This window comes from Sceloporus occidentalis, unplaced genomic scaffold (genome assembly GCF_023333645.1).
Source record: "Sceloporus occidentalis isolate IW3139 unplaced genomic scaffold, rSceOcc1.0.p SCAF_31, whole genome shotgun sequence".
Taxonomy (NCBI): domain Eukaryota; kingdom Metazoa; phylum Chordata; class Lepidosauria; order Squamata; family Phrynosomatidae; genus Sceloporus; species Sceloporus occidentalis.
Window position 1 is genome coordinate 6434732 of NW_028317011.1, and position 72089 is coordinate 6506820.

At 41.5% G+C, this 72089-nt stretch overlaps 2 protein-coding genes across 2 annotated transcripts; one reads left to right on the plus strand and one right to left on the minus strand.

Annotated features, from left to right (window-relative positions):
* Positions 1–3171: 3171 nt before the first annotated feature.
* LOC149298774 (ankyrin repeat domain-containing protein 16-like) lies at positions 3172–9220 on the minus strand. Its single transcript, XM_089487087.1, has 7 exons — positions 8883–9220; positions 6683–6903; positions 6405–6447; positions 5914–6022; positions 4959–5120; positions 4103–4181; positions 3172–3341 (listed from the first exon to the last, which is right to left on the minus strand). The coding sequence occupies exons 1-7, from the start codon at positions 9218–9220 to the stop codon at positions 3172–3174; spliced, it is 1122 nt and encodes a 373-aa protein (XP_089343213.1).
* Positions 9221–9573: 353 nt separating this feature from the next.
* Positions 9574–49344, plus strand: LOC149298775 (F-box DNA helicase 1-like). Its single transcript, XM_089487088.1, has 22 exons — positions 9574–9601; positions 11441–11599; positions 13355–13842; positions 13956–14086; positions 15434–15569; positions 17311–17501; positions 17709–17795; positions 19417–19499; positions 19682–19850; positions 28238–28460; positions 33434–33521; positions 34352–34438; positions 35087–35223; positions 35813–35912; positions 36534–36655; positions 38142–38217; positions 44487–44678; positions 45023–45145; positions 45285–45293; positions 45533–45639; positions 46875–47006; positions 49174–49344. The coding sequence occupies exons 1-22, from the start codon at positions 9574–9576 to the stop codon at positions 49342–49344; spliced, it is 3039 nt and encodes a 1012-aa protein (XP_089343214.1).
* Positions 49345–72089: the final 22745 nt, after the last annotated feature.

Here is a 72089-nt window from a genome sequence, read left to right on the forward strand (position 1 = left end):
AGCGGCATATACCAGGAGCTGTAAATTCATACATAAAGTAGGTGTGTGTGGGAAAAATACACACAAAAATACTACTGCAAACTTTGAAAAAATGCTGGTGGTAAAATGTGTGCATGCAAAGAGTTAAAATACCAGCATTTAAAATACCCTGTGGTGTCTAGTTTTCAAAAATATATGGCTTTATTGGGCACACTGAAATGGCCCGGCTCAAAGATTTACCAAATAGGGCATGGGCAGTGGATCCCCAAATGCCAAAGTTCCACATTGAAAAATGTGCACGCTCCAAATGTGGCCCTTTTGCCCCCAAACAGCCAGACAAAATCATTCATGTGGGGTATCACTGCGCTCAGGAGATATTGCTGAACACATATTGGGGTCTTTTGTGATAGTGACATATACGAGAACTTTTTAATTCATACCTGAAGTAAAATGTGTGTGACAAAACAAATGCAAAAAAATGACTACCACAAAGTTTGACAAAGGCTGGTGGTAGATATGGTGCATGGAAAGAGTTAAAATACTAGCATTTGAAATACCCTGGGGTGTCTAGTTTTCAAAAATATATGGCTTTATTGGGCATACTGAAATGGCCCGGCTCAAAGATGTACCAAATAGGGCATGGGCAGTGGATCCCCAAATGCCAAAGTTCAACATTGAAAATGCGCATGCCCCAAATGTGGCCCTTTTTCCCCCAAACAGCCAGGCAAAATCATTCATGTGAGGTATCGCTGTACTCAGGAGATGTTGCTAAACACATATTGGGGTGTTTTATGCAAAAAAATGACTACCATAAAGTTTGACAAAAGCTGATGGTAGAATTAGTGCTTGGAAAGGGTTAAAATACTAGCACTTGGAATACACTGGGCTGTCTAGTTTTCAAAAATATATGACTTGATGGGGTAAATTGCATTGGCCGGCTTCAAAGATACCCGAAATGGCACATGGGGGGAAGAATTACCAGATTTGGAAAAAATGGCTTTGAAATAGCAAAACGCTACCTGTACTTTTTGCCCCATAATGTGTAGAAAAAAGCAAAAAAACATAAAAACATTGGGTATTTCTAAACTCAGGACAAATAGTAGAATCTATTTAGCAGGTTTTTTCATTACCTTTTATAGATGAGTAAAAGATTTTTCAGCTAAAAGTTAGAAACAGTCATTTTTTTTCTAAATTTTTCACCATATTTTATACTTTTTTTAATAGTAAATAATATGATACAATCAAAACAATGTCATCTAAGGAAAGCCCTTCTTGTCCTGAAAAAAACAATATCTAATGTGTGTGGGTTCAGTAAACGGGAAAGAAGAAAATTACAACTAAACACGAGCAGCGCAGAAATGTTAAAACGGCCATTGTCACGAAGGGTACAAAAAGTAAAATCAGCCTTTGTCACGAAGTGGTTAAAAACTGTTCAGAATTTGTTAAAACATAATAATAATATAAAGATTCCACAGGAGTGTAGAGTTTACAATTTTACATCTTTCCTTAGGTTTTAAGATCTGCTACATAACTTAATCCTTTACGGCCAGGACATTTCACAACTGTGAGCATCCAACAACGTATAATAGAAGGACACTTTTCAGGCCATATCATAGGAACACAAATACATGTAAGTAGAAACATTTAGAAGCGGGGGGGGGGACAAACCCACATATATATATATATATATATATATATATATATATATTTATTTCTATTAGTTTTACCTGTGATATTTATAGCTTAACAAATATTCACCTACATTTGTATACTTTATCAGGATTTGTGTTGCACTACATACACTATATTGATAAAAATATAGGGACACCTGATCATTACACCAACAGGGACTTTTATGGCATTGCATTCAATACATAGACATTAATATGAAGTTTGCAGCTATAACAGCTTCCACTGTTCCTCTAACCCAGGGGTCCTCAAACTACGGCCCGCCGGGTGTTTTTGCCTCAGGACATCCATGTTCTCCGAAAGATGCTTTCGAAACACAAGGATGCCTCTGTGAAGTCCCTGCGGCACGCGTTTACTTTAAAAACGCGGGGACCGCCGGGAGCAGGCGCACGCAGCGACGTCACTGACGTCCCATGCGTGCACCCATGGCAACCGAGCGCCGCAATATGCCGGCATATTGCGGCGCTCAGCAGTGAAACAGCCGGCACCAGCAAGCGGCTTTTAAACACTGATGCGGAGGAGAGAGAGGGACGCCTAGCAACCGCTCGGGCGCCCCTCGTTCTCCCCCGCATCCAAAAAAAGAAGACAGCCTTTAAAAGCCGCTCGCTGGTGCCCGCTGCTGGGCGCCGAAATATGACATCATATTACGGCGCTCAGCAGTGAAGCAGCAGGCACCAGCGAGCGGTGCAGGAAGAAAGAAGCATCGTACTCCCGTCGCTGGACTTCAAGGTGAGGGGGGGGATATATAGTGGGTAAGGGGGGAGAGGATATATAATGGGTAAGGGGGGAGAGGACATATAGTGGGTAAGGGGGGAGAGGGTATATAGTGGGTGGGGGGGATATATAGTGGGTAGGGGGGAAGGGTATATTTGTTGATTTAACTTTACTTGTTCTTCATTTTAAATATTGTATTTATTCCCGTTTTGTTTCTTCACTTCAAAATAAGATATATGCAGTGTGCATAGGTATTTGTTCATAGTTTTTTTTTTTAACAATAGTCCGGCCCTCCAACGGTCTGAGGGACTGTGAACTGGCCCCCTGTTTAAAAAGTTTGAGGACCCCTGCTCTAACCCATCCGGCCATGTCTTTATGGACCTTGCTTTGTGCACTGGGGCACAGTCAAGCTGGAATAGAGAAGGTCTCTAAACATTTCTCAAGCACACAAACATTTCAAGGGGCCACACAACTATAGTATGCATTAATGTGCCCCTTTAAAGTATATCCAATTTGTTTATTCGGCTATTACCTGCAGACCTCATTAGCAGCTGTGCTATAAAGTTATCTGTGAATTCTGCAGAATTCAGCCATACAGTCGTTCTAACAAACATTGTAAGCTCGCAGCAAAATAATTCGGATTCAGGAAGCCGCAAATCCTTAAGTACACAACAGGGTGAATTAGTTGTCCTGGTTTAAGTTGAAGTGCAAGAAGTGAATCATCTTTGATACCAGAGTCCTGTACCGCTACCTGTAGCCAGAGTACATAGTCCTAAATTGCAGGCAACTTTAACTGGGGTTTAATTCATTTAAATGAGCGTGGAAGACTTGCTGAACTTCTGGTTTCTTTGCAAGATCTACTGCTTTAAACCCAGATGAGTCGCGTGAATGCTTTATTCCAGACGCCAGCAGAAGGTGAACGCATTGTGCATGTTGGCCAGCAGACGCCAAGTGAAGAGCTGCAAGGAGGACACACCATACTGTATGAGAAAGTGCCTACAGCCATAGATACATTGGTCTTGTATGTTCACACACTGTATACCTGGTGTAACAACAACTGCACAAAGGAATACTAAACAACCTTCCTAGACACAAAAGATGTTTATTACTACAGGAGGGATTTTGGTTAAACACTTCCCTATTTGTAGCGTTAGCTTAAATGTATCTTCATGTAATTGTGGGTTTGTATTTGTGCCAGATGGGTTCCTCTTATACTGGGTTTTTTTTTTTTTTACGATTTCTGCTTACAAAACCATTTTACTGGCCGCTATGATAAGACCACTTTTCAAACGTTGCAACACAATTACTTTTTAGACGTTTTTTAACAATGACAAGATTACAGTATTTAAAAATCATCTTCTTTCCCAGTTTTCCATAATTTCTAATCTTGATTGCAAATGGCATGGCCCTGATGTAAAAAAAAAAACCAAAAACCTGACAGCACCACTGAGTTATGAACATTAAGACATTCAAAATTACACTCAGTAGATTTAAATGTATTTTTAAGTTAAAACATGTTCTTACAGAAAAATGATACTTTGCTTGAAATGAGTGTTTGGTGCAGAAATATAATTTATATTTATCTTTATTGATGCATCCTTTTCCGGCTCCTAAACGTTTCTGCATTCTACATAGATTTATATCAGGTTTGTAACATTTTACAATAAAATGGATATGCATAAGACTGTTTTCCAAATCAACCGATTCACTGAACTCTTACCGGATCTCTGTTTAGCATCTTTATAGTGGAGATCAGCACCAAGTGACAGTAGAGTTGAAATTGTGCTGAGATGTCCTTCCTGTGAAATTAATTAAAACATAGGCAGCGAGTTTCAAAAAAAAAATAAAAAAAAAAAAAAATCCTTTCCCATCATAATTAATAATCATTATGTCACCGTTCAGCTAAGGCCATCTGCTGATGGGAGCAGGGAAAGCATAAGATTTTATTGGAAATCTTGATAGGTTTATGTTTTTATACCTTATTATGAAACCCATTACCAAATTCAAGTTTTATTGATGGAATTACATTTAAGTACTTTGGGGGGATTAAGCTAAATAGATTACACCTTTACACGGCAGTAAGAAGAATGTCATAGTAGTTTTTTAAAACTATACTAGTACAAAAGACCATCCTAGTGCCATTACCATATGTTTTATCTTGTCGGTAGCTTGAATGCTTCTATAAAACCCTCCCACATCATGTAGTAATCACAAATTTGTCCAGTATGTATTTAAATAAATAAGTAGAATTTTCACCTATGGTATTAAAATTGTTTTTGGGGTCATCAAGTGGGTGTTGGATTTAAAGTGCCAGGGCCACCCCATCATTCCAGGTCCAGCCCTGAATAAACCAGCATTCAAGAATAATAGCAAATCTTATGGCTACCTGAAGATCTTGGGAAACTAATTTAACCTTTTCTGATCTTTGACCAATTTGCTCAGATTTCTGAAAAACCCATCCTCTGTTCCTTCTGGTTTGTAGAAGTAAATATGTTAAATGACTCCCAAAGCTTTCGAAAATAACTTGCAAACACCAAAAGGAACAATATCGTGAATAACCATGTAACATACTAGACCTTTGCGGCATAATGAAGCGCGCTAAGTTGGGCTGAAGTTGCTTTCTCGTTTACGTTGACACCGAGATCAGACACAAGGTACTGGATAGATTGGTCCTGTCCAGTTACCGCAGCCAGATGCAAAGCCTGGGCACCAATTTTATCCACAGCTGTGTGGGAAATCTATGGAATAAAGACCATTAGACATTAACCATTTAAAATAGACACAATGCACAGAGGACATGTTTACCCACATAAATAAATGTTATAACTGGCTCTGAAAACATAGTACCCTTAACAGAACACAATGGGGGATTATACAAAATGAATGCGGTCTTTTATTATAAAATATTATATTACTAATACAATTATGAAAATTATGACATTTGTATGACGTCTTTAACACAAGGTTTATAGACTCAATTTATGCGCAGCAGTAATCTGCAATGCTAATCTGAATTAATGTAAGATTTTGATCTGTCGGCAGAAGTCTAAATCTTTACGTTTGGGCTACTCATTACCCCGTGGAGGCCAGCCATGCTGTTGCCATGATGAATCTGGGGGCCCGGTGAGGCGAGGGACACGAGGTGCCCAGGGGGTCACGTAATGTGCATTACTTGACTCACGGCACCCCCCCCCAGGAAAGCACAGGTTGACGGATTCACAATGGCAGCCCTGCCGATCCCTGGGGGCCAGAAAGTGGCTTCTAGTCGCCATGGTGACCTAGCGCCAAGGGTTTGTTGAGCGCTGTCTTAAAACAAACATCTTCTGCAGGGGAAATAGCTCAGGGGACCAGCAGAACCAGCCTATGCATTTGCAAAACGAACAAATAATGTAATGGTGCCATGCATCTATCATATACATTTCACAGAAACTGAAGTATTTCTCTTGTGTCAAATGCTTACGAACGGCATAGACTCCTCTCACTATTGGGTTCACTAGTACAGCGCTAAACTAGCACATACAAGTAGCGTACCCTTTTCCTGTCTCTGAGAAGCCGAGCTACGCGAACATGGCCATTCTGTACAGCATCCATGAAGGGAGTCACTCCACAGCTGTCCTTACAATCCGGCTCGTAGCCACACCTGAAAAGAGGGGAAACTAAGATGTTTGAAGGTTCGTATTATCCAACCACTGTACTTAAGGCCCCTTGAAGTGGCATACGTATACTTATTCAATTACAAATATCCTGAAAAGGGCAGATTATTGGACATACCACAAAATAATAGTCTTTTCCAGGTGCTCCCACATCATTGTATACTCTGGCCAGCATTGTTTCCAAAAAGTTTATGGAGGAAGTGCACACAAGAAGCCACAAAGACATAGAGAAGGTGGCAGTGGGCTTACAAGCGACAAAGGCAAACGGGAGCCCATTACTGCGTGTCACTCTGCCCGTTACATACAGACTGCGTGTCTCTACCAAGCTCGTTTAGAAGGAGCACATTATTACCTATACATGAACCTTACCTCTCTAGCAACGCTTCCACCGCCTTGAAGCACCCGTGCATCGCTGATATATAGAAGGTAACATAAAACAATCATTACTACACAGAACACTCGCTAGTCTATATATTACAAAAGTTAAAACACTGACAAAGTACAGCACAACTTGTGGAAGAGGAGATTTCAATGTCGGTTTATAACACCAGACGAGTGCATCGTACATAAAGGATACTCAGCCCATAGGGGCATGGAAAGTACTTTGTGAACAACCTTTTTTGGGGTAAAGTGAATAACTTTAATACCTGCCGTGTGTAAAGGAGTTCTCTTAATCTTGCTCTCTGTGTTCCATACGTCCGGACAGATATCTAGGAGGTAACAGATAATGGCTGGGTCTCCCTCTCGCGAAGCTATGTGGAAGCAGTTCCAGCCATCCTTGTTCTTCAGCCTTGGATTGGCTCCATGTGCAATCAGATCTTTAATCACATCTAGACTTTTTCTAGTGCAGGCCATCATGAGAGGAGTCCTGCAACCAAGCAACTCTATCACGCCAACGCACACTCCACATATAAAAACAAACTTACTTCTTCCAGTCTCAGCTAATACAGACATTTTCTACGAAGGATACAGCCAAATGACCCCTATCTCACTAAAGTTAAAATGGCAATCGATATCTCAGGATGAGGAAATATGCGTTGTCTTATGACTAATTTTAATCGTGATTAATAACAGCTTTACATTTTCCAATGAATACATTAAACACTACACTTACCAGTTCCAAATTAAGGGTATTTAAAAAAAAAATGAATAGCTAGATAAGTTTCTAGCAGATGTTCCCATTGTGCCTTTTCAAAGATCCAGACACCATTTTTCTAAGGTAAAACAGTAAATGTATTTTGTATGACTATGGCACATCACTAATATTTGTTGCCTCTAAATTGAAGTGAATAAGAAAGACTCGTTCCTGCCCTCTGGCTGTTTAGTAGGACAAAGGATAATTTCCATAATTAGGTTTTTTTAAACAGGCTAATGTGGGAAACAGTGCCACCTGCCCTCCAGATCTGAAAAAAAAATACTCCAGATCAACAGGCGAAGTCCAGAAAAGTCAAGCTGCTTTAAGAGCCCAGGCTACATGGGAGCTCTGTGCTAAGACAGGCTTAGTTTCATTCAGGACATTTTCTAGGCTGGTTTAAATTAATAAACAAAGCAAAGTAAATGAGATAGAAGACACCTGTAATAGTTTTCATTCTTTAAAGGAATATTTAGCCACCATGCATAGATCATCAGCCTGGTACTCCCTCTGTCACAACTGCCAGATAACTCCAGCATAGTGTTCTGGCTGTAGGCATTTCAGGAGCAGATGATGCTCCAGCATAGTGTTGTGGCTCACAGAAAAGGCAGAGGATGCTCCAGCATAGTGTTCTGCTGAAGGCATCTCAGGAGCAGATGATGCTCCAGCATAGTGTTGTGGCTCACAGAAAAGGCAGAGGATGCTCCAGCATAGTGTTGTGGCTCACAGAAAGGACAGATGATGCTCCAGCATAGTATTCCAGCTGCCACTATGGCTGCAGGACACTCCAGCATAGAATTCTGGCTGCAAGTGATGGCAGAGTAGGTTCCACAATAGCATTCCAGCTGCCAGAATGGCCAGGGGACAGACTCTTGTAGCAATCTCTGCTCAAACACATTTTAGATAAATATGATGTGCTATGATTGATTGATTGATGTAACAGTAATGTACTCCATTTTAAAGTGATACTCCAGCCATTAGATGCACTTTAATACATTATATCTGAATGTATCTCTAACTTTTCACAATGTCCCATTTTCATTGTTCAGGGGGTTGCTTGAGAGGCTAGAGTATCTATTTAAATACAAGTATGAAAAAAATCATTTCTTTTAATTAAACCAGTGTCTTCTATCTCTATTTCATTTACTTTTGTCATAAAGAATCACAGCAATGTGATGTTTGAAAAGCGATTCACCAACATGTGTTCCCACAATTGAAATCTAGTGGTCTGGAAGTTTAATGAAAAAAAATACAATTAAAATAAAAAACTTTTATGCAACATGTAAACTGCATTATTCTATACAGCAGAGTGTTGAATATTCCAAGAAAAATAACTGTATTCCCTTGTTAATGACACAATCTTTTAAGGTATTATCTTTTAAAATATTAAGATACTTCTTTGACGTGTCTGTTCCTTCAACCTGCATCTGTGTGTGTGTGAATATATATATTTTATTTTTTATTAATTTTTTTCATCAAAAAGAAATGTCAATTTTACACAGTCAAGATTAAATGTAATACAAAATATACAATAGGTTAAAATATGTAATTTAAACTATTGAGACATTTTTACAAAAAAGTGACTACTACGCTGCTCTAAATAAAACCTGTCATTTCAGACCACGTGAGGCACAGTTGTAAGTGATCAGAAGAGGCAATCTATATGTATATCTACATATATAATATGACTGCAGATGTGAGTGTCCTGTTCTTACCAATCAGCTTTTTTCAAGCAGTCCACCTCTGCCCCCTTACTGAGAAGATATAACAAACACTGGTGGTGACCCATGGATGCAGCTTCATGGAGAGGCCTCTTGTAATCATTGTTCAGAACTTCAATATCCACGCCCATAACCTCCACCAAATAAGTTAAGATGTCGAGGTGTCCGTGTCTGGCAGCATAATGAAGCAAAGTATCCCCAGACCTGCCAAAGTGCTTTATGGACAGATCCCCGAGCAATCGAGCTTCTTTCCGCAGCTCCTCCTGCAAAAGCCCACACTTGCCTTCCTGAATTAATTTCAGGATGTGTTTTTGCTGCTCTTCACCAGACATAGTTTTTTAATGTGCGTAGCCGGAAAAGCACAATGTACTAATACGTCGCTAACTATTAACTGCCCAGTGCCCTTTCGCACAGTGTTCTCTCTGACAATTCTACATTCCCCATCAAAACAACACGTGCACTGGTACCCGGCGGTACACAAGTCCTTAATGGACCATCATGCGCATACCCTGGGGTGTTCTGGAGCGTTAGGCGAGAAGAAGCTGGTATACGAGCGCCATGTCTCGGAAAGGCACATACTCGTCCCTTAGACTATACCAGCAAACAGCGGGCGTGGCTTAATTATGCCTTTTCCAATCTGCTTTGACAAATATTATCTAGTAGGTGGGCGTTACTGTATGCCAAAATGAGGCGTGAAACGCAGCTTGGTTGTGGTATAGCGTAGCGCCTCAGTTGGTTGATAAGTGGTGCTTGGGAAATGTGTGGATGTTTATGATAGTTTCTTATATGGTTACCTTATCGTATGCATTTATGTAGGTATAGCATTAGACGGGATCCACAAGGAAGCGGCTAGTTAGACAGCAATGTTATAGCCAGTTGGAGTGATATTTAGAAGTCTATTATATTCTATTTGGGGGTAGGTGGATATTCATTAACAAAACGGATTGCAACATCTAAATAACACAAGACATAGAATTTAGAAAAATAGACCGTGGTCTTTTGTTTAGTTTACATATAACATTAACCCCTTCGTGACAATGGCTGATTTTATTTTTTGTACCCTTAGTGACAATGGCTGTTATGACGGTGATCGTGTTTGTCTGTAATTTTCTACTTTCCCGTTTACTGAACCCACACAAGTTTTATATTGGGTTTTTTGGGGGACAAGTACAGCTTTATTTAGATGTCATTATTTTGATCTTATCTAATGTACTACTAAAAAGATACAAAATAAGTTGAAAAATACCCAATGTTTTCATGTTTTTTTGCAAGTTATAGGGCATTTATAAAACTATTTTTCTCAAAACTGGTAATTCTGCCCCATGTCCTATTTGGTACACCTACGTGCAGCCAGGTAATATATTTGGTATCCTGGTATCTGGGAACGGAAATAGTTTGCAATAACATTTCGTTATAAGCATGTCAAAATAAGAAATTAAAGAAGCCATAGTAAGGGGAAAAACCCAATACGCCTTAATGACACCAGTACATATAAAACGGGACGGGTGGGACAAAGTCCAAAGCGACGTTAACAATGCAATCTTTGGTCTTTTGACGTGCATAAAAGTAACGCTGCGTTTGATTGGGGGAATGAAGAATAATTTGGGAGTTTTGATTGGCTGTTACTTTGCACGGATCCACGGCTGGTCGGCAGAGCTAAAGCGGAACTACTCAGCGTAATAGAAAAGACACCGGGCAGAGCGGGAGTACAAAGTATGGATGCGTTTAATATTATTTCTATTTGGTTACGTATAGGATAATATGTGCGCATTTTGGGGGGTATCGGCGTCTGCATGCTTAACTCGGGATAACATGGGCTTTACTAAACAGTTATATTTTGTGTGCTTCCTCGAGTTCATATCCTTGTAGTAACGCTACAAAAAATATCCAGCTTTTAAGAAATCTTATATTGTTTATTCCTTTTTATCAGCATAGACTGTATATCGTCGTTATTTTGGAAACAGCTGTTTGGATAACGTATATGGATATATTCAACAAATGCAGAAAAATGAAAATGTGATATTTGTATAAATTAAGTTTTGGTACATTCTTCCAAATCTTTATGAAGTAGTAACTGATTTTTATACAAATAAAGCAATTTCTTACTTTTAAATGCCTGGAGGGTGCTTAGCTGTTAGCTCCCATTTTTGCTTTTATACCTGATTTTATGTGAGAGTACCTAGAAGAACTGATGATGTTTTAATGGCAAAAGGTGGTCACACCAAATATTTGATTTGGTTTAGATTTTTATTCTGTTCACTTTGTATTTTGTTACAACTGTCTATTTCTGAAAGCATTATTTCTTTACAGCATTTTTCACACCTGCCCGAAACTTTTGCACAGTACTGTATATTAAAATAAATAGTTTAAGTGACTTACCTTAAGGAGAAGATGATGGTATGACCCACCTCCTGGTCATTCACCGTGAGCACTTGGGGAGGGGGGTTCTATTTAGAACCCGAAACCCTAATCCAACTGTAACTGAGTAACCTTATAATTTTATCTAAATGTTATCCTTTTTTTATTCATTTTTATCACTTTTTGGTGAGCAGTGAGAAGACTGAGGCATCTGACAGAGACCGATTGCCAGCAGTTAGGCCAGAGCAGAGAAGGTTCTTATTCACTCACTCAGCCTTTGAGCCAGAGAAGAACCAGCAGAGATGTAAACCATGGGCTTTATCCCAGGAAACGAGCAGAAAGATTTAGCAGAGGTAGGAAAGTTCACTTCTCATCACGGTGGACTGTGTCACCTTGGGAGTGCCTGAACCCGCGTGAAAACAAATTGCGGTTTTCACATTTGACCTAACTTCCTTGTTTGCGTGGGTAAAAAAACAGCCTAGATGAATTGTCATAACCCACCGTATACTATCCTGCTTCCTGGGTTTTATTCTGTGAAGCTTGAATTTTTCAGGAAGGTGGTGTTTTCAACTCGCTAACTTCACTAGCCATTATAGGCCAGTCCTGGCAAGTTGCTCATGTGAGAAGGGCATAATTGCATACCTTAAACAGCATCATCAACCGAATTATACATAATTGGAGGCCCATCTTTTTGCAGGATAAGCTCCTTTTCTAAGCCCCTTCATAATACATAAAGAACATAATGCTCTATAGCAGATTCGAAGGTCAGTGAATAAACTCCTCCTCCTCCTACTACTACTACTTTCATTATACTCTAGAATATATTATATAAGTCAATTCTTTAACGCTACATCTGAATGATATAAAGCCAATTACGGTTTAAAAGCCAGATCAGATAAGACAAATTTAATTGAATGCAGAAGGCTAGCCTGATCATGGATGGAAGGCACTTCATTAAAAAGAGACAAACGTTATTTAGTCCCAACACGTTTGCAAAAGGTATCCAGGTAATCCTTTTTATTTAACATCAATCTTCCGGCAGTGAGTAAGCCACAACAAATATTAATATCCCGGCTATATATATAGCAGCCAAAATTTGTATCGCTAGAAAATGGAATTTAGCGGAAAAAATTGCTTGGAAAGATGTTGCCACACAGTTCGAATACCAAAAGAAGATGGAACTAGGCTTCTTTGGATCTAGAGGTCAACACAATTTATACGAACAAATCTGGAGACCCTGGGAAAATCTCCCTAGTGATAAAAAAGAATAGATACTCCTCCCGTGGGAATCCTTTCGCCTAATGTAACTCTTATCCCCAAGCATATGTGATGGTTGAATGAATGATGTAAGAATGTACAACTTGAACATTATATGTAAAGTTGGTAATTGAGATTATAATGGTATTTACCTTCCTGTAAACTGTTGAAACTATGCAAAACTTTTTTTTTTCTTTTGCCAATTATGGAAGGAATTAATTGATATGTATAATTTGGAAAATCTTAATAAATTACAAAAAAAAAAAAAAGACACGTCAAAAATATTCCATTTGCTTTGAATGCTGGGGACACTTTGTCATAGGATCAGAAGATGTTTTTAAAAGGTAATAAATTATGCTAGGAAATGTCAGATCTTCTGAGTGCCATCCCCTAAGCACACTCATTTGATGTTCTGTCTGCATTTACGAGTGCTGGATCATCAAAACGTTTCATTGCAATTAAGGTTTAGCAAGTGGATTACTTCAGAGAGTTAGCCCTGTTTTCTAACACTCATTATATATTTCTAAAATATATTGTGTTTTTGCATTCTTTCTCATATGTTTCATCCTCTTCCAAAATCTTACTGTTATAAGAATTATTTATTTTGTACAGATACACTGTGACATATAAACTACAAATGTTTAAAAACTGTACCCTACATTCAAACTCATATGTGTAGTGTGAAATAAGAGATAAATAACTGAAATGGAATTGTACTTTTTTTGTAAATGTAGTTCACATGATCAGTTGATCAGAAAATATATTTTTTATTCTTCAGCAAACTTCACTACACAATAATGCGTAACATTTAAGTGCACGGACAATACTCAATATAAATATTGTTTTAATAGGTAGATCCAGTACTGGATTTCAGAAAAACAGCATGAATAAAGACAGGGATTCTTCCAGCAGCAAACCTATTCCCATTAATGTTGAAGAAATGGACTGCACTGCGTCAGAAGATGAGCTATTCTTAAATTACAGTGATGAAGTCTCTGAACAGTTTGATGGGGCTAATATGTCTCAAACAGAGGCCGCCTCAAATAGGAAACGCCATTGTTATTCTGCAGAAAGTGGGAGCCCAGACAAAAAGTACTTGCTCTCCGGTGGAGATTGCAGGACAATACCTTCACAAAATATTGTGGAGGAGGAGGATGATTTAGTTCCGGACCCTTGCTATGGACTCTTGGGTGTCAAAGACCCTGTGCCTTGTGAAAAAATCAACCAGTTTCCAGATGAGCTTTTACAATGTATATTTGGCTTCCTCCCCATGGTGGAGCTTTTCAAAAATGTGAGCTTGGTGTGCCAGAAATGGAAGACCTTGGTCAGCGATGCATTGGTTTGTATTTTTGCATCTTTGTGTATAATTTCCCCCCCCATTTAAATCAGGGATGTAGCTTTCCAATCACAACTTTCAATTTCAGGATGCTTCTTCTGTGTTTTGTATTTTAGTTTATTCCATGGAAAAAATGTTACCACAGATATATCGGAAAAGATTCCCAAGCGGTAAATGATATTGGTAATCTTCTTAAGACAAATGGAATAACTGCCGAAAATGACCGCTGCATTCTAAATCTTGTGAAGTAAGTGTTATAAAGGTTGTAGTGGTTGGCAAAGTGTCTAAGAATAGTGAGTGGCTGGCGAATGAAAATGCCTAAGCTTGTTGTATGTAAATATTTAACAACTGCTGATATAGGCTTTTCCGCTTTGATCTTTAAAGTGGCTTTTGTTGTTTTGCCTAAGCAACAATGCTGAAAACTAACCAAATTAGCATGTTACTGCATAAATCGTGTAAATTATGTTTTTAAGTGCTTGTGTTAGAGGCAGGGCTGAGCCTCCTGGGTGGGTGTGGCAATACTGCTTACTCCTCCCTTTAACAAACATAACCCTTCTAACCACACCCATTTTTTACACTGAGGGTGGTACAGCACAACTCCCATCAATATATATGGTTAAAAGGCATATCATGGGGCAGAGTGGCAAGCCTGGGGCAGATGTGCATAACTGGGGGGGGGGGCAGGTTGGCAAATAAAAGGAAATAAAAACAAAAAATATATATTTTTCTCAATCACAGCTTTTATTAAATATGAAAAGATAGTTTACATGAATTAATAAAGAAATAAAAGTTTATAAAGAATATCGTGAAGAATAATGTGATCACTGTTTTGTTCCACTGAATAAAATGGAACATTTTCATCTAAAAATGTTTTGATTCCATTATGTCTGTTATTATGTATTTAATTTATTAGAGCCTTTTAACACTTGTGCTTTCTGGCATTTTAATACAAATAACGTGATTAAAAAGAATAGTTATTTGTATGGCAAATAGTGTGACTCGGGTATGTATTAGGGGTGCGTGTGGGTATAAGAGCTTGACCGCGAGATAAACTATATTGGGCTGGTCTCCAAATGTTTCCAGGGCTGCTTTTCAGTCCCAGTCCGGCCCTGCCTCTACCCCCCCCTTTTCGAATTCACTTACCTTGGTGAAGTCCTGCGGTGGGAGCGCGTGACCTTGTGAGGGGACCTCGTGCTCCCACCACTGCAGTCGGGTCACCGCAGAGGTGGGGGCAGAACTTTTTAATGAGCTAAAGCTCTTAGCCCCTCGTTCTCCTGTGTCCCTGGTTAGAGGTTTGTTCATAAACCGTAAGTTAAAACATCTCACAATAACTGAAGATTGGCTTTGACTTATGCACAAGGAATTTGATGGGCTGTTGTCTATTTATCGATGAATTATGCAGGACCGACTTTCTTGCAAGAGGAACTTGTTTGGGATTTGCTTTTAGAATGCATAATTGAGGGTGGAAGACAATGTTTAAACTTGCCTAAAAGCTCATGGTGAACCACGCTTATGCACACTGCAACTAATTTGGTATTCATACACTCAGCCTGTGTACACTTTTGTTAAGTGTGTTTTATTGATTTCTCGACAGGTACTTTTCTACTCACATAAGTTCCCGTGATGCAAACCATGAGGCTATATTGGGCTGTTTGAAGAAACATCATTTATATGCAGTTGCTGAGGCTTGTGTTATTCACAGGCTACCTGAAATGGGGAATATTACTGAGGTACTTAACCCAACTTAAGTTTTATTTTGTCTTTGTGAGAATGAAGAGAAAGGGGGGATCTGACTTTCTGTCTGCTTTGAAACTTAATCTCTGCATTATACCTTCACTGCTGTATCATAGTTTTGACCATAGTTATGGAAAAAAACAAATTAAGTTGCATATAATGACTGGAGTATTAAACTTTGTAGCATGTAATGTTCATTTTAGGGCTGCAACAACGAATCGATAAAATCGATAATAATCGATTATGAAAATCGTTTTCAACGATTTTCATCGATTAGTTGAATCGATTTTTATCGATTTATAAAATTATGTTTTTCAGAGCAAACGCTCTGAAAAACTCCCGTCCTTCTATAATCCGATCTCAAACAGAGATCGGATTATAACTGTAGAATCCAGACCCCCCGCAGAGCTGCAGGAGACCTGGATCCTCTCTGCCACCCGGTGAGGGTCTGTGCAAAACACACAGACATCCTCCGCTTCTCCCCTTCCGCTTCTCCCCTCCACTTCCGCCGGGGCTTCTATTACTGAACCCGGCGTCACGTGACCTTCCGGTGCGGCTTCCATCATGGAAGCCCCAACGGAAGCGGAGGGGAGAAGCGGCTGTCTGCGCGCATTGCACAGACCCCTACCGGCTGCCGGAGAGGATCCAGGTCCGGCTGCAGCGCCTGCAGGGGATTTGGATTTAAGTGGGCGATGTGCGCAACCTCCGGTACTTCATCTCGCTGCCACTTCCACCTGCCCCACCAGGGGTTAATATATCAACAGAAGAAAAACAGGACAAGTAAGCAGCACTGGGTAAGTATTATCTTTATTTTTATGCTCATTTGCCCTGTGTTTCTTCTGTTGATATATTAACCCCTGGTGGGGCAGGTAGAATTTTTGCGGGATCTATTAATTATGTGCATTTGTGTTTTGTTTTTTTTATGTCTATAAGGTGTATCAGGGGGGACAGTGGCATGAAGGCGCTATAAGGTGTATCAGGGGGGACAGTGGCATGAAGGCACTATAAGGCATATCAGGGGGCACAGTGGCATCTCAGTGGCATATAGGGGTAAAAGGCATATCGGGGCATGGTGGCATATCAAGGGTAAAGGTATATAGGGGGCTATAAGGCATATCAGGAGGGCACAGTTGCATATCGGGGCACTGTGGCATATATGGGGCTATAAGGCATATCAGGGGGCACAGTGGCATATTAGGGGACAAAGTGGCATATCAGTGGCATATAGGGGGCTATAAGGCATATCAGGAGGGGTATAATGCATATCAGGGGACAGAGTGGCATATAGGAGGTATCCCCTTATACCTCCTATATGCCACTCTGTCCCCTGATATGCCTTATACCCCTCCTGATATGCATTTCTGGGACAGAGAGGCAAGCTGGGGGGGAGGTGTGCATAACTGGGCAAAAATAGTTTACATGAATATTCACTAGTAAAGCTTTTTTTGGTATTTTTTGAGTTCTTGTTAAAATATAGCTTTAATTATTATGTCAGTAAAATAAGAAGGCGAATCGTGAAATGCCATTGTAAATTATACGTTTTTATTTAAAATAAACGAAAAATTTGCATTTTTTTTTTACCCGATTAATCGATTAATCGAAAAAATAATCGGCCAACTAATCGATTATGAAAATAATCGTTAGTTGCAGCCCTAGTTCATTTTGTACTGTTGTCTCCGTATTCTAAAGTGTTACTAAACATGTTGGCGCCTTATAAATATTAACTGTCTCTTTCAGAGTGTGAATGCCTGGGCAGTGATTGCAGTGATTTTGCTCCTGTCCCATGAAGTAACTGATATCCAGAAGTTAATGAAATGTCTAGAGAAACCTAGCTCAATGCTGAGACATGTTGAAATCACAGAGGCTTTGTACTGTTTGGCTACACTGCTTTTTGCAATGAGAGAACACAAGATTCTCATCAGTAACCGGTACGGCCATTCACTTTTACTATTAAGTTTGAACACAGTGCTACCTCTTGTTACATATTGCGGATGATTTTGATTTAATTCTGCTTATTAATGGAATTAAGCCATGTAGCCTATTATATGAACGTTCATGTAAAGTATGTTGATCATGAGTTTTCCGAATAACAAAAGTACTTTTTTTTTTTTTTTTTTTTTTTTTTCCCCCCACAGGATTCACTACAATATGTTCTATTGTTTGTATCTTTTGGAAAACAACCGTTCGCATGGAACAGCACCTAATAACCTTGCAAAACCCAAGTAAGTATCCACTATAAGAACAAAAGTATTGAGTCACATCTCTTAATTATCGAATACAGTCAGACCTATTGCCACAAGTATATAAAATGGGTCATTCTGAAGAGCTCAGTTAATTAAGTACCAAGTGTGGTACTGGGGTATATATATATTCCACAGTCAACTGTAAAGGTTATTATTGGAAAGTTGAAGCGTTTAGGAACAGCAGCAACTGGTCAAAGTAAAGTCACAGAGCGGGGTCACTAAGTGTTGAGGGGTATGATGCTTAATAGCCACCAACACTCCGCTTATTCCATAGATGAAAAGTTCCACACTTCCACTTGCATTAATATCGGCACACAAATCGCGCGGTGGGAGCTTCACGGAATGGGTTTCTATGGCTGAGCAGCTGTCATCAAGCAAGCCTCGCATCGCCAATCACAATGCCGAGTGTTGGATTGAGTGGTGTAAATCACGCCACCGCTGCACTCTGTAGTAGTGGAGACGTGTTCTGTGGAGTGACAAATCACCATTCTCTGTTTGGCAGTCTGAAGGGCGAGTCTGGCGAATGCCAGGAAAACGTTGCCTGGCTGCATTGTGCCAACTGTAAAGTTTGGTGGAGGAGGGATAATGGTATACGGCTGTTTTTCAGTGTTGGGCTAGGCCCCTTACTTCCCGTGAAGGAAGTCTTAATGCTTTAGCATACCAAGATATTTTGTATAGTGCTATGCTTCCAGCTTTGTGGGAACAGTTTGGGGAAGGACCTTCTCTATTCCAGCATAACTGTGCCCCAGTGCACAAAGCGAGGTCCATAAAGACATGGTTGGATGAGTTTGGTGTCGAAGAACTCGACTGACCCAGACAGAGCACAGACCTCAACCTCAACAAACACCTTTGGGATGAACTAGGAACAGAGATTGCTAGCAGGGCCTGCTCGTCCTAAATCCGTGTCTGACCTCACAAATGCTCTACTGGATGAAGGGGGATGAAGATTTTTTGAAACGCTCCAAAATCTTGTGCTTTCCAGAAGAGTGGAAGCTGTTATAGCTGCAAAGGGGGGGATGTCATTATCTACTGTATGTATTTAGCATTTTAGTCACTTTGGGTGTAATGGCCAGGTGTCCCAATACTTTTGTCCATATAGTGTACATTTTGCTGTTAAAGTTTAATCCTCCCACCTCATTAACATTATAAAAGGCACTTGGGGCTTTGTGATGTTGAGTAACTACCCAATCGTCCTGCATACTAGCAACGTGTGATGTGTTTGTTTTATCATTCTACGTTTGGTTTTCAAATATTGCACACTTCTTTGGTGCATGGGGAAGTGCCAATAATATTTCTTAGGTCAGTATATCTGCTATATGCTAGAGCAAAAAAAAAATAAATAAAAAAAAAATTAAAAAAAATAAAATAAAAATATATATATATATATATATAGCTGGCATCTAGGCTTTCTAAATCTATATCACAAATATTTTACAATTTAACATGGAATTACAGTCATATAATTATGGTACTATAAGGCTGGCCATCTTCAAGCTTTGTTGGCAAACAAGGGTTGTAGGGTAATATTTAATATACACAATTAATTAGGTAAATCTTAAAACTGACTTGGACATTAATGCTACTATATTCTCCACCTCAGGTTCTGCCTGACTAGCGAGCAACAGCAAATCATTAACCATGACATTGCTCCTGGACAAGTGGTGAAAATCATGGCCTTTGCTGGTAAGTTGAATATAATAGCCACATTGAAAGCTTATTGAGCCAGACAATTAATAAATTATCTCCGTTTACTTTGATTTTTTTTTTGATTTTTTTTTTTATCGATTCATTGATCCATCCACATTTGTCTGTTTGTATAAATCTTGTTTTTTTTGTGTTTTTTTTTCCCCCTTGTATTCTTGTAGGTACTGGTAAAACTTCCACTCTGATAAAGTATGCAGAGAAGAGGCCTAGCCTGCGTTTTTTGTATCTCAGTTTTAACAAATCAATTACACAGCACGCTTCCCAACGTTTCCCAAGGAATGTGACATGCAAGACTTTCCATGCGTTAGCATATGCTAAATTTGGCTACAAGTAAGTCTGTTAACTGTCTTTAATATAGTCTATAAAGAAGTAACCTCTCTACCATTTTTCTAACATTTTCTCAAGCTAAAACATCAGACAACTAATTAAAGGAACTGTTTATTTTTATTATTAGTAGTAGTAGAAGTATTTGAACTCCCTCCCAGGGTTGCAATGTACCCCCTTTTTTGCTTGTGTATACATAAAAAAATACAGGAAGGAAAGAACACCCTAACAGTATATCAATTCAGATTCCAGGATGCTGCCAAAATGCACATAAAACAAAGCAAATAATTGGCACATACTTAGCAAATACCATTTAAAATGGTGATAGTGCTGTCTCTAGCCTCCCGGCCAGGTACAAAGCCAGTTTGGATTAATGAGGGCATGAGGGTTTTCATTCTATTGGCCAGAATCTTTGCGAAAAGCTTCAGGTTCGCATTCAGCAGAGATGGGACGGTAGCTACTGCACAATTCAGGATCCTCACCTTCTTTGGGAATCAAGGCGATCGAAGCCGCCAAAGTAGGATTATCGATATGGCCACTGTCCAAGATGGAGTTAAAAGCCCCCACAAAGTGAGGGCCTAAAAGCTCCTGGAACACAGAGTAATACTTCAAGGAGAGCCCATCAGGGCCAGGGCATTTTCCAGATTGAGAGGACCTGAGGGCCAGCGTAACTTCTGGTAAAGTGATTGGCGAGTCAAGAAGGGCAGCCTCCTCCACTGTCAGTTTCCTACCAATTGTCTTGTCCAAGTACGAGCAAATCTCTATCATACTACCCGACAGATGTGCGTCGGAGCAGAGGTTGTACAGCCCCTCATAATAATCCCGGAAGCACTCTGTAATGTCTGAGGGGAGAGACCTAGTCAGGCCATCAGGAGAACGGATCTTGGAGACATATGTAGATTTCCGACCTGCACGGAGAGCACGAGCCAAATATTTTCAAAAAGGAACGCTGCATTTTAGAATTAAGAGGAGTGGCCAGTTCACCCCGTAGAGCCAGGAGGAGCTGCAGATCACCACCTGACATGGAGGCTTTGTGTGCCTTCTCTGCCATTGCTATTTGTCTGTAGAGCTCCTCAACCCTCTCCCCCTCTCGGAGTCGCCGTTGAGAACAGGCGTTGATAAAGTGACCCGTGACCACACATTTGTGAGCCTCCCAAATGGTCAACTTGGGGGTCTCCGGCACTAAATTGTCCACGAAATAACTCTCAAGGACCTGGGAAGTCTCAGCGCAGAACGCCGCGTCTGAGAGAATGGACTTGTTAAGGCGCCAAGAACGCCCAGAAGGGCGGGCCAAGGAGATAGAGAGAGGAGTGTGATCGGACCAACTAGTGATCCCGATAGTGGAGCAACGTAAAAGCGGGGCAAGCCTGCAGGGAAGTAAAAAATAACTTTGCGGTCCGTGAGAAGAGAGAGAATTCTCTTCATGACATGAGGAGGGGTCCGCGTACAACCCGTAGAGGTGTCAAACGTGGGGTGTAAAGCCACATTAAAGTCCCCCCCCCATAGTACTAGCAACCCCTCCTGAAAGCTGTCGGGCTCACGTAGGACAGCACTCAGAGTGACATGTTGTCCCCAATTAGGCAGATAAACATTTGCAAAGGTGTATACCTGTTGCAAAATCGTCCCCTTCAACAATAAAAATCTCCCCTCAGGGTCCACACAGGTGTCCAGTTCCTGAAAAGGCACATGCCTTAGTTTTAGCCAGTGGATTGTTACTCAGGGAAACGGTGGGATAGAGCCGGTTGTGAAGTCTTGGGAGCCTTAGTCCCAAAAAAGTGAGTTTCCTGCACAAAAGCGACATCAACCCGATTCTTTTTCAGGTCCCTGAAAAGGGAGGAACGCTTCTCAGGGGTATTCAGCCCACTGGCATTGATAGATAGGAGGTTGAGCTCGCCACATGCTGGAGACGTCATAGCGCAGGAAAGAGTGAGGCAGAGAGAAGGATATGGGAAAGACAAAAGAGAAGAGAGATACGGAAGAAGAAGAGAAAAGAAAGTGGGGTGAGAGAGGTGGTCACAGAGGTGAGAGGGAAAAAAACAAAACACAGCTGGCACTGTGTGACCATAGTGACATGAATCTGGGCGTACGCACCACAAAAGGTAGGGACACTGTGATCTACAAAGACACCAGCGTTCTGAAACGCAGGCCTGCGTTTCTAACCTACAAAAAAACACAAGGGTCTACCAGATTCGGGTGGAAGATCGTGGGGCCTCCAGCAGCACCAAGGAGTGAAACACCTCAACACCAGATCACCAAAGCAGTATTATGAAAATGCCATTGAGGAGCCCACAATACCCCTCAGAAACAATGGGCAACCACCTGAACAGTACACACAGAGTGAAGGTCTACACCACATCCCCCAAATACACGTTACAGGCAACATATCACAGCGCAATGTGGGTCAGTGACCAACCTGCACTGCTACCAGGTGAATAGGTGTCAGGACTCGGGTGATCAGGTCAGGTAGGAGCCCATGCACAGGGGATACTTGGGGTTCAGTATGTAACCCACGGTGCATGATTATGCAAACAAAGACACCACAAACAGAAATCCAGGTAATGCAGTGTATTTCATGTATACAACAGGACCAGCAAATAAGGGTAATATAGTCTAAGCAAGTAACCGGACGTATGGCAAAATAAAATATAGGTAATAAGTCTTTTGGCAGGGAGCCCGCTTGGAAGGGCGCAACAGACAGAGAGCCCGCTTGGAAGGGCACGACAGACAAGAGAGCCCGCTTGGAAGGGCACGACAGACAAGAGAGCCCGCTTGGAAGGGCACGACAGACAAGAGAGCCCGCTTGGAAGGGCACGACAGACAAGAGAGCCCGCTTGGAAGGGCACGACAGACGGCACACAGCCCGCTTGGAAAGGTACAAAAGGCACACAGCCCGCTTGGAAGGGTACAAAAGGCACACAGCCCGCTTGGAAGGACACAAAGCAGGGAGTCCACAAAGCAGGGAGTCCACTTGGAAGGACACAAAGCAGGGAGTCCACTTGGAAGGACACAAAGCAGGGAGTCAGGAACAGTACAGGTGCAGAGCCACAGCAGGAAGGTCCATAGACTTCAATACAAAGGCCCTGACTGAAGGGCAGGGCAGGTTCATAAAGGCAGGGTAATCCAGGTAACAAGGCCCAGCTGGATGTAGACTAGGGCTCAACCCAGGTAACAAGGCCCAGCTGGATGTAGACTAGGGCTCAACCCAGGTAACAAGACACACCTGAGTTCTGAGTGCTCCAGAGGGTGAAGGGTGGCCACTAGTGGTTGCAGATGTAAACACCACAGGTATAAAAAAGCCATGGTTCAGGCAGTGAAAATTTGGTTCCTGACAGTACCCCCTCCACAAGGAGCGGCCTCCGGGTGCTCCTGGGACTGTAGAGAGGCAGTATCAAAACCTGTGTTAAGATTTCTTAGCCCTAGCACGTAGAGCTTTTTCAAATACGTGCAGGTCCTCCTTTCTTACTACAGTTCCGTTAGAGGCAATGACGCAGTCTGAGGAAAGGTCATCTGCAGTGCAGTTGTAAGACATAGTGGTATTGGATGCTGGATACATAGACATGATGGCACTGTTCCATACTCTCTCTTTCTTGGCTGTCCATGCACCAGGGGTCACGAAGCTGCCCTGTACCCAGAGCACCTCTGGGGGCAGGGGGGTAGTACCCGAACTGCACTGGTTCAAGGCTGGAGTGGCAGGCTTAACAGACTTCTGTTCACGCAGCTGTTGCTCGTAATGGTTAAGTTCTTTACTATGCACAATCGTCCCGTCAGATGCTAGGATGTAACCAGGAGCCCCTAAGGAGTGTTTTGCTGTTTGGGGTCTATGATTCTTATTCCTGGGAGTAATGGGAGTGGTGGTCCCAACTGCACAAACAGCTGTGGGGTTATCAATTGCGGGTGTGTCTGTTGTATCAGCAACAGAAGCATCTGAAGACACGCTGTCCATATCAGACCAGTCGGTTTCATCAGAGATGGTCTGGAGGTCATCCGACATGGCTACAGATGGCGCAGAAGTGCCAGGTACTGTGGATTGGTTAACCCAAGGATCACCAGGTTGGGGAAGAGATGCGTTGCTGTTGTCACATGCAGGTTCCTGGGGTTTGTTGGTGTGGGTTGCAGTGGGTTTAGCTGGTTTCAGAGGACATTGGGTGATCCAGTGTCCCTTTTTGCCACAGTAAAAGCAAGATTCCTCATCACGCCTTTGTTGTAATTCGGTTGTGGTAAGGGGTTCACGTTTCCTAGATTTCCTAGGAGATTCCTTTTTAATACTGGTAACAGGCTTGTTGGATTTCTCAGGTGATGTAGCAGGTGTAGGTGAATGGTCTTCATGAGAGTGATTGGAGTTGGAGTCCCAGATTTGCATTAATGATTTGCACAGTTCAAGCAAGCATTCTCCTATGACTTTGAAGACTGAAAGTAACCCCGCAGACTCCTTGTAATGGCCTTTGTATTCTGTCAGGACTCGGGTGATCAGGTCAGGTAGGAGCCCATGCACAGGGGATACTTGGGGTTCAGTATGTAACCCACGGTGCATGATTATGCAAACAAAGACACCACAAACAGAAATCCAGGTAATGCAGTGTATTTCATGTATATAACAGGACCAGCAAATAAGGGTAATATAGTCTAAGCAAGTAACCGGACGTATGGCAAAATAAAATATAGGTAATAAGTCTTTTGGCAGGGAGCCCGCTTGGAAGGGCGCAACAGACAAGAGAGCCCGCTTGGAAGGGCACAAAAGGCACACAGCCCGCTTGGAAGGGTACAAAAGGCACACAGCCCGCTTGGAAGGACACAAAGCAGGGAGTCCACTTGATCAGGACACAAAGCAGGGAACCAGGAACAGTACAGGTGCAGAGCCACAGCAGGAAGGTCCATAGACTTCAATACAAAGGCCCTGACTGAAGGGCAGGGCAGGTTCATAAAGGCAGGGTAATCCAGGTAACAAGGCCCAGCTGGATGTAGACTAGGGCTCAACCCAGGTAACAAGGCACACCTGAGTTCTGAGTGCTCCAGAGGGTGAAGGGTGGCCACTAGTGGTTGCAGATGTAAACACCACAGGTATAAAAAAGCCATGGTTCAGGCAGTGAAAATTTGGTTCCTGACAATAGGTAGCAAAAAAAAAAAAAAAAAGTATGTATGTGTCATGCTGTGGAAACGGCCAGGCGCTGTGTGAGTTATCAGGCGTGATAGGAGTATCAAAAGAAATGCAGAAGTAGGCAGGGGCGCGAGGCCAAGGAGTTGGCCGGGCGTGTCACCAACCACCAGGTGGTGCAGATGTATGTACAGAAGCAACGAAACGTTTCCGTAAGGCCCCGCGACATCCCCGCAGAAAACGGGGAACGTAAGTAAGTGAAAGAGGTGGTGTAGTGGCGGTGAGACAGTGCCCCAGGCAGGTAGTGAGTCGTATAAAAAAACAAAAAACAAACATGAAGTCAGCATAGTCACTAACCCCAACAATATGAATGTCACAACGGCAACCAGGCAGCAAACTGGCGGAAAACAGGAACAAGTGATCAGGAGTGAACCGTCGGTAAAGTTCAGCAGCGTTCGGCATTCCAGCGAAGACTAATGGCGTGGGAAGTGTAAACGGCGCTGTGGTGCAGTGATCGAGGAGTGCCTCCAGAGAGACAATGAAGTTGGTCAAACATGGGAATAGCAGAGAACCTGTCGGGGTTATCAGTGTGCATGGTGTAAGAGTTCGTAGTGTCACAAATAAACATAAGTACTCACGACCACTCATTCCTCAATGGCACCCAGGTGACGAGAGATAGGGGTGCATGCGGGAACTCCACGAGAAGAACTCCGTCGTGCGGAGTCCGAACGGTGAGCTCGTCCCGACTGTGGCAAGGGGTTCAAGGTCGCACCGGAGACAGAGTCCATGTCGACCCAGTCTGGGAGCTGCAGGTCTGGTAGATCCAGGAGCTGTAGGATATGCAGGACGTCATGGTGGTGCCTGATGGTGAGGGACCGGTTGCTGTATCACCAGGGCGAAGGGATGATCCCAGCGGTATGGGATTTGGAGTCTTCGGAGTTCCGACGTTAGCGGTCGCAGGGCTCGCCTAGCCTGTAGAGTGAGGTTGGATAAGTCCTGAAGGAAGGATATTTGGTGACCCTGTAGCGGCCAAGCGCCAAGTTCCCGTGCTTTGGCCATTAGAGCTTTCTTTAAACGAAAATCCGACAGGTGGCAAATTATATCCCTCGGTGGCGACCCCAGACCACCCCAGGGACGGAGAGCCCGGTGTGTGCCCTGTCTATCGGTACAGGGGAGTCAGGCGACTGGTTCAGAAGACCATTAAACAGCTCGGTGAGTATTGCCAGGGCGTCCTCAGAAGTGTCCGGCTCAGGCACTCCATGAACACGAATGTTCTGTCGGCGGCCCTGGTTATCAATGTCTTCAATCCGACGACGGAGCTCCCTCAGGTAAGTTGAGCCTGTGTTCAAGTGACGATAAATCTGCGCGAAGTGCCGAAACTTCATCGCGCACCACTTGTTTAAGCTCCGTGATGAGCGTGGAAAAGTCAGATTTCCAGGGTGCCGACGAAAAAAAGCTGCAACACCTCCAGTGGATGAGACGAGGACGGCAAGCGTGCCGCTGAGGCAGTATCTTCCACAGAGGAGGAACTAGCCGGGGACGCAGCCTCGTGGTCTTCAGCGGGCTGCGAGGCCAGATCCGCAGGGGTCCGGAAATATTCCCGCAACGAGGCTGAGGACAAACTCGGACAGTCACCCGGGGTGGAGGAGTCCGTGGCGACCTTTGAGCGGCTCATGATATTTTAGGAGCAGTATGGTGTGAAAAACTTGCAATTGGCGGCAGAGCAGTCAGATCATCTTTCTCTGCGGTTGGGCACGCCCCGACCTTTCCATTTTTATATGCTTCGTGCCAAAGCAGAGGGAACGGTTATTATGGTCAATGTGATGGTAGTTTTAAGCAGAGCTAGCAACAGAACTATTAAATTTGTAATAGCACAAGGGTGTGTAATGTGCGACTGTCGGAACTGTGATGGACCGACCAGGGATCTCAGGTTGTCCCTGTCCGCCAAGAACGACTTCTCCCTTCAGGACGATAACCCACTGCAATCTGTAGGCAATATCCCCAAGCAAAGTAAGGCATGATTAGTCTTTAAGTACAACAAAAGGAAAACTGTTAATTATGGGTCAAGTATCGCCTTTTATAGGAAGGGACACCAAGGGGGGGGGGGGCAATACAACAGGACACCGGCACCTCTACGTCTGGGAGATAAAGAGCACGCATTATCTTTATTAAATCTCTCAGACCTTAGTGTGCCGTGTGCAAACTTTTACAAAATAAGGCAATAAAATAATTTTTTATTAACGCAATAAAGAGTTTCATGTCACGGGATAACATTAACTGAGGGGCACAATCCGTGAAAATAGCGACGTCCTAGAGTCCAGCAAAGTCCCGGGACCACTGAGTGTGGAAGAACCAGTGGACCGCCCACGAGGTGGTAGCCGCAAACAGTTCCATAGGAAACAGTCCTAGGTACCGCTGGCCTCCGGAGTTAACTTACTTGATGGTCGATGTACTCAGCCCTCTGCTAATTCCCAAAATAGCGACCTGATCCCAGTATGAGAAAAGGAAAGTGACGTGAGTGAAATGCCCCCGGAGCCTGTCCGTGCTCCGATCAGGTGGCCCTTTTGGGAATAGTCCTCTGGGAGTCAGGGCAACAATAGCGGAGGGGTAGGGTGACTCTAGGAACTGTCACACGAACTATGTTGGTTGGACCAACGTATTTTCGAGGCAGTTCACGCAGACCTCCTGCAAATGCGAACATGCTCGCTCTACCTTCTCAAGCTGACCATTTCTGTGTCCCTGTCTCCCTTTCCTGCTTCTTCTCTTCCCTTTTCTTGTTCTTTTGTCTTCTTTCTTCCTCTGCTTCTTCTAAGTATAAGCTCTGTTGACCAAGCCTTCCGGATCACTTCCTCAAACAGCGGAGAATCCTCACATTTCCTCTCCCCCGTTCCTTCTATCGGTGTACACTGTGGTATACGCCTTTCTGGAAGTACTCCTAGAAGCCAGAATACTGCAGACGAAGTGAAGTGCTTCTACACCTCTCTTTCCCCGTGAATCTCTGCCGTTTTGAGGAAGTGCTCCAGAAGGCCTGTTCAAAGGATCCTGGGGGAGAAACAGATGAAGAAAAAAAACACCTGAGGGAAAGGGGACCTCTACTGTCAGTAGATAAACATATTATATATATATTACATTTATATTATTCATGTATTGAGTTTATAAACTACATATAAAAATATGAATGTACTTAATATTTATATATAATTTTTGTAACAAAATGTGCATGTCATGCGGCTTTGAAAAACTGAAGTCTATTAAGCAAGTTTGGCCAACCCTGTATAATATTTTTCTTTAACGCTTCCAGGTATCAGCAAAAGCAGAAACTGAACCCCTTTAAACTAACTGTATACGCCATTAACTGTGTACTTCCCGAGGGTCAGGGAGGTTTTATCCGGGCAAAACTTGTAGCAAAGACATTGGAGACTTTTTTTTCGTCTGCGGAGGAATCAATTGAAAGAGAGCATGTCCCCATTTGGTATATAAATAGCAATGGGGAGAAATCTTTGGTCACACCAGCATTACAATCGGTGAGTACCATGACAAAGATTCAGAAATGTAAAGTATATTAAATTCATCAGTGCTTTGTTTAATGTTGAAGATGCAGATTTATCAAACTTTTTGCTGTCAGTAATATGGCTCCAGTTATCCTGTGGTGATTTTTAAGAGATTTTTTCAAAGACTACAAGTAAGGTGAGAGTGTGATAAGAGGGTATACTTTGTCATTTTGTTATTTTGGTGTCATCTGGTACCATGATTTAGGACCTTATAAGAAAGGCACCAACAAAGACAAGCTGAAGGCCTAATGTTTGATGTTTCTCTTTTAGTTCAGCACAAAGATGAGCGTAACAGTGCTAGGAATACCATTTTCTTTACAACTTTATAACCTGATTTAAGGTCGATCTGTTCCTTGTTCATATAATTTAGGGCTGCAACTAACGATTATTTTAATAATCGATTAGTTGGCCGATTATTTTTTCGATTAATGGGATAAAAAATGCAATTTTTTTTAATTTAAAATAATGTAATAAAAAAACGTACAATTTACACTTTCATCTCTTTATTGCAATGGCCTCTCGCTATTCACCTTCTTATTTTACTGACGTAATAATAAAAGCTACAAGAACCCAAACGCAGTGTTTCTCAAACTAGGTTTTAATACAAAGTTATTAGTAAATATTAATTCATATGTTAACTATTTTTCATAGTTAATAAAAACTGAGAAAAAAGCCTTGTTTATATTTTCTTTTATTTACCAAACTGCCCCCACTAATGCACATCTGACCCCCAGCTTGCCACTCTGCCCCATATATGCCTTATATCTCTTATATGCCAGAGATTCCACTGTGCCCCCTGATATGCCACTGTGCCCCCGATATGCCTTATACTCCTTATATGCCAGTGATATCCAACTGAGCCCCCTGATATACCTTTTCCCCCCAGATATGTCTTATGCCCCCCTGATATGCCTTATAACTTCCAATATGCCACTCGCCCCCATTTATGCCTTATACCTCCCTATATGCCACTGTGCACCCTGTTATGCCACTCCGCTCCCCATAAATGCCCTGCACCACCCTGAAATTCTCCCTGATTCACCACTCTGCCTCCCCCAGATATGCCACTCTGAAATTCATTATACCCCCATACACCACTCTACCTCCCCTATACACCACTCTAACTCCCCCAGATATGCCCTTCTGCCTCCCTGAAATTCATTATACCCCCCATACACCACTCTGCCTCCTCCCCCCTCCCATACACCACTCTGCCTCCTCCCCCCTCCCATACACCACTCTGCCTCCTCCCCCTCCCATACACCACTCTGCCTCCTCCCCCCTCCCATACACCACTCTGCCTCCTCCCCCCTCCCATACTCCACTCTGCCTCCTCCCCCCTCCCATACACCACTCTGCCTCCTCCCCCTCCCATACCCCACTCTGCCTCCTCCCCCTCCCATACCCCACTCTGCCTCCTCCCCCCTCCCATACACCACTCTGGGTCCTCCCCCTCCCATACACCACTCTGGATCCTCCCCCTCCCATACATTACTTTGCCTCCTCCCCCCCTCCCATACACCACTCTGGCTCCTCCCCCCTCCCATACTCCACTCTGGCTTCCCCCCCTCCCATACTCCACTCTGGCTCCTCCCCCCTCCCATACGCCACTCTGCCTCCTGTCAGCAACGGAGGTTCACAAGACACAAGGGAGCCGGGTAGAGAGGCAGAGTGGCGTATGCAGTGGCGTCGCAAGGGGGGGGGGCATTTGCCCCCCTAGGTTATTCCTTGCCCCCCCCCGCCGAATTTGTAACCACCCAGGAGAGTCCCGCAATGGGACTTTAACCCCTTGACTGCTAAGGACGGCATGGTGCCATCGCTAGCAGTCCCAGTCAGGTGCTAACGACCGCACCATGCCGTCACTAGCACTACCTTACCTTGATGGAGGTCTGTGGACCTCCATCACCACCTACCCCGGCGATCTGCTCCTCAAACTGAAGGGCATCACCGGGGCCACCCGATCTGCCCGGTGATGTCTCGCGCAATGACGCGATGATGTCACCGCGCAAATTTATGACAATTGTCAGTTAAAGAGGTATGGGGGCATGCTGCTAAGCAGCTACATACCCCCAACATATACCGTTGGAAAGGTAATCGCCTCACTAATGAAAAATATTAAGTTAAAAAAATTAAAATGTAAAAAAAATTATTTGGGGGTCTCTAAAGGCAGATAAAGATCAAAATTGCCTAGAGACCCCCAAATTAAATTATTTAAACATATAGTAGTTTAACTTTAAAAAAAAAAAAATAATAAGTTTAAGTATTCTAGCTAAATGATCACTGTGGTAGCCAATGTTACCACAGCGATCATATAGTTATAAAAAGTCACATTCCCTTTTTAAAAATGGCCGATACTAATTTTTAATCCTATGATCCCAGAGTGGCAATTTTTGAAATCCTGATGAACTGCAAATATTATTAAAATCAGCCATTTAGCCTGTGTGGTAGGTGAGTAACGATCTCATCCCTGGAGCGCCTTGCATTTTTACTGCAAAACTTGTTTTTGCTGTAAAAGTGATTTTTTTTTTCTCCCTTTACCATCATTTCTTTGGGATTGTAAGGGGGAAGAATGGTGTGTTCTTCTGTGAGTGAATGTATTTAAAGTATGGTGTGTGCTTCTGCGAGTGAATGGAGATATGAAAGGCGTGTGAATGATCAGTAATTAGGGTTGAAGCCTTGACGTGGCATTACTGCTCACGTAGGAAGTTAAATTATGGCACAAAAAGTACACATTTGCAAAAACGACATCCCTTGGCGCATCAAATGAGGGGCTGCATGTGTTTCTAGTACAAACCTGGAGTGTGCAAGACACAAATGAACATGTCGCTATGGTTAGAAAAAACATATTTTCAAGCCAAAGCGACATATTCCATCATTATTTGTGCACTCAACTTTTGTCCTACAAATACATGTAGCCCCTCATTTGAAGCTCCAAGAAGTGTAGTTTCTTAAAATGGATGAATTGTCTGAATGAGGGAGAGCATGAGTTAATATGTGGATAAATTGTCTGAATGAGGGAGAGCATGAGTTAATATGTGGATAAATTGTCTGAATGATTGAGAGCATGAGTTAATATGTGGATGAATTGTCTGAATGATTGAGAGCATGAGTTAATATGTGGATAATTTGTCTGAATGAGGGGGAGCATGAGTTAATGTGATTGTGTGTATCATAGATGTATAGTTGTGGAAGGGCAAAGATGGCACTAGCAGGATGTTTGAGCCTTGGGGACCAAGATGGCACAGGCAGGGTGTATATGGGACAAACATGGCAAATCTTATGCGTGTTATCTGGGTGTGCAACCTGTGATCTATCCCTGTAATTTAGGGCGTTTTAAATATACCTTTAGTGCCGTGTTTTTATGTGAATTCCAATTGATCTGTACTGGCAAATCTTGGTTTGTGTGTTCTTCTGTAGATCCATATCTGCTATGCTATGTTTCCATACATTATTTATGTATACCTGCAAATACAGGGTTTGTATGTCTTGTTCAGTTGATTAATACCTGCAATGCTGTTTCCATGTATTTATTTGATCTAAACCTGCAATGCTACGTTTCATATATTATTATTGTATACCTGCAAATACAGGATTTGTATGTCTGATTCTGTTTATTTGATATATACCTTTAGTGCTGAGATCACAAGTGAATTTTAATTGATCTATACATGCAAAGCTGGGTTTGTGTGTTAATGTGTTGATCTACACCTGCTATCGGCAGCAGGGTCTAATATTTATATATATATTTATATATATATATCGGCAGCAGGGACTAATATTAATATATATATATATCGGCAACTGGGGCTAATATTAATATATTTGGGCAGCAGGGGCTAATATATATATATATATATATATATATATATCAGCAGCAGGATCTAATATTAGGCCCTGAAATCATTTAGTGCAAAAGTTAAGGTATTGTGTTGTTTAAAGGATTTCAAGGATTAGTCTTACTAAATTGTGGCTTCAGGCTCCCCATGTTGAATGATCAAGTATTGTATTGTCCAATAACAAAAGTATCATTCCATAGCACATTACTTTTGGCTATATATATATATATATATATATATAATATATATATATATATATATATATATATATATATATATATAAATGTGTGTGTGTTTTTTCAGTGGTATGATTTAATGGTGGAAATTATTAATGCCCCCCCAGTTTGACTGTGGTATCTTGTGTGCCCCCCCCCTATATATTATTTCTAGAGTCGCCACTGGACTTATGGGAGGGGGAGGAGCCAGAGTGGTGTATGGGAGGGTGGCTCCCATATGCCCCTCTGACTCCTCCCCCTCCCATACACCACTCTGCCTCTCTCCCGACTCCCTGGTATTTTGTGAACCTCCGTTGCTGACAGGCACTTACACTGCAGCTTCATAGAAGCCTCAGCGTAAGTGAAGGGCAGTAAATGAGGCTGTCTGTGCGATACAGACCCCCACCGGCTGACAGAGAGGATGATCCTCTGCAGGAGACCTCAAAGCTCTGTCAGCCGGTGGGGGTCTGCACGATGCGCACAGACAGCCTCCGTTACTGCCCTTCACTTACGCTGAGGCTTCTATGAAGCTGCAGTGAAAGTGCCTGTCAGCAACGGAGGTTCACAAAATACCAGGGAGTCGGGAGAGAGGCACATAAGTGTATGGGAAGGGGGAGGAGTCAGAGGGGTGTATGGGAGGGGGGAGAAAGACGGAAGTGAGAGACCGGCCGACAGTGAGGGGAATCCAGGTCCCCTGCAGCGTTGCGGGGGATCTGGATTCTAGTGTTATAATCCGATCTCTGTTTGAGGTCGGATTATATAAGGATAAAATCGATAAAAATCGATTCGACTAATCGATAATGAAAATCGTTGACAACGATTTTCATTATCGATTTTATCGATTAGTTGTTTCAGCCCTAATATAATTAATTGCCTCCTTTACTTTTTTTTATAGTTTGCTGTGAGACAAGCAGAGACAATCTGGGAAAAAATGAAACGTTTGGAAACAACTAGGCAATCTTCTTACAAAATGACGCATGATGGTATTTTATCCATATTGTAATTAAACCTAGTTGCATATCTGACATTTTAAAGTTAGTAATGATGGAGATTTTATTATTATTATTTTGAGGACTAAAGAAGGATACTGACATGCTTATAATGGAAAGCAACAAGACAAAGGGTGGAAATGTATATTATAGAAAAATAGCACATACCATAGATGATTGAATAGTGGACAAGATAATAGTGACATTCAGTGAGAAGTCACTAAAAGGTAGTGGATAAAATTAAATCATCACAGGTCCACATATACATAATGTCAAATATGTTTTCTTTAGAGAAAGCTAACTTAAATCCTTATGCTTTTTAGAGCTGGTTTTGTAGGTTAATCCCCCCAAAACAAATATTAATATAGATAAGATTGTTAGTCTTTAACAAAAAACCGAATGTATTGTTGTAACAAAGATTTTAAATCCACAGGGATTTGTGATAGTCTGAAGTTTTCTTATTGTAAGAATGTGCCCCCCCCCAATCATTTGCTATAACGCAAATTAAGTTATAATGCCATTAACCTAACTTGCCGAGTTAATCTGCATTTTTCTGCTCTGTGGGAATTTCATCAGGGAACATCATGACCTATTTTTCTCTCCTTGATTAAAGACAATTGGCACAGGATTGTTAAACAGATAAAGTGAGACGTATTGACCCTTTCTAATTCTTTTGGGATTGCGTGGTGCTATAGAAGTGTTGCCTTTTTATTCTTTTCTGTCTTGATTGTTACCTCTTATGTATGGCATTGGGTGTCATTTAAATATAATTTTGGTTCATATGTATGATGTCATTTATATTTTGGGTTACTTTATTCTTCCAGGGTATTTGAAGCTCTGGCAGTTAAGTGGACCCGATCTTTCTTCTTATGATGCTATCTTTGTAGATGAAGCTCAGGACTGCACACCCTGTAAGTATAACCTTAACCCCTTAACGCCAGCCACGTCATGCAAAAACTGTCAGTTAACAACCAATAATTAAACAATGATTAAACAAGCTCAGAAAAAAAATAAATGAATGAATGATTTGATGGGGTAAATTGGAGTGGCCGGATTCAAAGAGCATAGGCACAGACTGACCATAATGGGGGAAAAATTGCACTTTCCAAATGTCCTTTTAGCTCCCCGAACAACCAGACAGACCCATGCATGGGGGTATCACTATACTCAAGAGATGTTGCTGAACACATATTGCGGGGTGTTTGACAGTTACATATACCAGGAGTGGTAAATTCATACCTGAAGTACAATGTGTGTGTGGGGGGAACCCCACAAAAAATACCACCACAAATTTTGACAAAGGTTGGTGGTAAAATTAGTGCATGGAAAGGGTTAAATACCTTGGGGTGTCTGATTTTCAAAAATAGTTCAATTTACCCCATTAAATCATAGGTGTTGCTTCAAAGATGTCCCAAATAGGACATGGTGGCAGTAGGACTAAGCTAAAAAAAATGCGCACTTCCCAAATGTGGCTTTTTACCTCCCAAACAAACAAAATGGTTTCATTTTATTTAATAACCCTGCAAGATTATGTTGCTAATTGTCTCCTTTGGTTGAAGCTATCATGCAGGTCGTGACTTCCCAGACTTGTGGGAAGATCTTTGTTGGAGATCCTCACCAGCAGATTTATAGCTTCCGTGGAGCTGTCAATGCATTGTGTGAGGTGCCGCACACTCATATCTACTATCTCACTCAGGTAAGTGTGTGCATGGGATTGAATTCATTATTGGACAATATAATTTTAGGTGAGGGTCAACATTAATACTTAATTTAAAACATGATTTACATTGTAAAAAACACGTAGTAAACACGAGTAGAGCGTATAGACAAGCATTGGAGCTTTTGTAAAAATGTAACAGCATCGTCGGCCACCAAAAAAGAAAACTTACACTGGAAAAACCTAATTACTATTTTAGGTCTCTAGTAAATTTTAGTGCTGTGGCTTTGTGGTGGTGACACCAAGGATCATAGAGATATGAAGTCAGTTAAGCTCTCAAGGTGTTCCTTTTTTTCTTTTATCTTCAAGTATTCCCATTTTGTGTTAAGCTTCATACCAGCCAACACAAACTAGCCTACATCATCATGTGGAAAAATGTATTGCTTATTATTATTATTATGTTTTATGCATATAGTGCCAACAATTTATGCAGTGCTTCTAATGATACGTATATTCAAGGGGTATGACAAGACGAGAATTGACAGACTAACTAATACATTAGGTGGAGGGAGCCCTGCTTGCAAGCTTACAATCTTGAATATAAAAACTTTTCCTTTTTGTTCATCAGAGCTTCAGATTTGGTGCTGAAATAGCTTATGTTGGTGCCACCATTCTTGATGCTTGCAAGAAATTGCGACATAAAACTTTAGTTGGAGAAAATCAGAAAGGTACTTATTTCTTAACCATATGCTGTCTTTCTTTGTTACATAAGTGCAAACTATCAAGTTTCATCAGTAAGATACATGCCTGTTTGTTGTATTACTATGTTAGTAAATGCTTTACTTCTAGTGCATTGTGTTAATTTCATGTAATACATTTTATGCTAGAGTAAAAGTCTGGTAATTACATATTTTGCATTTAAAGAACCAGTAATTTTTATTTTTTAAAAAAATGGCAGAGCCTAAAACGTGAAAGTGGATATCTGTACTCACAATTATGGTATCTTGAATATTTTCTTCACAATTTGCTGGTGTTTAAGATCTGCTAAGAAATCTGACTAGCATGCGATTGTTGCTTTAACAATAGAAAGCAATATCTTCTCATTAGAGGTTATGTAAAAAGAGCAATGCTGGTGCAAAAAAAGTAGCTAGGATGATAGTATCGCTTTGCAGACCATTTGTATTTGAGATCCCTTTCGGTTCCCTTTTCAGAAGCAAACGCGCTCGTTGTAGCCATACATACAAAAAAGTGAATGAAATATAAGTAAATATCAAAATGGTAGTTATCCTTGTAACAATTTTATTTTAGATATTTTTGGATTTTTTGTATTAAAAATATCATGTTTCTAGGAACCATTCTAGGAACTTCCTCAAGGGAATTTGCAATCTTATCCCGAACAAATTCCTCTATCTTTGATGAAGCGGTGAGACTAACTGAAGGAGAATGCCCATCTACAATTCACATTATTGGGGTAAGTTTTCATTATTAAAATATTGCTATAGTGAGTAAGAGCTTTAAGATATAGGTTTTAGATAATACTTCCGTCATGATAGTTTTAAGAGTGGTATGTAATGTATTTCCGTTTATTAGGAGGACTGTTTAGTTGGACAAACAAACAGCGCCACAGCTACCTAAAGGCAAGGTAGACGTCTGCCTAGGACGCAGATCAGTTGGGGGCACCTTCTTTGCAGTGAACTGGGCCGCCTGGAGCTGGAAAAGGAGGGTCTGTTGAGGGAGATCATTGATCTTCCTTTTACTGGCAGTGCACCCAACCTCACTGCTGCCTACCATTAATTGCCGGCAGCATCGCAAGGGAGTAGTAACACGCAGGTGTGACGTAATCGCCAATATTTATGCCTTAGGTGTTTGGGTTTTTTTTGAATGGTAATCGCTGGGTATGCCTGAATTCTTACTCCAAAGCTTAATACCATATTGGCTCGATTATACGCAGCACCCTTTAAGTTTGGTGCTATGTCAAAGAAAAAATTATTTTTAAAGAAAAAACACACATTAGTGGAATAGTAAAACACCATTCTATCTAATGAACAGGAATACATGTATTTTAAAATTTTTGGTATCTATTATACAGTTAGTCAGCGTAGGTTATATACAAACAGAGACTTGGAAAACCAATAGCCATTTAAGGCATCCCCTTAATTCATAATGCACCTTACTTATGGATATGCCACTCTGCTGCTCCCCAGATATGCCACTCCACCCCCCCCAGACCTACCGATGCATCCCCAGACTCCCTGGCATCTGGGGGGGGGGAGCCGGTGGACGTCTGCGTGATGCCTGACGACAACCTATGCCGCATCTCGCCACTTCTGCCGAGGCTTCTATGCAGGTGCTTTGTCATTGAAGCCCTGGCAGAAGTGCCGGCAGCAGCAGCAGCGAAGGTTGTCTGCGTGCATCACCGGCTGCCAGAGAGGAGAATACAGGTCCCCTGCAGCACTGCGGGGAATCCTCCTCTCTGGCAGGTGGTGAACGCCTGCGCGATGCGCTCAGACAACCTCTGCTGCTGCTGGCTGGTACTTCCGCTGGGGCTTCTGTGGTGGAGCACAGGAAGGTTATGTCATGCCAGTGCTCCGTCATAGAAGCCATCCCCAGCAGAAGTGCCGGCAACAGTTGGGTCGTCTGTGCATATCGTGCAGACATCCACCGGCTGCCAGCGAGGAGGATCCAGGTCCTCTGCAGCGCTGCGGGGGATCTGGATCCTAACCCTGCTGCTTGCCCAAAAAAGAAAAGACCTGCCCAGAACTGTATGTCCTGGTCGTCGGGTGATATGAGCTGGGCATGCCTGCGCTAAACCAAGATTATAGGCCGCACCCCCACTTTAAAAACTTAGTGTGGGGAAAAAGTGCAGCCTGTAATCCGTCCAATACGGTACATTGCTGATAATTGTTGATTGTGTTGAACTTGTAACTGTTTTTTATTGTTTTTTTTTACCATTTTAGGGACCTGAAAAGTTTGGACTGAACAAAATCTTTGACATCTGGAAACTCCTTCAACCAGTACAAGAGAGACTAAGACGTAAGTTAAAAAAAAAAAAAAAAAAAAAAAATGGACAGCACTAGCTGCATCTGCCTTGTCTTGAAAAATGTGCTTCTGATTTCAAGAATTTACTCCCCTGAGTTCACTGAAGAAAGATGGTTATGAGCAACCAAAGCACGTAGCAGCTGAAAAATACTTGTTTACTATTTCAGTATATTGAAAATAGATTTTCATTGATAATTATGTTGATTTAATGCATTTATGAGGCTTTCTCAAATTTAAATCAACTTTTCTTAAGCCTTTGTTTTTAGCCTCACCTGAGAAATACACTGTTCTACATCATAAAATACATGTTTTGCACCTATAATAATTTATTTTCCTGAGTTACTTAATGACCTAGCCTTCTTGTAGGGATCCTGCTAAAGAATAAGTTTCCCAGGGTCCATACATTTAGTATACAGTATCTCACAAAAGTGAGTACACCCCTCACATTTCTGTAAATATTTTATTATATCTTTTCATGTGACAACACTGGAGAAATGACACTATGCTACAATGTAAAGTGTACAGCCTGTATAACAATGTAAATTTGCTGTCCCCTCAAAATAACTCAACACACATCCATTAATGTCTAAACCTTGGCAACAAAAGTGAATACACAACTAAGTGGAAATGTCCAAATTGGGCCCAAAGTGTCAATATTTTGTGTGGCCACCATTATATTCCAGCACTGCCTTAACCCTCTTGGGTACGGAGTTTACCAGAGCTTCACAGGTTGCCACTGGAGTCCTCTTCCACTCCTCTATGACTGCATCATAGAGCTGGTGGATGTTGGAGACCTTACGCTCCTCCACCTACCGTTTGAGGATGCCCCACAGATGCTCAATAGAGTTTAGGTCTGGAGACATGCTTGGCCAGTCCATCACCTTTACCCTCAGCTTCTTTAGCAAGGCAGTGGTCGTCTTGGAGGTGTATTTGGGGTTGTTATGTTGGAATATTGCCCTGCGGCCCAGTCTCTGAAGGGAGGGGATCATGCTCTGCTTCAGTATGTCACGGTACATTTTGGCATTCGTGGTTCCCTCAATGAACTGTAGCTCCCCAGTGCCGGCAGCACTCATGCAGGCCCAGACCATGACATTCCCACAACCATGCTTGACTGTAGGCAAGACACACTTGTCTTTGTATTCCTCACCTGGTTGCCGCGACACACGCTTGACACGATCTGAACCAAATAAGTTTAATTTGGTCTCATCAGACCACAGGGCATGGTTACAGTAATCCATGTCTTTAGTCTGCTTGTTTCAGCAAACTGTTTGCGGGCTTTCTTGTGCATCATCTTTAGAAAAGGCTTCCATCTGGGACGACAGCCATGCAGATCAATTTGATGCAGTGTGTGGCGTATGTCTGAGCGCTGACAGGCTGACCCCTACCCCTTCAACCTCTGCAGCAATGCTGGCAGCACTCATCCATCTATTTCCCAAAGACAAACCTCTGGATATGACGCTGAGCACGTGCACTCAACTTCTTTGGTCGACCATTGCAAGGCCTGTTTTGAGTGGAACCTGTCCGGTGAAACTGCTGTATGGTCTTGCCCACCGTACTGCAGCTCAGTTTCAGAGTCTTGGCAATCTTCTTATAGCCTAGGCCATCTTTATGTAGAGCAACAATTCTTTTTTTCAGATCCTCAGAGAGTTCTTTGCCATGAGGTGCCATGTTGAACTTCCAGTGACGAGTGTGAGAGCGATAACATCAAATTTAACACACCTGCTCCCCATTCACACCTGAGACCTTGTAACACTAAAGAGTCACATGACACCGGGAAGGGAAAATTGCTAATTGGGCCCAATTTGGACATTTCCACTTAGGGGTGTACTCGCTTTTGTTCCCATGGTTTAAACATTAATGGCTGTGTGTCGTTATTTTGGTGGGAAAACCAAATTTACACTGTTATACAGGCTGTACACTCACTACATTGTAGCAGAGTGTCATTTCTGCAGTGTTGTTGCATGAAAAGATATAATAAAATATTCACAAAAATGTGAGGGGGTGTACTCACTTTTATGAAATACTGTAATTATTAATCCAAATACATACTTGGCAATAACAGAAATGGAAGTTTCGGTAGCAGGTTTTGGACAGTAATCATTTGTTTAAAGGAGGGTTTTCTCTGTGTTGTGGAAATTAGTTTGTTACGCTTCTATTAAAAATGGGAATAAAGGCCCCCCGGGCTACACATGGAAGCTGAATGACTCCTTATTGGCAGACCAGGCCATAGGTGCTTCTGTGGCGGACGCCCTAGAGGAGTACTTCCAATTGAACTCCTCCCCTGATTTGACGGTGGGGTCGTTGTGGCAGGCGCACAAGGCGGTTATCCACGGTACTTTTATTCGCCCAGCCTCCCAAAAGAAAAAGGAGAAGCTCCGTCAGGAGCTCCTCTTGAGGACCGAGATACGCGACCTTGAGCGTAGGCATAAGTCAACCCAGGCTCTTCGTTCCTTAATCATCAAAAAGGGAGAACTTAACCTGATCCTTTCGGCTGATGTTCTGAAGGCCATTAGCTGGACGAATCAAAACATTTTTGAAAAGGGCAATAAGCCTGATACCATGCTTGCACGGCGTCTCCGCCTGGCCACGTGATCACATAATATTAGACAAATCCACACATCCTCTGGGGGGACGTCCTCCCACCCGGATGTAATTTGTAAACAATTTACTGACTACTACACCTCACTTTATGATGGTCATAAAACTTCTCATACACCTTCGTGTTGGGTAGGGAGGCCCCTGACAACATTCGCCGCGCCCTGGGCGTTGTTCATGCGTCCCGGTTGGCTCGGTCTCCGGCGTTGTTACTTTCGCTTGACGCGGAAAAAGCGTTTGACCGGGTTGATTGGGACTATATGTGGGTGACGCTCGGGGCTTTCGGTTTCACTGGGGGTATTCTCACTGCTCTGCGAGGTCTCTATTCCTCCCCCAGCGTGGTGGTGGACACCAGGGGGGCAGTATCTCCCCCATTCCCTGTCCGAAATGGTACGCGGCAGGGCTGTCCCCTCTCTCGCCTCCTATTTGCTCTTTGTATTGAGCCTCTGGCGGCTTCTATCCGTCTGAATCCAGACATTAGTGGGGTGCAAGTGGGGGGCTCTCATTACAAGGTCAGTCTCTTCGCGGATGATGTGTCCTCTCCATCACATCCCTCCTGGTGTCCCTGCCAAATTTATATGCTCTCCTGTCCCGCTTTTCTGCCATATCGGGCTATAAGGTCAACAGTTCTAAATGTGAGGCAGTGAACGTCTCCTTACCTTCCCATACCGTTAAACTTATAGCCCTCAATTTTGATTTTAAGTGGCAACCTCATCGGCTTTGCTATTTGGGGGTCTACCTGACTGCCCAACTTTCTGACCTCTATAAAGCTAATTACCTCCCGATGCTGCAGCGTTTGAAAGGTGACCTCCGTAGATGGATGCCCTATAACATTTCTCTATTTGGTAGGGTTTATAGTGTCAAAATGACGCTTTTACCTAAAATACTTTACCTCTTTCGCTCGCTCCCTATCTCTCTGGTGCCTCGGGACCTGGACCTTCTTCAGGCGGAGATTTTTCGTTTTGTTTGGAGGGGTGCCAGGCCGAGGTGGCGGCGTTCCCACCTTTATCGGTCGCACGATGCGGGGGGCCTGGGGGTACCTCACCTGCTGTCCTATTTCCATGCTGGTCAGTTGGCGCAGCTTCCTCTGGTCCATCTCGGTTCTCAAGCCCCTAGATGGGTTCCCCTTGAGGAGACTATGTGCCACTTACCTGATGTCTCGGAGGTCTGCTGGCTGGGGGGGAGCGCGCGCCCATCCTGTGCCGATAGCCCCACGCTGTCCTTTTCCCTCTCTTTATGGGACCGTCTTAAAACGCGACACAAATTGCACCACACACCGTCTGTCCTTACTCCTCTGTTCCGTAATTCCGCCTTCCCTGCGGGGTTGACACTAGCATCCTTCCACTGGTGGAGGTCCCATGGTTTTACAAAGGTTGGTCACCTTTACCACCGGGGCTACTTACACACTTCACATACACTCACTACCTCCTTACAGATGCCCCCTACAGAAGCGTTTCGCTTCCTTCAACTCCAATCTTTTTTGACGGGGCTCAAATTTCCCCGCTCCTTACCTCCTATGACTCAGTTCGAAGACTGTGTTGGGCTAGGGAGAGACGTCCGGGCGCGATCTCGCAGCTTTACACTCGCCTTATCACACATGCCTTCCCTGACGCTCCTCCTCACTGCCGTTTTTGAGGCGCCTCTGGCTCAGTCGGACTGGACGGAAATATACGCTAACATGTTCTCACTTACCGCTAATACTCTCATTAAAGAGGGTGCGTTCAAGGTGGTTGGCAGGTGGTATCTCCATCCTTCCCGGGTTGCCCAGATTTTCCCGGGTTCTGGCTATGGTTGCACGAGAGGTTGTGGAGAGAGGGGCTCGTACTTCCACATGTGGTGGTCGTGCCCTCTGGCTGTGGACTTGGGTCTTTGACCTTCTCAGGGAACTTGTAGGAACACGGGTAGACAGGTGCCCTTTGACGGCTTTACTCAATAAGGACCACCCTAACACCCAATTCCCCAGATGCACTCAGCGGCTCATCCACAGAATATGTGCTGCTGCACGGCTCTCTACCGCTAAAAATTGGAATACATGCATCCCTTCCTGACCACAAATTTTATCTAAAATTTGGCATATTATGCACGTGGAAAAACTCACTGCTTATATACACAACACTACTGAACGGTTTCTGAAGGTGTGGACCCCCTGGATGTCTTCCGCTTACACTGACGGCTCCACAGGACGGATCGCTGCTCTGTGAGGTATCATTTCGGCTCACCGCGTGGTCTCTCTCCTCTTCTTCTTCTGCCCTGCCCCCCCCTTTTATTTATTTTTTTCCTCTCTCTTTTCTCCTCTTCTTTACTTTTCTTTCTGTTCTCTCTCCTTTCCGCCTCTTTCTTCTGGAGTTCAGTGGCTTCATAAGGTTACTGTGCCGTGTCCCGTTTACCTCTTCTACCTTCCCATCGTGGTACCCCCTTTCCCCCTGGTTCCTGTACTAGGACCCCCGGCCAATTGGGCCGCTCTGCCCCTCTTTCTAGCTTACTCTATGTCTGTCTGGGGTTTCTATCTACAGGATGGCCCGTTACCAGTTGGGGTTTCCCTCCCCCTGGTTATTTGCACTACACGTTACCGTGCTCCTGTTTAACACACACGGTCCTAGATTTTATTATGTCACCGGCTCTGGGTCCTCTTCTCTCGATTGTCTCCTCCTCGCCACCTTGGTTCGATGGGGCCCGTGATCTCTCGCAATACTGGTACTGTTGGTATTACTATATGTTTGCAGATGTTCCATGTTACATTTGTTACCGTAAGACCCTGTCTACACAAACCGCAAAAAACTCTGGCGTCCGGGCGCCGCTTTGTTCTGATCTGTATGTTTTTGCTTATTATATCACATGCTGTGCCTGGGTGTCAATAAAAGTCTTTTAAATCGAAAAAAAAAAAATGGGAATAAAGGTATGGACCACATTATAATGTCTTCTCAGGATTTAGCAGAGTTTATCATACAGGTACCAAATAAATAATTTTATATAAATGGTAAGGCTCCTCTATTTATAATGAATAATTGAAGGTATAATAAAGGGTCTTGAGAATTGTAAACCAAACTCTGATTTTTGAGTATATATAATACAAACAATAATTAGTCTGAATCCAAAAATGTATCTATAAAGCAGAGTTCATAAAATAAGTATAATGCTTCCCAATAAAGATAATTTGCAACATACCAGTGGGATACAGTCAAAGTAAGTGCAGTATATTATATATATATATATATATATATATATATATATATATATATATATATATAATATTATATGTGTGTTTTATAATACATTATATGATACGATCCCTTCTTATCAAGAAAAAAACAATATATAACTTGTTTGGGTTCAGTAACTGAGAAAGAAGAAAATTGATGCGAAACACGAGCACCACAGAAACTACATTTTGTGTTTACTTGGGTTATCTTTTACATTAAAATTAGTTTCATGTTTTGAAACATTTTAGTTAGGGCAAATATGCAAAATACTCAGGAGGGGGCAAATACTTTTTCACAGCACTGCGTCTGTCAACAAATTTTATGTTGGCACATGGCTGGCTGCCTGTTTGCAATGTGTTCCTGTTCCATCTTGACTACTGAAGAGTTAATGACATTTTTAAACTTCTACAAATATATAATGCTATAAGATTTACTGATTTTGTGTGTGGGGGGGGGTTCTCTCAAAAGAAAATCTACAGATTGAAGACACATCCATAAAGATGTGGGCTAAGATAGGAGGATTTTCCGCCCTAAAAAAATACGCAATAAGTTCAGAGGACCGAGAACTGGAGTCTAAGATTGCTATTGTTGAAAAATACAATGTCCGGATTCCTGAGCTTGTGAAGAGGATACGAAGCTGCCACACAGACTCATCTGCAGGTGAGGATACTGCCCACTTAAAAACACTAATGCACTTCATACATTTTTTTTTTTTTATTAAAAACAAAGAAATACTTACCTGTAACCTATGGCTTTGTAAGTTCTTTTCAACAGTAGAGTAAATGTAGAGTCACCAGATCTTGGAACATGGTCTCACCTCAAATAATGGTCCAATTGTTTATTTTCTTAAATTTCCTTAACATTAGGTGACCAGAAATATATAAACACCAGCCTTTCTGGCTCAGGCCCATATGGCTAAACGCTTCAATGGCCAGATGGTGTTGTCCTTTTTATGTGATTACAATATGTTTTTAGAAATGCTATTTAATATGGTGCTTTATCAGATTATATTTTAGGTACAGTCCATAAAGCCAAAGGATTGGAGTTTGACACTGTACTAATAACAGATGATTTTTTGAAAATCCCCTCAGCCAGACACAACCTGGAAGGGCAGCAGATTCCCTTAGGTAAAATTTGAATTCTGTTTACTGCTTTTGTGGCTAGATTCTATAAGGAGAGGCGTTCATGAATCTTTTTTGTATGTATATCTATTTATTTGTTTTTAGATTTACTTAGCGCTTTACAGTTTACAGTATAACACGGGAGGTAGAATTAGTGCTGTCAATTAGTTTACAGACCTTTGATTGGTGTACAATAGGTATTTAGTTTGCAGTCCTAAGTATTTTTTTATGTTTGTTTTGTTGTAAATAGGAATTGTTAATGTTTCATTATTGGAGATGCGGTTATTCTCACTCCACCATGTCCAAAGGTTAGATTTCACTCATCTCTAAAGCCCTGTCCGTCATATAGATTATTTTTATTTAATTTCTAACTTTGTTTTTGTTTTGTGGCAGGTTTATCACTGGAAGATGAATGGAATTTACTTTACGTTGCAGTAACTCGTGCAAAAACACATCTTATAATAACAAAAAACGTAGAGAATATTTTGACTCTTGCGGGGGTAAGTTTAGTGGCAAGCTGTGTCATCATACCGAGACATTTGTAAGCAGGCGTAGGGTATTTAATTACATCCCCGCAGGACATGGGTCCCAGGGACAAAATTTTACATCCTCTGCTTTGCAATGGCAATGCTGATACTCGGGAGTTTTGGCTGTTGAAAGACAACTTGATTTCACTGCTTTCAGTCAGACACAGCTTCACTGCGAGTTGAATGAACAAATGTAATAAGCCCTCATTGAGTACATTAGTTATAATATAAGCAACTGAATCCCTAAACACCGGTTCAGGCATTCCTCATAATCCTTTCCTAAGATCCCTCAACAGCAGAAAACTCCTTCTCTGCCAGAGACGCTATTACAAAAAAAGGTGCAATGTGTAAGGGAGCATTTTGGCCCATTAATATTCTCCAACATAAACACCAGTGCAATTAGGTGACATTTTGTGATTTGTTTTTACAAACTTCCTGCCCATTTGTTTTGGACAGAATTTGTTGTCTGACGCACATATTAACTCATTGACACTCTCTCTTATACTCTCTGAATGTCTCCCTACCTTCTCTGCTAACCAGACACTTCCGTGTCTTCTTGTTCTCCTTTCTTCTCTTTCTTCTTGGTCTGCATCTCGACAGACGTAACTTGCTGTCAAATTTTCTCCAAAATGCCAGACAAGGTTCACTTGATGCAAAATGCCCCGAGATCCTAACATACTGCCTGTAATAAACCATGTAATAGCTCAGTCTTAATAACCATTCTGGCTAATGAAGGTTTATAAAGGAATGGGCTTCTTTCGCAGCTTGTAGTTGAGTAGATGGGCTCATTGTATTTTGAGCAGAGGAAAGTCACATAAAATATCACATACCAGCCACAAGATCTGTACTGTATTCTATATTTAAGGAGGAAAATATTTCCATCCGTAGGACTTCTGCATTAAAGAGTGTTTATATAGGCCTGATTAGAGCATGAACATGTAGGCTATCCTAGCATATTATGGCTATATATTCTTAAGAAATGGCTTTAGTAGTTAGAGCATCACTAGGAAATTAAGCAGAATTGGATTTGCTGGAAACTGATTTTCAGCAAGTATTGGTATTGCTTGCTTACATCGTATATTTTTGGCAAACATAATAACACAATATGGTGAGCTAACCTGTGTTTGAAAACGCTTTATTAAATCTTACATTGGAGTATCCACTGACTGTTTTATATAGTTCGAAATTGGATCTGTATTTTTTTTCAGGAATACTTATTCAGAGCTGAGCTGACGAGCCAAGCGTTAAAGGAGGGTCCCATATCATGTGCTCTCAAGCAATGCAACAACACCATCCCTGAAAACTCTGTCTTGACTATGAAAAAGCTACCAATTGTTTATGTAAGTAGTATTGTTTAACCGCTTGTTTCTCTGCAGAAATAAGGGACAAACTAAATAACCACATAGCAAAAGTGTGAAAGCAACCAACAAGCAGTTTTTCTTTTTTTGTAACTTACATTAACATCAATAATGGGGAGTTTAAAAAAAAACCAAAAAAACATTACTTACACATTTTCAATGTAATCGGCTAAGGCCACAGGCCACTTTTATGGAGATGGAATCAAATATCGAATGTTTACGTTTATTATCACCACCTGCCTAATATTGTGTAGGACCCCCTTTTGCTGCCAAAACAACACAGAAATGTTCAGACATGGACTCCACTAGGCCTCTGAAGGTATGCTTTGGTATCTGGCAGCAAGAGGTTAGCAGCAGGTCCTTTTAAATCCTGTAAGTTGCGAGATGGGGCCTCCATGGTGCCATGTGTTTTCCAGGTAAGCAACGCACCAAGACACTTCCATTGCTTTGTGGTCCAGCTCTTATCTTCATATGCCCATTGTGGGTGCTTTCAGCAGTGAACAGCGGTCAGCATGGGCCCCATGTACAACAAACTGTGATGCACTGTGTGTTCTGGCACCTTTCTGCCAGCCTTAACCACCCCCTCCATCAATGGGGGGAGCACCAGTTCACCTCTTTTCCTCCTTTGGACCACTTTTGGTACTGACCACCTCAGACCAGAAACACCCCAAAAGAGCTGCAGTTTTGGTGAGGCTCTGGCCATCACATTTTGGCTCTTGTCAAAGTCACTTAGATCATTACGCATGCCATTTTTTTCTGCTTCTAACACATTAACTTTAAGGATGAAATGTTCACTTGCTGCCTAATATACCCCACTGACAGGTGCCATGATAAGATTAACGGTGTTATTCACTTTAGCTTTCAGTGGTCATACTGTTATGGCTGATCGATGTATATATTAAAATATATCATTAGTGAATATATTCGACATAACATGTTGCAAGGATACCAGACATAGGTGTACCCTAACCAAAAGTGAATGTGTGAAAAAGTAGTGTGGACATAAATATCAAATGTAAATACTTCCTTGTAAGTACTTCCTTGGCTTCCTTCCGCAGCCTCTCACTGATGCACTTGTCCCAAATGGCCAAACCTACCAAAACAAAACCGAAATGGGACAACTTGAAAAATAAATATTACACAATAGTGCAATAAGTAAAATAAGTGAAAACGAAAATGGGAAGTAGTTGCAGTCACAAACAGATGGGTAGGACTGCCCATCTTTTCTCATATTGGACGCGTTCCTACCCATCTGTTTGTGAGTGCAACTACTTCCCATTTCATTTATCATCCTTTCATTTTACAAATTGCACTATTGTGTGCTGTTTTCTCGAGTTGTCTTGGTGTCCTTGCGCCATCCCTTTTCGGTTTTGTTTTCATAGGTGTACCCTAGGCAGGCCTGCTGCTGCAGTGTGCAGCCAGTGGCTGGATATGCCTGGCAGCACGCTACGTGAGCATGAAAGTTTAGCGTGCAGCTGCACATATCCAGAATTCATTGATTTAACTAAACTTTATACGGGACCAGCCAAGCTCTTTTGGCTCTCCAAAATCCATAGAGACATCTTTGTGTTTAACTACAGATCTAATACAAGTTCAACATAATTCATTATTTTTGAGAGCTTTTATGTAACTGATTTTTTTTTTTCATGGGGCCTTGTAGTCTGGATCTATTATATTGCATGAAAATTAAAATGATTGCATTTTTGTTATAAAGAGGAAGAAGTTTTGAAAAAAAATCTCACATTCACTGTAGTTTGACAAAGCTAAATCCTAAATATTCCATCTTTACCCATAATCAAACGACATTTTATAAAAAGTAATTTCAAAAAAGCATATTTTGCTTTCAGGTGCTAATCTCCATCCTGACATCTTGTACTAGCTTTTCATGATGGGCCAGCCTAGTATGCCAGGAATAAATTGTGCTCATATTGTTGCTCATCCATTCCAATGTCTGATCAGATTCTACTCTACAGTATAATAGCTTTTTACAGCATTAATTGGCATTATTGCAGAATGAGGGCCCTTAAAGCTCCAGAAAGACTTTGATAAGTAACTACTGTCCTTCCATGCAGGTACTTTATTCTCTAGTTTCCTTGTAACACTTGCATTTTGCTTTTCTTTCGTTGTATTTTTATTTATTTATGCACAGAGTGACAAAACAGAAGATAAAGGAGGTTATATATGCCATTCATGTGTTCTGCAAAGAGTGGGTCCAATAACGCAGTTGTTGGCATCTCCAAATTTGGTGACATCCATGGAAATTAACCAGGAGAACGTGATGATGCCCAGACATGTCGAGCAATTACTGCAAGCTATTTGATGAGCTTTTTGTCTCCATCCCAGCTAGATAACACTAGCCTTCACGTTTTAAACAGCCCAGATGGTGCTTGGTACTACTGGAAACTAGTGTTTAACAACTGGACATTTTGGAAGGGATTTTCTTTTTAATCCTGCGCTCATCTTACAAACTTGCACATTTCTTCAACAGGCTAGTGCCTAAAAGACAATATAAATCAAATCTTTATCTAAAAATAAAATGTTTTATGACAGATCGCAATTAAAAGTGTATAACAGAACTGAATATAAAGTGCCTGACTGTGATAGCGTGTGCTGGTGCATTTTTTGTGTACAAGATTCTTTATATTAAAACGGAAGATATTTACAAATGGCATTTGACCAGCTATGTTGCAAATAAGTCTAAACTAACAGCAAACAGTGTTTGAAGAAAACACTTCATTTCACTGTGCTAATTATGTATTTATTCCTTGAAATGTGGAACTAATGCAGATACACACACACCTTAGAGGTGAGTGAACCGGGTCACACTATTCCTTTCTTCGTGAGCCACAGCCAAGCCCAACTGGCTGCATCTCACAGCAACCCAACTACTGGGTTGAACCCAACTTGTGCAGTTAATCTGAATCACATACTAAAAATACAGGTTATAAAAAGCATAGAAAGTTTTGTTGATGCTTATTAAAGAATTGGTGAGGTCATAAGTTAGTACTTAACTGTTGTGAACAGACATGTATGTTAGCATTGCCATCATATTCCGCAGTGCTGCACAATGGGTAAATACCATGTTTCCCCGAAAATAAGACATACCCATAAAATAAGCCGTAGCAGGATTCCTAAGCATTTGCGCAATATAAGCCATACCCCGAAAATAAGACATAGTGATAGGCAGGGCCAGCAGCTCAACCTTCAAAACAGCCACTAAGCGGCTGTGAGCGGGATTGAAAGCGGCACCTGGGCCGCCGCCTCCTCCCGCCCCCGGCGCCTAATATGAAGTTAAAGGGGCAGTTGTTGACAGACCGCGCCGCCCAATGGCAGTGCCTCAGTACTTCGTCCCACGTCTTAAAAGGGGTGGGACAAAGAGCTGAGGCATGACCATTGGGCGGCACCGTGCATGAACACCGGCCAGGGGCGGGCTGGGCAATTGAATCTACAATTAACGGCCGCCCATTTAAGTGGCCAATTCAGCCACGCCAGGGCCGTCTTTAATGCCCGCAGCATCCGCGGTGGGCCTGCCGAACTGGCCGGCACACCGAGATGCCATTGCAGCCGATGCGGCGGTAAGACAAGCTGGCTGCTTTAAAATCAATAAGCAGCCAGCGCGCCTGCACAGTGCCGCCCAGTGTCCTGTTACGTGACTCCGCCCCCTTGAGCGGCACGTCACATTGTCGATGTGATGGGCCGCTCAAGGGGGCGGAGTTACACGGAACAGTTCCTCGTGACAGCTAGAAGAGCACGTTGGAGGACAGCAGCAGTGAAGGATGGCAGCAAAATGGGGGTGGCTAGGGGGTATAAGCACACAACAGGGTGGCTGGAGCGCCATATCAATCAATACACAAAGATGGGGGGTGGGTGGCTGGGTACAATATACATGGGTCATTAACGTGGGTCTCTCTCATCGTTGTACCATACTTAATAAAAATAAGACATCCCCTGAAAATAAGCCATAGTGTGTCTTCTTGAGGAAAAATAAATATAAGACAGTGTCTTATTTTCGGGGAAACACAGCAGGACAGAAGTGGTATATAACATAATTCGACGTACATAAACAAGAGGTAAGGACGGCCCTACTCAAATGTGTTTACAATCTAGATGGGGTTAGGCTATATTACACATGAAAGTGCCATTGTTGGGGAAGGACCAGCCACACTAGCATAACGATTGAAGGCAGGAGAGAAATTAGGAAATGGGAGTTAAGGAAGATTGTAGAAAGGGCATTTAACGTGCACATTTCTAGGTGTCCTTTAAGAAGTGTGTCTTAAAGGAGTTTTCCCCCTCCCTTAGGTCCTTCAAAAATAGAGCAGCGAATGGGTGCAGCCCTTCGGAAATCTTTCAAAGGTGCATGAGGCTTAGAAATCCGAGCAGAGGACGTAAATCATTAGAGGAACTGTTAGGAGTGTATTTAAAAATGAACGATGAGATGTATGTAGGGGAATCTCTGAAAGTAGGAGTCAGGATTTTTAAAGTGAATCCTGAAGCACACAGACAGCCCGGCAAGAGACTGATAGAGGGTAGAGGTGTTAGTAAGGCTATAGGTGAGAAATATAAGTCTGGCGGCAGCATTTAGCGTGGATTGATAGAGGGGCAAGATGGGTAGGACGGAGCCTTAGTGGCTTGTGTTAGAAAGGGATTAATGTGGGGAAATGTTTTTAAGTTGTAGATGGCAGCATTTTTTTTCTTTTCAGGCAAACGATATGGTAGTGACAGAGGCAGTGCATGTGAGGAGACGGAGAGATTATTTCACAGTTGACGTTGAGGGAAACTGTTGAGAATGTTAGCATCGGAGGGAAGGAAGAGAAGTTTGGTTTTGGAGAGATTGGAGGAACGTGCAGACATCCATTTAGAGACAGAGGCAAGTTAGTTACAGGATCTGAAGAAGGAGAGGATAGGTAGATTTAGGGGTCTTCAGCATACAAGTAGTATTGAAAGGTAAAGGTTGAGATTAGTTTGCCAAGAGAGGCAGTGTAAAATGAGAACAGAAGGGGTCCTAGAACTGAGCCTTGGGGTTCCCCCGACAGTGGGGAAGGGGAGGGGAAGCTTTACTGGAGAGTGAGATGCTCAAATGTAGGATGTGAACTAATAGAGAGCAGTGTCACAGAGACCAATATTGTGACTTTGAGAGAAAAAGAGGATGGTCCACTGTGTCAAAAGCAGTAGAAACCAAATTTGGTTAAAAAAAACAAACATACAAATATCAGAATACAAAAACAGTATAAAATAAACAAAAGGATAAAACACATAAATGGGGGAGATTGCCGAGAGCACATGGAGCGTCAAAGTAGACAGTCCCCATACAACAATCCTGTTATGCACACGTCTTATATTACCCATGGAGCATCACTGGCTGGAAACCTCCATGCTTCCTCAACAAATAGGACTGGAGCTCTTCCAGTTTGACAAAATTGCAAAATGTATTGTTTTACAGCACATAAAATTAATCAGTGATATAGTCCGCAAGGCAGAGGTATTATTTTGGCTTAATGAAGCCACAAGCCTCACGTATTTCGTACTGCGAGGCATTAAATCATAGGCTCCAGTCCTATTTTCTGCTACAAACACTATAAACCAGTTTTGCAGCAGTTGATGAAGAATCCGTGGAGTATTGATTGCTTTTAAGTTCCTCTTTGTTAAACTTCTTGTTGGTCTTGTATTAAATGCACTGGGATGGACAGTACAGATTTAACGGATGGCTATTTCTTAGGTTTTTACCAACTGAATTACACAGCATTAAAATCACAGAAAGAATGATACCATTGCAAAAAAAAGTTAAATACCTAATTAATTAGGACAGCCAGCAATGCTACAAATAACCTGTATAATAACCTGGTATTATCTCGTTTGGTTCCAGTAAGCTTCCTTTATCTGCTGACCTTTATTTTTAGCCATATATGTTGGCAAATAAGTGAATTTCTCCATATACTTTAATTAGATGGAGTACCTGGTGGGTGATTAACACTGATCCACTATATTATTTAAAACAAATAGTACAATAAGACGTTAGGGTGGTTGTCTAGCAGATCGAGCCGACACCAGACAAGGAAGGCATACAAAGGACTAATATGCAGATGCATGAAAACATCAATATGCAAACACTGGAATGGTCTACATCAATAAAAAAAATGGTTTAAAGAGTGACCCTGCAAAAACATGGATTGGTTCCATATGCATAAAAAAAAGACAATAGTTACAAATATAACGGTTTTATTTACACATATGATTATAGATAACACATTATTATAATGTATAACCAATGGTATTGTACATAACACTGTGGTTAAAAAAATATATATAGATAATACAAAATTATTTTGGTCAGTTTTGATACAAAACAAACTGATTTCCTAAAACACCAATTTGCAGTAGCAAATTTTGTTTTCAGTGGCCTGCCAGAGATTGGGATGCTAAAATGTCTGCGAGCTATTAACATTATATAAGGGCTCGAGCTACTGTATGAACTGCTTCTGTAGGAGAAAAGTGTAAAAGACTGTCAATGTGAATAGGACTTCAGCATTTGGACTAATCTGATCTTCGTTGTTGCTTTGGTTTTCTGTTTGTTTTTTGTTTGTTTGTTTTTTAGCATACAGCTGTCTGCTAGGAGCATAATACATCTTGGTGATGAGCTTATCCCATCGATGACCTTACATTCTGTAAAAACAGTCCCAAATGACCACTATAAAGTACCGGTATTTCCTGAGGATTTTGAAATGGTGGGGAGATCAAGCTGTCTCATAACAGAGACCCAGCAGGTCAACTAGAGTGTGATCACAGGAGGATCTTGGAAAAAAATTTGGAAAACAACAACAAAAAAAGGCTCTTGGTGATTTACCATCTGGTTACAAAATAAATATCTTATGATTATAAAGACACCAAAGGGAAAGGTAAAAATTTGGAAAAGAAAAAATAAATTCTAACAGTGACAAAAAATGGCAAATATATGGCTTTTTCACAGCCTCACAACCATCAAATTAAAACAAATGAGTAGTTTAGTATTTAAGGGAGTATTTGGCCCTTCAAAGCATTACATTTGTGTTGTGGTGCACTAAACACAGAAGGAAAATTATGATTAAGCATACATATGGTTAAAATTGCAAAAAAAAAAAACTTTAGGGTGTGAAACGTCACTGACAATAAGAATCTTTAGCAAAACATTGAGCCGTTTATTATGCGTCTGCCTTTGATCTTTTTGTTGTATTGACTAGAACAGATTCTAGCAATTGCTTTTCAGAATCTGTTGCCAAAGTTTGCATAGTCATAAAAATGTATTAAGGTCTTGTGCAATGCTCTTAATGGAAAAATGTACAAACATGGGGAAATGATATAACCAAAAGGCTCACAAAATAACAAGGTATTTATAGGCTGGGCTGCTACTTCATTACATATTGTCTTGTTTGGCTAGATATTGAGCTAGATTCTTCCAGACTGTGATAACATTATGGTCACCTATACACAGTGTCCGTTATAGCTGTGTTCTAAACACTGATCCATTGAGGACTCCAGATACGTAGCCGCTCCAGAAGAAATATGGATATGGTTCTTATAGGCAATTGCCTAATTTTGTAGTCAACCAAAACCAATTTCCCTCTGTAGTTTCTGACTTCAAGAGTACCAAGACAACTTTTTGAGATACATATAGCAATTATGTGTTCATGAATGGATGGAATGGGATAATATGTCATTTCATAGCAGGACTTCATCCTCTATTACACCATCGTCTTCTGTATCTGCAACGTTCAACACTGCGTTATGATGTCCAACACAGGAGAAAGGTCTACAACTGCAGTTTGGAAGAAAATAATCAATATGTCTACCCCAGGGATAGAATTATGCATTACAATGTATGATAGAACAAACCCAAATGACACCATTCTACTTTCAGTATCTTCTTTAAAACATTTAATTTGCTCAAAGCAGAATTGAACATTTTTACATTGTGTTGATTATCTTGTATTACTAGAAATCCATAACCATCTTCAGTTGAATAGACCTGTATTAAGCCCTTTGTGACCAGGGTTTTACCCGCCTAGGTGAGCAGAGCTTTTATTGCTATTTTAAGCATATCTTTGCTACTATCATTGAACCCACACAAATAATATATAGGACAGATAAGGCTGTATCCTTCTACCACCTTTGTTAAACATGTCAAAAAACAGAAAAAAACTAACATTTTTGCAATTTAAATTACAATTTCTTCCACAAATTAGGTCCCAATAATAAAAAAGTAAAGAAAATTAATATTCCGGCAGATTTTAACAGAATTTTGGGGCAACATGTTTGCCTGGCAAGTATCAAATGCTAACCACAATTATTCATTTTGTAGATATTTCATAGATACTTTGCTCACTATTAATGTTACAAAGCCAACATACTAACGGTAAAAAAAACAGTCTAATATTTACCCTGTAATTACCAGAAGTATATGATTATATGTAAACAATTTATATAAATTATATTTTCCCTTCGTATAGTGGCAGTAACAGATGGTGTGTACTTTCCTATGGGACAAGTAGCCTGTAAGAAACTAAATAAGAAAGTTAACCTCCTCCTCCTTACCCATAAATACGCGTTTTACCCTTTGCTGAACAGTTCTTTCTTGTCCCCTTTGGGGACGGACAGTAGTTCCTGTTGGTGAGGCACACGGGTTGCTGTCTGGGGGTAGTCAACCTCCCAGTGCTCACTGGGTGTGAGTAGAGAGAGGTCCAGCCTGCCATCATTAGAGGTGCACGTCAGTACAGAGATTTCAGGGTTACCATCCCACCATGGAATAGGAGTTTGAGGTAAGTTTTTTTTTTTTTATTTGTTCTCTTTACTTTAAATATTCTATGCCCTCTTGGTCAGCCTTTTTTTGTCCTTCCATGTAGATGTCAGTCTTTTCCAGAGATACAGAACTAGACAAAACTAGGACAAAATTCTCACTCCCACTCCAAAAAAAGTAAACTTTTAAAGCAAAGCATGTAGCTTGCGCAGAATGTTCAGTTCCTCTACCCAGATGACTGCAGGAAAAAGTTGTGTAATCCATGCTCATCTGAAAATCTGGCCAAATAATAGCACAAGGACACTCAGTCTCTTAGGGTGGTTCCAAGAAAATCTGGCACAGACCTTTGAGTCATTTAGAGAATCAGCTTCTAGAGACAAGCATGCTATTCAGGTAAAAACATAGAAGATTCAGATCCAGTTCCTCCAGATCAGAGCTATCCTCAGGGGAATGCTCCCAATCTTCAGGTGACTTTCCTTCAAGTGAGGATTCTGACAAAGAAGATTTTTTCGTCTCATGAACTAAGAAAGTTAATTAAAGAGGTGAGGGGGTGTTTCAGGAACAAATCCCATTCAAAATAAAGGGTTCCCTGTTTTGCCAAAATTAAGAGAGCTCATGCAGCGAGAGTGGAATAATCCTGGCAAAAGAGCATTTATATTGTACTTGTAATATAAATACAAGTCTTCAGATTGCAGGATGACGATAGATGGAGGAACTCCCCAAAGTAGATTGCTTAGTTGTCCAAGAAGACCACTATTCCCATTGGGGAAGTAGCTGGATTAAAAGACTCCATGGACAGAGAAGCATTCACTGGCAGGTTCGGCAATGGCTAGAGCTCAACGTTGTGGAATACAAGCGCTTGAAGACAGCCTTCCAGAGGATACGGATAAAGAGATCCTTCACCTCACTTAAAATGATCTAAACTTTTTTGTCAGATACAACAGAGGAAGTCCTCAAGTTAACTGCCTGGAATATGGGCCTTTTTTCAGTAGCTAGGAGAGCTTTGTGGCTAAGATCCTGGACTGCGGATTCAGCATCTAAGTGTGATCTTCCCTTTGAGAGGCATAAATTGTTTGGTGCACCACTGGAAGAACTTAAATGTCGGATACAAAACGTGCTCTTCCTCAAGACAAGAAAATCAAGTGGAACAGGCCCTTACAAAAACCGAGAGCTTACCAAATGCGATCTGTTAACAGATCGCATTTCGCAGACAATTTGGGGAGAAGTTCAGGATAAAAACAAGAAGGAAAAAATAAAATTCTGACAAAATAGGAGGAAGGCTGCAATGGTTCCTGCAGGCATGGGAAAAAACTTCAAACACCACATGGATCCTGGGTATCATTGCAGAGGTATACAAAATCAGATTTCTGTCTCTTCGCCCTCTGTTCCTGATCTCCTCTTACCTGTCTCCCCTAAGAAATGCCGCTGTACTTTCAGAATCACTTCTTTTACAGAAGGGTGTCAAGAAAATTCCCAGTAATCTAAAATTTCAAGGCGTGTATTTCAGACTCTTTCTACTCCCAAAGCCAGATGAGTCCTTTTGGCCAGTCTTGGATCTCAAAAAATGTGAACAGATACATCCATATATCAACGCTTCAGGATGGAAAGCATAATGTTTGTAACATACATTCTGCAGAAGTGAGATTATATGGCTACCCTGGATGCGTATCTACATGTGCCTATAGCCACAGTGTCTCAGATTTACATTAAAGACAAAAAGAAAATTCTAAATTTTCAGTTCAGAGCTCTCCCTTTTGGTCTTGCTTGGCACCACAAGTTTTTACAAAAATCCTGAACCTACTAGCAGTGCATTAAGGGAGAAGGGGGTTTCAATTGTGCCATATCTGGACGATTGTCTGATCAAAGCAAAGTCTCCGAAAATCAGATCTAGAGTACTACAGTGTCATGGTTGGTGCAGTCGGTCGGACTAGCCAGCTCCGCGACAGTTGGGTCATCAACTGGGAAAAGTCCAATCTAACTCCGGTTACTAGAATTCCGTTTTAGGCCTAGTTATAGATTCACGGGCCCTTCATCTTTTTCTCCCACAGACAAATGTAAAAAAAGGTAAGAAGGGAAATTGTTGCCCTATGGAAAGTTCCAACTGTTTCATTAAGGAAAGCCATGAGCATTCTGGGTCTACTTACAGCATCTATACCGGCAGTCACTTGGGCAATGGCTCAAATGAGATCTCTTCAATTAGAAATTCTGAGCTGATGGTCAGGGAGAGAAGACCTAGACTCAGTTTTTTCAGTACCAGAAGAGGTCCTTGTGCAACTAAACTGGTGGAGAAATCCCCAGACATCTATCCAGAGGCCTGTCTTTTCAGCCCTCGGAATGGTAGGTTATCACTACGGACGCATCAAAAGTAGGATAGGGTGCCCACTTGAATTCCCATTTCAAGCAGGTTCTTTGGTCTCCAGGAGTCTCAGCACAATCCTCAAACTTCCGAGAACCAAAGGCTATCCTGCTAGCCCTCAGAGCTTTCCAGCCGTGGGTAAAACAGAAATCTGTCAGACTTCAATCAGACAACCACACCATGGTTTTGTATTTGAACCAGCAAGGTGGAACAAGGACAAGGAAACTTTGTTCCCTTTGTGCAGAAATTATGGAATGGGTTCAGCTGAATCTGGAAGCAGTGTTAGCTACACACATAAAAGGATCAGCCAAAATCATTGCCAACAATCTAAGCAGACAGAAGTGGTCTCAGGCACAATGGTCTCTGGACCACAACATATTTGCCAGTCTAGTTTCCAGGTTCGGCACTCTGGAGCTAGATCTCATGGCCACTCGGGACAACAGAAAAGTCCAGCTCTTCACATCCTGAACAAAGGAGATTTTCCACATTTCTTTGGACGGACTGTCTTTCCATTGGAATTTCAAGATGGCATACGTCTTTCCTCAAGTGGCCCTGATTCCGCACATACTTCAAAGAGTTTGGCCAGACAAGGCACGTGTTTTGGTGATAATCCGTACTGGCCGACCCGCAGCTGGTTTTCAGAGCTCAAATATCTGTCCCTTGCTCATTGGGAGCTTCCTCGGAGAACAATCCTACTGGACAACAAGGAGCTTCTCCCAGAAACAGTAGACATGTTTACGAAGACCACTGAAGAAGTCTTTTCCCTGCATGGGATTTATCTCTGGCTTTGAAGGCTCTTTGCACATCTCCTTTTGAACCCCCTCGAAGAGGTCTCCCTGAAGATGTTATCACTCAAGATGGTTTTTCTTCGGCCAGAAAAGTCAGGGAAATACAAGCACTAACCTCCTCTCTAGAATTTACTGTCTTTCATCAAGATAAAGTGGTCCTGCATCTTAAACCTTCTTTCCTCCCTAAGGTTATTTCCAGATCCAATATCAACCAACCAATCATACTTCCCGCCTTCTTCCAATCACCATCATCTCCTGAAGAAGCCAAGTGGCACACCTTAGACATCAAAAGGGCATTGGAAATTTACCTGAACCTGTGATCATCTGTTTGTGAACTACTTGCCAGATGGCTTACGGAAGCTATTCACTTATCCTATCAGGTCAGTCCTTTGGAGAGGACGGCTGCCTCTCCAAAGGAGATCTGTAAAGCAGCAACCTGGTTGTCATTTAATGCATTCCTGAAACACTACAGACGTCTTTTCTTCCTCAGGCATAAGGTGCTGCAGGCAGTGGCTTCTTGAATCCCACCCGGCTCCGATATCCTACTGGTACTGCCACTATACGAAAGGAAAAACAGAAATTTTTACTTACCGTAAATTTTTCCAAATATATTGTCAGTACGGATTTCCCTTCCCTGTTTTTTTGTACTTACTGTGGAGCAAATGGTAAAACAAATTTTTCTGGGTAAGGAGGAGGGGGTTAAAACATTCTTATTTAGTTTCTTACAGGCTGCTTGTCCCCTAGGAAAGTACACACCCACTGGTACTGCCACTATATTCGAAAAAAAAATAATTTACGGTAAGAAATAATTTTTTTGTTCCTTTCTTTTTGGGGGGGGGGGGGGGGGAGTCTGTTTTGTTTTTTTTAATAATATATGTTGCACTATAGGGCTCCATTGGCCTGCGTGGTTGAATGCAGTACCTTCGGAGCAATCACAAGGCGATCATTATGCTTAGAAAGCGATTAAGGCAATGCAGGTAATTAACAGCAGCCCGTACATGTGCTCTACTGGATGAATGTGCAAAAATTCCCACAGAAGCACCAAAATCTTGTTTTTTTGGAATCTGTTATAGGTGCAAAGGGGGGGGGGGCAGCTACATATTAATGTGTATGTATTTAGAATGTGATGTCATAAAAGTCCCTTTTGGTGTAATGATCAAGCATCCCAATACTTTTGTCCATATAATGTACATAGTTATGGCTAGCCCTAAATCATATTGAAAGGGTGGGGAGGGCAAGGAGTAAGCAAATCCCCCACACCCCCACCCACTCTTAGAATCTATGACTACATACATCTAACCATTATATTGAAATACACTTACCCCAGCGTCTTATAGATGGCAAAGGAGACTACAATAAGAATTGCAATGGCAATGATAGCAGACCCTAAAAACATAAAAATTATGACTAATAATAATGCAACATCTATATAAGACAGCAGTTATTATTTCTTAAGTGTCCTAAAACAAAACTAAATATATTCAATCATTAGGATGTTGTATATTTTCTTAATAATGTCATCATAGGGTAGGCACTTTTGTATTTGTTAATCTCCCAGCTCCTGTTTTTTTTTTTCTTCTTACCTATTGTAATATGTCTGTATGCTTCACTCCCTAAAACGTAAAAAAAATAATGTCAGAAGGTGCTATTTTGCAAAACAATAATTGTACCCTCTTGTATATTAAAAAGTTAAACTAAAAGCTAAAAATTTCATTAAACACAAATATTAAAAAACCCTTTTAGCTTGGAAGGCAACAACATATCAGTGCCTGCTTTTCAGTCACTCTTAAAATTCCCCCAGGAAACACAGAGTGAATGAATAGTTATGAATAAGAAAACGATGTGATTAAGGAATTGTATACGGGAAGTTTTTGAGCTTCCAATAGTACTACAAATGATGTTTCTATTGATGAAATAAATGGAAGTAATAGTCGTTTTAAGGTGGCTGTTAGATTTCTATTAAATGTATAGTTACATGGTACAAGATGTTAAATGTACCTTTAATAGAACTGAAAATAACAGACTACCGTTAGTAAGGGTGTAAGCCAACAAATGCTAATACTATTGATTTATATTTCTCTAATACGATATACATTTAATATCCAGGGATCTTGACATGTTCCCTTTAGTTGACAGTATATAACAAACTGCAAGATAGGCACACATAAGAGGGGGGTTATATGTGATACTTTTTCACAAAAAGTCTGCCCATGTAAAGTTTTGTTTGTGCATTCCAGCCATCATATGCACTTTAATCCATAGCTGTGTTGGCACTTTGTATTTTTGTGTGGTCTGTTCTGCAAATGCATGGGGGTTCTACAGAAACCTCCAAATGCATTTGCCCCTTTGCCCACCCCCAGCTAGATGCTTTGCACGAGATGTTTTTGGTCAAACATCTCCCTGCATGTACTATACTCTCCTCCAGCTAGCTCCACTGCACGTCCAGGGAACAGTCAATAAGCCATGGAGTGGGAGAGATTCCTCTTCTGTGTCAGGCATGTGATCTTTTTAGATTTAAAGAATGTATATTACCGGTATGTACTTTGACGCATTCTTCTTATAGTGGGGGTGTCAGGGACATTATACTGTCCCTTCAAACCTTATGAAACCGATGAAAGACATGATGGCACTCTAAGGAACAAACAACTGCACACTAACCCGTGGACTCGGGTGCTTGTTTGGTGGCTGTATCCTCCTCTGTGTTGTTCCACTTCACGGTTCCATCTGTAGTAACACGAACATAACTGTCATCAGAGTAGCCTGATATGGTTGTTGACTTTGTATCATATGTTGAAAACTTTGCTCCCTGTGTATCTACACTGCCAGAACTACAAATGAAATGTATATATCTTTGCAGCGTTGGTCAAATTAAAACTAAGAGTTCTATATATAGAATTGTCACATTCCACATTTGCCTTGGGGTAGAATAGTACATTTTAATTAACATTGACTTGAATTAGCCAATATTATGGCTAATGTCTATTATATCTGCATTGTAAGCATACACAAAACTAGTATATACACATACGGTATGTTAGCATTACACTGACCAGTGGCTGTGTTTTCCCCTGTAGTCCTTTCCACACTTCTGTCTTTTGTAACAATGTCATGTCTGTTATCGGATTTATTCGGAGTGGTTGTTGTACTACGGTCTGGAGGCAAGGCCAGCCGTGTAACCCCATCACTTGTTTGTGTTATCGTTTCTGTTTTCTTTGCAGTGAAAGACCTTGTTGTAAGTCTTTCTTTTTCTGTTGACATAGTTGGTAATGATGCAGGAGAACTCAAATCTAGATAATATAGAAACAGGTAAATATTGTGTACACATAACATACTTATTGAGCAATGTCATGTAGCACTGTAAGAAAGTATTCAGAAAGTTAAAACCGCAACTTCTCCTTCTAAAGCCCAAATGTTTACTTACTTCTACCCTTTGCCCTCAGAAGTCCTAATATCCACACTTCACATTTTTTTAATCAGTGATGCTAAATTGCATGTTAGTTTTACATATTAATTTGCATTAATGCATGAATTATATTTTATCCCTGGGGACTGGCATGCAGTGGTGTGATTCTATGCTAATAATAAATGTATTCTCCATCAAACTGAGTGGGACTGAAAGTGAGGTTGAATCAGAGTATAGGAGGTGAAGTTGGATGTGACCTTTGTGATATGCTCTGCCCACGGTGAGCAGTAATCTGCAGCAATGGCTACAAAGAGGGAATGGGGAGGTGCTGCTGGATAATGTGTGTAGAGGTGGTATTAAGAAGCAAGTAGAAAAAAAAAAAGAAATAGAAGAGTAATGGAGGAAAAAAAGAAGAAGAGGGAGAGAGAAGGGTGAGAAAAAAAAAGGAAAAAGGAGAGACAGCGAGAGAGAGGGTGAGAAAAAAAACGAGGACAGAGAGGATTATTGAAAAAGATGGATAGAGAAAAAGGAGAGAAATAAAAGGTTAGAAAGTGAGACAGGGAAGGAGGTGAGAAAGGAAGGAACAGAAGAAAAAGAGGAAGGGAGAGAAGAGGGAATAAGTGCATGACATTTTAATGACATGCACACATGCTAGTTAAATACATAATTTTCCAAATAAATCTCCCCCCCCCCCCAGCTGAAACAGTAACAAGTAGAGACAGTATCAAGCACAAACAAGGTTTGGGATTTATAATTTCATACTACTTTCTTTTGCATATATGTAGTTAATATGGATGTGGCTTGTTGCTCTTGTTGCCATGGCTAGCCCCAAGTTGCCTTTAGTGAATGAGCAGTTGTGGAGGGGGGAGTGGGTTGGGGATTTGTTGTGTCCAACTCCGCTCCCCCTGTCAGCAGAGAAAATATGCCCTGGAGAGTTTCCACGTATGATCATGTATGTGGTATCAGATTTTAGTTTTTTGTTTATAGAGTCTATGTCATAGGGATTCTGTATTAGCACAACCGGTATTTGATACATGTATTGAGGTACTTATTTGGGTTGTGTAAACGTTGTACCTACAGGTTTGATTTTAATAGATATTCATCCCATAAAAAAATTTGCAGACTTTACAAAAAATTTTGACTATTTGTATATTGCAGGCACATACTGGTCACCATATAAGATTACTAACATTATATAGGCCGTACAAGCTATTATTTAGCTTGACATATCATGGTTTATCATGCCTAAAAGAAACAAAAACATTTTTGTTGTCCAAATTAACTAAAACCAACAGTCAAAACAAACTGATGAGGAGACATATGACCACTTATGGATTCAAGATAATAAAGGATCATAACGCAGCAGAATGCATTCTATAAGTAACTATTGTTCATAGGATGTCCCTCCCACTATCTTCAATAACATTCTAAAATGTACTCTATGTGCTAATATACTTTAACCCTGTAAATATTTAAGAATAGGTCAAAATGTCTTACCAATGTGTCTGTGTGAGTAGCCATACAGCACCACCAATAATATCAAATTACAAAGTGTGTACACGACATCCAGGACCCTGCTCAGTCCACAAAGTACAACAAAGTACTAAAGAGTGTAAAGAATAAGTAATACAGAATGGTTAGGGTAATGTTAATATTGGTTGAAAGGGTATGAAATACTCTACTTGGCCAAAAAAATGGTTTTGTGTGGATTTTATCAATGGTTTGATTATTTGTTCTATATAGTGCCATCATATTTCGTAGCGCTGTACAATGGGTAGACAAGACATAACAAGTAGTATGTAACATAACAATTTGACTTACAGAAGCAACAGGTGAGGAGGTCCTAATACAAATGAGCTTACAACCTAATGGCAGGGGTAATCTCATTGCCATGACTTGCCCCACTAGATCAATTAGTTGTCAACTGCTAATAACAGCAATACATGGAGTAAGACAGGTAGAAAGAAGGAGAATGGAAAATGTGATTCCAATTGTACCTTGGACAAAAATTATAAAGCTTATGAATATAGGGATCTGAATTAATGCATCATTTAAATAAAAAAATAAATAAAAAAAATAAAATAAAAATCACTCACCTGACATAGGAGCAGGGCTGCTATCAACTTTGGGAAGTTCCATGGTAGTAACTTGAGAGGATGGATCTCCTAAACATAAAATTTCAAGTAAAAGGATTTGGATTTTTTTCATGAGATTTAACTAGACATTACACTAAAATTATGCTACACTTGAATTTATGTACAGTTAATATACAGTACATTAATAACTGGACTGTTAATCCGAGTGAAAACCTCTTGAGAAGGAAAGAAATATGAAATTATATATATATATATATATTTATAATGATATGCTGTTTGGCAAGATGATAGGAGGCAAGGGATCCTTCACGGCTTTCACCCTACCTGATGTTTGAGGTGCACTTTGTAGCTTGTTTCTCCCTCCCATAATAATAAAAAAATCTAAAAAATAACCAAATATTTAGAGGGTATTGCTCTTGATGGAAGACAGATCTGAGGTCTACAAAGGCCCCAAAGGGATTCCCTAGCCACGGGGGTATCTCATAAAAGAGAAAGAAGAAAAAGCATACTACAGTACATATTCTGTGTAAGGAATCATAAGAAACATTGCAAAAAATACACCTTTTTATATTTTCGCTTTTGAAAAAAGGTTTGTTGGGAGATGGATGTTAGAATGATATACCTTTAAGAGGAGTTTTTGGACTGTTAATGGGCATAGGGTGCTGTGGGCGAAGTACAATTCAGTATATGACACAATGATTTGGTGTTTAATGCACAATAATACATGTAGAGGCCGAGTACAAGCCTGTGAGAACTAGAGATCCCAAAATGCTTTGTGGACATGTATAACGACAAGCATTTTTTTTTCCCATATCAGCTTATGGTACATATACATACACATATATATATATATACACATATATATATATATATATATATATATATATATATATATATATATATATATATATATATATATTAGGGCTGAAACAACGAATCGATTCATTGTTGGAGCACTCGGCTCCTTTTACCTACCTCCGCGAGCGTTCCCCGCTTCCGCTACACGCTCTGCAGTCTCCGCCTTCTTTTAGTTACGGATGTGACGCGTTCCGGAGGCAAGTATTTTTCATGTCTGTGCGAGTGGCTCTGTGCGAGTGGCTCCATTCGCACAGAGCGATTCGCGGGGGTGGGGGTGGGGTTTCAGGGCATGCAGGGCAGAGTGGGGGTGGGGATGCAGGGCAGGGTGTGAGTGTGGGGGCATGGCAGAGTGGGGGTGGGGATGCAGGGCAGAGTGGGTGCAGGGTGTGAGTGTGGGGGCAGGGCAGAGTTGGAGACTGGGTGCAGGGGCACAGTGCAAAGTGCCAGGGCTGAGTGCAAAGTGCTGGGTGCAAAGTGCCAGGGCTGGGGCAAAGTGCTGGGTGCAAAGTGCCAGGGCTGGGTGCAAAGTGCCAGGGCTGGGTGCAAAGTGCCAGGGCTGGGTGCAAAGTTCTGGGTGCAAAGTGCCAGGGCTGGGTGCAAAGTGCTGGGTGCAAAGTGCTGGGTGCAAAGTGCCAGGGCTGGGGCAAAGTGCTGAGTGCTGGGTGCAAAGTGCCAGGGCTGGGGCAAAGTGCTGGGTGCAAAGTGCCAGGGCTGGGTGCAAAGTGCTGAGTGCAAAGTGCAGAGTGCAAAGTGCAAAGTGCAGAGTGCAAAGTGCAGAGTGCAGAGTGCAGAGTGCTGAGTGCAAAGTGCTGAGTGCAAAGTGCCAGGGCTGGGTGCAAAGTGCCAGGGCTGGGTGCAAAGTGCCAGGGCTGGGTGCAAAGTGCCAGGGCTGGGTGCAAAGTGCCAGGGCTGGGTGCAAAGTGCCAGGGCTGGGTGCAAAGTGCCAGGGCGCAAAGTGCTGGGTGCAAAGTGCCAGGGCTGGGGCAAAGTGCTGAGTGCTGGGTGCAAAGTGCCAGGGCTGGGGCAAAGTGCTGGGTGCAAAGTGCCAGGGCTGGGGCAAAGTGCTGAGTGCAAAGTGCCAGGGCTGGGTGCAAAGTGCCAGGGCTGGGTGCAAAGTGCCAGGGCTGGGTGCAAAGTGCCAGGGCTGGGTGCAAAGTTCTGGGTGCAAAGTGCCAGGGCTGGGTGCAAAGTGCCAGGGCTGGGTGCAAAGTGCCAGGGCTGGGTGCAAAGTGCTGGGTGCAAAGTGCCAGGGCTGGGTGCAAAGTGCTGAGTGCAAAGTGCTGAGTGCTGGGTGCAAAGTGCTGGGTGCAAAGTGCCAGGGCTGGGGCAAAGTTTCTTGAACAGTAATAGTCCACCTCTTTTCAGAATGTTTGGGGTTATTTTGTTTCATAAATATTGTGTTTGGGTTCTTGTACTTTGAAAATATTGTTTTTTATTACATCATAACAAAATAAGAATGTTAATGTAAATTTTAAGTTGTTTTTTTAACATCCAGTTCATTAAATTATTTTAAATAAACAAACAATTTGCATATTTTTTTTTATCCGATTAATCGAAAAAATAATCGGCCAACTAAATGATTATTAAAATAATCGTTAGTTGCAGCCCTAATATATATATATATACATATATACATACACACACACACACACACACTGAACACATGTATCACCCTGGTCACATTAAAAACAAAATTCTTTAAAATTTTATTTTTATGTTTAATGCATAATGGAGTCAATTCATAGTTATTGGGTATTGCTAGTACATACTTAATTCACATTTAAAAGTTGTTTTCTCGCATAAAGCCAAACTAGAAGTGCCAGCTTTCCTTCTTAAACCAACGGGACAACTGGACCGCGCTTTGTCGCTTGCCATGTGGTTTGGTTCTAATGGTCCTGAGTGATCCTCTTTGTTTGTTGTACTCCAAACTGAGAAAAAAGTGAGATTAGAATAAAAAAAAGAATATAAAAAAAGACTTTTAGTGACTGTCTGATGATATAAGTACAGTTGATGGCTGGATTTGTGCAGCATTTGACTGGTGTAAGCGTGTGGCTAACACCACATTCATAAAATACATTGTTTGAATGTTTGTAGATGACTTACATAAAGAACTTCAAAAGCCACAGAACAAACTCTTGGTAAAGACTTTCCTCCAGTCACACCCCATAAAACAAAAGTTCCTCTATTTGGCAATTTCAATTATTGTATGTAAGGTACAAAATACAAGAAGAGGGGGACATTGGTTTTAAATCTAAACGTTATTTTATTAACTAAACATAAAGAAAGAAAATTTTTTTAAATGTGCCCAGTAGGGCTGCAACAACTAATCAATAAAATCGGTAATAATCGATAATGAAAATCGTTGCCAATGAATTTCATTATCGATTAGTTGAATCGATTTTTATCGATTATAAAATGAGGGTTTTTTCAGAGCAATACCCCTCATTATATAATCGGTTTTAGTGACTCACAGCAGCAGTTCCTACTTACCAGCCCCTCCCTGTAATCACTGTGACAACTGGCCCCGCCCCTTCCTTCTCCCAGAACCACATGGCTGTGACACTCATCTCACTATAAGTATAAAATTAATATTTGGGCTGCTGAAAGTTAGGGGAGGTGGGGGTTAATTTAGGGGCAGTTATGGTTAATGGGGTGTTTAGGGCGGTTGTGGTTAATGGTGTGTTTAGGGTTAATTTAGGGTAGTTGTGGTTGATGGGGTATTTAGGGTTAATTTAGGGGTAGTTATGGTTAATGGGGTGTTTAGGGTTAATTTAATGATGAGGACTGAGGGTTAATTTAATTAATTTAAGGTGCAGTTAGAGGTAAAGGGGGGCAAACTAAGGGGAATCTAAATCCTGGGGGCAGTGAAGATTAACCCAGTACTAAAAGTATTGTGTCAGTGTGATGCAAACGGGTCTGTGAATCTATGAGGGGACTAAGATATCTGGGGGGGGCATAAGGCATATCTGGGGAGGACGGAGAGACATATCCGGGTGTATAAGGCATATAGAGTATATAAGGCATATGTGGGGAGGGCAGTGTGGCATGTCTGGGGAGGACGGAGTGGTGTATCAGGGTGTATAAGGCATATCTGGGGCCACAGTGGCATATCTGGGGGTAGAGTGGAGTGGCATATCTGGGGAGGGCAGCATGGCATGTCTGGGGAGGAAGGCATGTCAGGGGCATTGGTGGGATTCAATTTTTTTTAGTAACCACTTCCGAGATTTTGTACTAAAAAATTAAAACCTCACACACACAATCAGGCAGTCACACACACACACACACACACACAGACTCAGGCAGTCTCTCTCTCTCGCACACACACACAAACTCAGGCAGTCTCTCTCTCACACACTCACAGAGACTGCCTGAGTCTGTGTGTGTGTGTGCGAGAGAGTCTGTGTGTGTGTATGAGAGATACACAGACTGTCTCTCTGTCGCACACACAGACTCAGGCAGGCTCTCTCTCTCTCTCTCACACACACACACACACACACACACACAGGCAGTCCCTCTCACACACAAAGAGACTCAGGCAGTCCCTGGTACACTCACACAGGCAGTCTCTCTCTCACATACACAGTCTCAGGCAGTCTCACACACACAGAGACTCGGGCGGTCTCTCTCGCGCACAGAGACTCGGGCGGTCTCCCTCTCTCACACACGCACACAGAGACTCGGGCAGTCTCTCTCGCGCACAGAGACTCGGGCGGTCTCCCTCTCTCACACACGCACACAGAGCCTCGGGCAGTCTCTCTCGCACACAGAGCCTCGGGCAGTCTCTCTCGCACACAGAGCCTCGGGCAGTCTCTCTCGCACACAGAGCCTCGGGCAGTCTCTCTCGCACACAGAGCCTCGGGCAGTCTCTCTCGCACACAGAGCCTCGGGCGGTCACACATAAATAAGTAAAATCTACTGTAAAAAATGCACTTTGAACAATTTCAAGCTGTTTAGCAAATTATATATTTCATATATATACGAAAAGCAGTTAATCAAAGCGTTCAATAGAAGTCTGGAAAAAGTATGCACTGGTCCTTTTTAGATAATTGATTGTGAATTTTTTATGTGACAAATGCTATTAATAAAACAAAGAGCCACTAAAGTTTTTATAAATCTACTTCTTGAAAACAAGGTGAAAACTGCAAGAAACTATTTGACTCAAATTGGTATATGCTGTTTTCACCTTTTTTTCCAGTTTTGTTTTTTTTTACAAATCTATGATGCCTCCTTTGATGTTTTATCAATTGCATTTGTCACATTAAAAAAATCTCAAGCAATCATCTAAAATGCACCAGTGCATACTTTTAATTACCATTAATTAATCCCATTTATTAACTCTGTCCCCAGTTTCCCATAGGCATCTTTGTCACTAAACATGGGACTATGGGAAGCTATTTAGTGACAAAGATGCCTATAGGAAATTGGGGAGTTTGCCTTTGCCCCCAGTCTCAGTGACCTTCGTAAGCGGTGACAGCCCCATTCAGTGAGGAGGGTAGGCAGAGCCGCCGGCAGCAGCGGGGTTGTCTGCTTCGCACCGTTGCTGACGGAAAGGAGGATACAAGTCCCCTGCAGCGCAGCGGGGGATCTGGATCCTAAACCCAATTATAGGCTGCACAACACCACTATAAGTGTGTGGGGGGGGAATGCGGCCTATAATAGGGTAATTAAGAAACGGTTTGCGCGAACCGATGCAAACCGGCTGAATCCCACCACTGATCATGGGGGTATAAGGCATATCAGGGGCCACAGTGGCATATCTGGGGGTAGAGTGGAGTGGCATATGTGGGGGGGTAGAGTGGAGTGGCATATGTGGGAGGCAGCGCTGCATGCTCAAATGTGCATAAATTGGGGGGAGGGCCTGGTTGGGAAATAAAATGCATTTCTTCTCTTTATCAAAGTTTTTTTTATTCTGCTGTTTGTATTTAACATCATTTGTTTATTAAATTATTTTAAATAAATGAAAATCTTACATTCATTTTTTTATCCGATTAATCGAAAAAATGATCGCCCAAATAATTAATTATGGAAATAATCGTTAGTTGCAGCCCTTGTGCCCAGAAAAATTAAGATAAGCACAGACAGTGATTCACCACTGGTTCTCGTGGTCTCATTAGGGTGTAAAACACGTTGGGTCAATCACTAGGAAGTAAGCCTGGCAGTTTGTCTATTGGTAATATGAGATCATATTGGTATTTGTTATCTTGTTGGAAAATCACTGCTGATCCATCAGCACAATTTAGATTATTAGCCAATATATTGAGTAATTAAATTAAAAGCTCACATCTGGTAAATTTAAAAGGCAGATTTGAACCGATAAGTTATTTATAGGTTCAGTTCTCTCTTTTGGAAATTTCTACATTGCAATCTATTTCTGATCTTAGTCTAAGGCGTTTGATTTTACAATTATTGAACAAATTATTTTATTAAATTACTCATTTTTTGAGGGGTTAAAAATCCTTACAGCTTGTCCTGTACCAAATAACATTTCTGTTTCATTAATTAAGCTTGTAACCTTGTAGACAGAAAAAATTAGAGCCCAGATGTATTCACAGCAGACGCTGCTGGTAAACTCTTTAAAAGGGAAGCAAATAAATCTGATACATGAATTTCTTTGAAAGAGTCAAAAAGGTTTGAAAAACGTTTACACTAGAAATAAATGGACGGAAACCTAGCACATGAAACTATTCAAATGCATTTCACTTGTTTCATGAACATGGATCCAAATATTTTGTGATTTTAATCAGAAAATAAAAATCTTTTGAGAATATGTTAAGTACTGCAGATATTCCACAAATGTATTTTTTTTATTCTCTGTGTTTTTGTTGATGTCCTATCCCCTGATCATCCAATCTTGGTTGTATCCTACCAGGTCCCACAGATTTATCTGTTTTTACTTTGAGGAGTTCAAGTAAAATTTCTTATTCTGTAAAATCACACCTGTTTGACTATTTCTAAAGTCCCTCACTATGTAAAAACTGAGATCCTCATTCTATTCCGATTCTCTCCATTTGGTTTTAATTATTATTGTTGTTCCAATAGGTTATTGGAGATCCCAATTTGTACCAGCATTGTCACCAAGCCCAACCTGGACATATAATGCCTGTGTGTACTATAAGCCCTAAATGCATCTAAGTATTATATTATAGATATATACACATACACACATGCAAATCAGCACTTTGTGCCTTACAATCTTGCATCAACATTCACGTACCCCCAGGCCTCATCTTGTATGTGATCAGAACGTTAGGCGTGTGCCAGATGTATAGTCACATAAAAGTTCTCGTATTTGTTAAGTGCAATGTGTACTTTAAACTCAAATAACTTAGCATTAAGGACCGACATAATTACGCAAACATTTCTGGGTCATTCATGATATCATAAACTTTCATGTCATATCCTAGTCCTAGTAGTGCCAGCAACAATGTGTCTTAAAACCAAATCTGCCACCTGTTGTTTACTATTAAGTGAAATTGAGAATACCGGGATTCATAAAGTGTATGCAGCTTTGCTTTTCATGCTTGATGATCAAACCTAAACCCTCAGTTTAGCAAACCCCCCCTCCTTTTTATCATAAGGGATAATGTACATAAATAATAAATGCTCAAATTACCTTATTTGGATGTGCAGAAAAGCCACAGATTTGACTGATCCTGCACTAATTAGTGGCATGTGATGTCACACTTTGAGTGGACCAAATCAGCATTTAACACAAGCATAACATCACCCACATGGGTGACTTATCTGACTTCACTTGCTACCCGGTTTCAATCACAATCCATAGCTTTTAGCCAATT

Coding starts and splice junctions, on each gene's coding strand:
- LOC149298774 (XM_089487087.1), bottom strand. CDS start 9,220: ATGTCTGGTGAAGAGCAGCAAAAACACATCCTGAAATTAATTCAGGAA. Junction 6,023..6,404: donor GTGGAAGCGTTGCTAGAGAG/GTAAGGTTCATG, acceptor CCCTCTTTTCAG/GTGTGGCTACGAGCCGGATT. Junction 5,121..5,913: donor TTCTCAGAGACAGGAAAAGG/GTACGCTACTTG, acceptor TTTATTCCATAG/ATTTCCCACACAGCTGTGGA.
- LOC149298775 (XM_089487088.1), top strand. CDS start 9,574: ATGAGGCGTGAAACGCAGCTTGGTTGTG. Junction 13,843..13,955: donor CCTTGGTCAGCGATGCATTG/GTTTGTATTTTT, acceptor TTTGTATTTTAG/TTTATTCCATGGAAAAAATG. Junction 17,502..17,708: donor AAGATTCTCATCAGTAACCG/GTACGGCCATTC, acceptor TTCCCCCCACAG/GATTCACTACAATATGTTCT.